The sequence below is a fragment of the Pituophis catenifer genome, unplaced genomic scaffold, assembly GCF_029215685.1.
Source record: "Pituophis catenifer annectens isolate HBS135680 unplaced genomic scaffold, rPitCat1.0.hap2 SCAF_8, whole genome shotgun sequence".
NCBI classification, from domain to species: Eukaryota; Metazoa; Chordata; class Lepidosauria; order Squamata; family Colubridae; genus Pituophis; species Pituophis catenifer.
The window spans coordinates 33,505,923-33,578,011 of NW_027256888.1; the positions used below are offsets into that span (position 1 = coordinate 33,505,923).

The following is a 72,089-nucleotide window of genomic DNA, read 5'->3' on the forward strand; positions in this document are numbered from 1 at the left end:
ATATATCCACCTGGTACCAATAATTGTTTTATCTTTAGGTGCAATTGCAGGTGTAAATACATTTAATCCTTGTAAACTTTCCATCTCTTTTTTCATAGCTAATTCCCATTTTTCTTTTTCTTCACGAGGGAGTTTTAACACTTCCTCATAAGTATTAGGTGTTATTGGCTCACCATCCATATGCATTATGTAATCTCTGTATTTATTTGGCATTTGATTTCTGTTGTTTCTAATGACTCTTTCAGGTTTGCTATTGTTATCATGCAAATATCTTGCTTCTTTTTTTGTTAGTGTGTCTGTCTTTATTTTGTGTTGGCTATTTGTCCAAGTTTTGGTTTTGCTTTTATATTTGTTGATATTCTGTTTTTCTATGGTCCCTTTCTCATGAGATTTTGTATCTTTACATTTATTTGGAAATATTTCATTAAGATGTAATTTAGACCAGTTGGCCTGTTCATGGAACACAGCTGTTCTGGAAACTATAAATTTGTTATTATTATCAATGAATCTGTACCCTTTGGTGCCAGTTTCATATCCCATAAATCTGAGTCTTCTGGATACGTTTTCTCCCTTTCTTCTCAACTGTTTAGGTATGTGTACGTCTGCAGTGACTCCAAATATGTGCATGTGTGCTAATTTCGGTTTCCTATTATACATTACTTCATATGGTGTCTTATTTACAATACTGGACCAGGTTCTATTTTGTGTGTAATTTGAATAATGTAAGGCTTCTGACCAAAATTGTTTGCTTAAGCCAGCATCCTCCAATGTGCATCTAATCATGGTTTGTAATGTGGAATTCTTTCTCTCTACAATCCCGTTCTGAAACGCAGAAAATGGACTAGACGTGTAATGTAGCATTCCTCTATCCTTTAACCATTGGGAGAATTCTTTAGACATGAATTCACATCCCCTATCTGTCATAATTTGTTTTATTTTGATATTGTGTTGTGTTTCTATGCGTTTGTAAAATTCCTTAAATTTTTGAAAGGTTTCATCTTTGTGTTTTAATGTATAAACAAACCCATAACGGCTATAATCGTCTACTATTGTCAGGAAGTAACGTTTTCTATAGGTGATTGATGGAGTTAATGGGCCAACTAAGTCCATGTGTACTAAGTCAAAAATTTTGTTAGTTGATCTAGTAGATTTTCTTGGCCTGGGACTAGTTTTTAGTTTTGTAGATTTACATACTGAGCATTCCAAATAGTTTTCACAATTTTTTATTTTGACACCTTCTGCGTGTTCAGTCATTTTTTGTACTACAGGAAAACTGGCATGTCCTAACTTCCTATGTAAGATGTGAGCACACTCATCATGAATTGGTTTACCTATTTTTGGTTTTTTTTCATTGTGTGCATCTGCGTGATCATGAGATATTTTACATTCATCATTGTCACTGTTGCTAATATTTTCATCATCTGCTTCAATATAATCTTCCATATTTGAATCAATGTTATGCAACCATTTTTCCTTTGTTATCAGATAAGGTAGGCCTCCTTTAATCATCACAGTGCCTATATTTATTTTATTCTTCTCCAAAGTCGCTTTTCCCCTTGAGAAAACTATATTAATGTCAGAATCTCTACTTAGTTTTATGGCACTTAGTATGTTATGAGGTATTTCAGGTATTAACAATACCCCCTCTATTTTTCCTAGACCAGGCAAGGTTACATTTCCTCTGCCTAATACTTGAACCTTTTCTTGGTTAGCTACCTTTATTACAAATTTATCTTCTGTAAATGAAGACAATATATTTTTGTTATTAGTGGTGTGATTAGTTGCTCCAGAATCAATAAGCCAATTATTGTTCTCATTTTGCTGTATTTTAGTGTTGTCTTGTTTATTTAATCCATTTAGTGAACCAGATTTTCTATCCTTTGAATTATCTCTGCCCCCTCTATTCTCTTTGTAATTTGGTGGGCTTCTATATCTATGTCTATCTATGGAAGACTGTCTATAATTGTATTTGTTCCTATATTCTGACCTATGTCTTTCCTTTGAAATTTTGGGACAATCTCTTCTATTGTGTTCCCTGGATCCACAATTGTGACATTTAAATGTTTCATTATATTTTTCTTGGAAAGCTACTTTCCTATAAGGTTTGTGTTCTGTGTGATTGCTAGAACGATTTCTTCTTGAATTGTCTTCTGCTATCAATTTATTGGATAGACTTTCTATGGATAAATATCCTAGATTGATAGTGTCTAAATGTGACATAAAACTGTCCCATGATGAATCAAGTGAGTTGATAATAACACTTTTCATTGTTTGGTCTGAAATCACCTCCCCCCTCAAATGCAGCTCAGCTCTTATTTTGTTTAAAGATATTAAATGCTCACTTATGGAAACCCCTGGTTTCACTCTAGATGAAAAGAAATCCTTAGACATTCTTGTGGTGGTAGCCACACTATCGCTGTGAAACAAATTAAACATGCATTGAATAATTTCTGAAACAGTCAGATTAGGTTTGATGCTATGATACATTGCAGGAGACACACTAGATATTATTAAGAAAAATGCTCTATGGTGTAAACAATCTATTTTTAAAGTCCAAGGTCTTTTTGGGGGACTAGTGATAAAAAATAGTAAATTTTCCTTCATAAAGACAACCTGTAGCTGTTGATACCATTCTTGCAAGTTAATGCCATCAACCCTTAGTTTTGGGAAGTCACTGGGTAAATTTCCGACATTATTTTGTCCATTACTTACGACCTGAGGTAGTCCGTGGTCTCGCAAGTGTAGAAAATTGCAAAACGGCATGGGGATGCTCGCAACGAGTCTGCGTGGTTCTCTCGCCAGTTCATGTCTTCCCGGACCGTCTGCGTAGTTTCGCGCATGCGCGTTGTCCATTTCTTCTTTGAAGTCGTCGTGGAAGGTTCTCTCCGTTGCGGCTCGCTCGCTCTGCTCCGCTTCAGACGAGTCGGTCTCTGGTTCGACCTTGGGAGTTCTGACGACGGCAGCCGCTCTTCTCTTTCTTCTGGGGGCGTTGGCACTTGCTTCGGTCTGTGGTGTAGGGCGGAATCGACAAGGCTCTCTGGGTTCGGGCGTCGTCGCTCTCGAAGTCAGGATGGGAGCGGGCAGGTCTTGAGGTATCGGCTTGCTCGCTCGCTTCTTCGGTGGCTCTTTGGTAATTTTTAGTTTTGGCCCAAATGCAGCAAAAAGTGTTTTCATTGCTGATTTTATTTGGGATTTTGTTGAGTCATCTTCACTTTCTGATTCTGATTCTTCTGAGGAGTTCAAATCTTCTTTTTCATTTTCGTTGTCTGATAATGTTTTTCGCGCCAGGAATTTTGAATTGAGCATTTTGATTGGCTCTGCTTCGCTCACCTTGGAGGCCTGTTGAAACCAAGATGGCTGCCATTCAAAATTTCGCGCGGGATCACTGTTTTTCTTCTTCGTAATGACTTTCTCTGCAGTCATATCACTCACTATTTTTGGGTCTCTAGACTTCTCATTAGTGATGTTTTTCTCTCTCGCTGCTCCGCTGTTCTTCAGCATTTCTTGGAGGTTCGCGATGAGGCTTTCATCATTCTTCTGGCTTTTTAATAGTTTTAATATCTCTGACCTGAGTTCGTTATTCTCTATTTCAATTTCCTCCTGGTCATCATTTTCGTCTATTATTTCTTCGTCTTCAGTGGTGTATTCTTCGGATTCTCTCGAAATTGCGTTTGTGGATTCGTTGATTATTTCTTGTTCTGTTTCCATTTCTTTGCTGTAGGCCCTGGTGTTGGGCCTATCTTTCTTAGACATTTTTAAGTTTTTATTGAGTCAATTAACCATCCTCTGCTACCAGCTTGTTGCAATATTTTCAGGATCAGACTCAATAATATTAGTGAGAGTTAAAGGTTTAAATATACTTCCTTTTATTTACAATAGGCATTCTATATTCACTGAATATTCACAGATAGAAGCGAGGAAAAGGGTGTAGGTGGCTTCTTATATATACAATGGGTGGAGCTATAAGTGGGAGTGGTGAATTATGAATACATTAAGAAGTGAAGAATAAGTTAACCCCTGATACCCCATTCATATACTATTTACACATTAGAGAATAAGGCATTTACATCTGACAATGACAAATAGAAACATTACAATATTCTTTTAAAAAGACCACAGTATGTCTACAATATGACATAGCTTACCTTGCTTTGTCATATATTTGATATTTTATTCATATAAGCTTTTGCCTAAAAAGCACAATAAAAATAAGCAAGCAATGAACAATTATTATTAACTGTATTTATATATGAACCGTCCCATCCAAAGAGCCTAAAACAACAAACAGCAAACAGCAAAACACAACAAAAAATGCTGCATTGCCACTAGCCCGCTAAAATTTTCAGTTTTAATATTAATCTGGTATTCAAGATTAATATTGAACCGATTTCAAGACAATAAAATATCAGGGCCACACTACATTCCAAAATTCTGGGAATACATGATGATGATGATGATGATGATGATGCAAATCCTTGTGAGTATTCCATAGCTGTTATATTACCACCAAAAAAGATGCATCTGGGAATATATCACTATAAGATAGTGCTGGAATGATTAATTACAATGTTTTCCATTTTACTTTCTGTATTATTTATGGCACTCCATCACGCCTAGTTTACTGATTTAGTTTGGTTTTGTTTGATCTGCAGACTATTGACATAATACCAAACTGTTTTCAAAGGAAAACCGATTGTACTTTTTTTTTTCATTTCCCTGAATCAGAACCAACTTTGCTGAACAAATCAGGAACTATACTACAGCGGCTAAAGGAAGTGTTATATAGTTGTAACCCAAAGTACACTTCTTGGGGCCTCACTCATTTACACACACATTTTTCCATATCAAGTTTAACTTGTACGTTGCAATACCTATTGACCGTATGCAGCTTCCAGTGTGCTAACTCCTTTAAGGACTTGGCAGAACTTCGAAGGAAAATTTCAATTTGACAGAATTTGATTGAAGTGCAAAGTGAAAATGCCAAACTGAACTTATGCTTGAATTTGAGTGACCACTCTTAAATCCATATGCAAGCAGAAAGGCCCCTTTCCGCCAGATAGAAGGACTAACCAAAAGACTAACTACCAGTAAATTAACTCCATTTGCTTTGACACTCAGAATTGAGTTGACATAAAGCACTGCCTTGAACTGGATTACTATGATAAACAGAGTAGAAAAACAAGATGACAGGCAGCATAGAAAAACAACTATTTATTATATATATTGCACTATTAAGCATAAAGCTTATATATATATTAATTTTCTCAAAGTGAGCATATTTTTTAAAAAAACTAACCTTTTTTTTTAATTTGATTTTTATTATAACATATAGTGATACATTCAGTACATTTTTGGTTCATTGGTGCAATTATATACATATATACATCTACATGCATTATTACTTGTCTTTTATTTGATATTGTTTCTTAAAGCTAGATTTAATTTCAAAACACTTAAAGATAATAGTGCTCAAATCTCTAAGACTAAATGTAATACTATTCATATGGATTTTGTTAATTAATTAATATTTAATCTCTATTTCCTTCTTTATTTCTTTTCCCCATCCATTCGTACCACATGTTCCACACGCTATAAAATTCCGAATCTTCTCTGTCATTAATTTCTGAAGTCAATTTGTTCATTTCGACGCACTCCAATATTTTTCCAATAACATGTTCTTGAGGTGGTATTTGTTTTTCTTTCCAATACTGGGCAAAGGAAATTCTAGCGGCTGTCAGAATATGTATAATTAAATACTTTTTCTTTTTTGCATATTCAGTTTTCAAAATTCTCAGGAGAAAGGCTTTTGGTTCGAAATCAAAATTTTCTTTTATTATTTCTCTAATCCACATCCATATCATCCTCCAGAATTTTTGTGCCTGATTACATGTCCACCAGCAATGATAGAAAGTACCCTGCTGATGGTCACATTTCCAACATTTAGGGCTCGAATTGGGGTAGATCTTCACTATCCTAGCTGGGGCCATATGCCATCTATAAAACAGCTTGTATTGGTTTTCCTTGTAAGCTGTCGCCATTGTCATTTTAAGATTATTATTCCATATTGAATCCCATTCGTTCAGATTTATATTCTGTCCTATATTTTTGGCCCATGTTAACATCGGTTCTTTAACTACTTCCTCTGCCATATTGTACTCCAATAAGTAATTATATAATTTAGCTAGAATTTTGTCATCCGTACCCATCCATATCTTGTCAAATCCATTTATGCTCGTCTCAATGCCAAATTCCTCCTTATCTTTTTTATATCTAGATTTAATTTGGTTATATGGCCACCAGTCTATAGAAATACCTTGTTCCATCAATTCTTCCCTTGTTTTAAGATTCCCTCCCCCATCTAATAATTCATTGTATCTGACCGTTTTACCCATTTCTAATACATTTGGATATATTATAGCCTCCATGGTGGAAAGCCATCTCGGAATTTTCCTATAGTGCTTCTGTCTCATCTCTCCCCATATTTGTATCAAGATCTCCCTTATTTTATGCCTATGGAAATAAGTTTTTATCTTCTTCCCAGTATCCCAGAGATATGCATGCCAACCCTTCCGGAGATCATACCCTTCTAAAGTTAACAGTCTTTTATTTCTCAGGGTTGTCCAATCTTTCAGCCATACTAGGTTTGCAGCTTTTTGATATAACTCCCATTTAGGTAATCCGAAACCCCCTCTTTCCTTCTTGTCCTGTAAATTCCTAATTGCTATTCTTGGTTTCTTTCCCTCCCAAATAAATTTTCTGATGATGCTATTGAGCTCCAAAAAAATTTTTTTTATCTAATTTAACCGGGACCGTTTGGAATAGATACAATAACTTGGGTAATATGCTCATTTTTATTGCTGCGATTCTACCTAATAATGATATCTGTAGTCTTCCCCACTTTTCCAGATCCTGTTTAATATTTCTAATCAATGGTAAATAATTATCCTCTCTGAGGGCCGAGCACCTTGATGAAATCCACACCCCCAGGTATTTTACCTTCTTGGCAGTTTGGATCTCCATTGATTCTTCCAGTACTTTTTTCCTTACCTCCGTCATATTTTTTGTTAATAATTTAGTTTTGGATTTATTTAATTTAAGGCCTGCTACCTCCCCATAATTGCCCAATTCTTCCAAAATTTTAGTGCCTGATTCTAATGGTTCTTCCATGATTAATACCACATCATCTGCAAATGCCTGTGTCTTATATATCTCTTTTCTGATTATCAAACCCTTTATTTCATTAAACTAACCTTTTCATTAATTTCTGAGGCCAACCTTAACTGAATGACAAGTGAAAGCTTAGTAAGCAATAACTTACTAATTGTGACTTTGATTTTACAGGTTTTCAACTATTAACTATTTAACAGTCATATCCTATATTGATAATCTTTTGGAAAAGTCAGGTTTTCTGCCAAATAGCAATAGTCCTAAGGCAGCAATATTTTAATTTGTGGATGTTTATTTTTTATTTTTATTTTATTTCGAATTTATATACCGCACCTTCTCCCAAGGGACTCAGGGTGGTGTACAACCAGATAAAAACATACAATACAAACATTAAATACAATTAAAAGGATATTTATTAATTTGGCCCCAGTTTAAAATGACAAACCAATTAAAAATTAAAAATTTAAAAATATGTTAAGCCAGCCCGGCTTGTTGAAAAAAGAAAGTTTTAAGGGCATGGCAGAAGGCACCGAGGTCTTGGATTCTCCTTATCTCTGGGGGCAGCTGGTTCCATAGGGTAGGTGCTCCCACAGAGAAGGCCCTCCCCCTGGGGGTCACCAGCCTACATTGTTTGGCTGATGGCACCCCGAGGAGGCCCTCTCTGTGGGAGTGCACGGGTCGATGGGAGGTTGTCGGTAGCAGCAGACCGTCTCGAAGATAACTAGGTCCTATGCCATGGAGCGCTTTAAAGGTGGTAACCAACACCTTGAAGCGCACCCGGAAGACCACTGGGAGACAGTGCAGCTCGCGCAGGAGCGGTGTTATGTGGGAGCGCCACGCAGCTCCCGGATGTTATTCTTATCAAGAACCATGCAACTCCTGGATGTTACTCTTATCAAGAATCACAGGATTATCAATTGCTAAAAAATGTTGGCTCTATTAAGAAAATTAAAAAACAAACACATTTATTTATTTCATGAATGTCAGATATGCTATTATCTATAAATGTGCCTGGCTTTTAATGATGCAGACATTTGGTATTTATTAAGATAGCTTTTTCTTAACTGTTATGGAGCCAAAAGCTTCCTTGGATGTGGACTTACACCTCGTGGTGGTGCCAACAGGAACCACATAAATAGACCCAATGAAAAAAATTGGCCCCTTACTTGTGGATACCCTATTGCCCTGGTCTGCAGCTGTTGATAGAATATACATGTTATAAGTGGGATCAGAATCAAAACCAAAAAATGATGGTATTTGATTTTTACTGGTTTCAGAGATTCGCTTTTAGATTCCATTAATAACTGGCTCTAGTTTTTATAGAGCTTGAATCTTACATGTTTTTGATCATTGATGGTTCTCTTTTTCTGGTTTTCAGTCAGAATCAACTCATTTTAATTCACATGGTACATTCTGAAAATGAAGAAATATTTTCTTAGTAGGTTGTTGTTTTACAAAGCAGTGTGTTTCCTGACAGTAAATGCCCAAAAATGCAAGAGATTTTATATGATTGTAAACTATATTTGGCTTCAATATTACTGAAATTAAAACATGTTGCTTGCCAAAAGTCTGCTTTTACTACAGTAATCCTTCAGCACAATTGATGTTAATAGATAGAGACAATTGAGGACAGAGAAGCAGCTCTTTTCTTTTATAAATCCAAATATGACTTAAATGCCAAGGAGATCAATTTTGAAGCAGAAATCTATAGGCCAAGGCCATTCAAAAATTAAGGAACTGTCATGGCTCTATCAGAGCCCGGGTCTGAGGAGGAGAAGGAGATGGAGAATGGACTGGGACTTGCTGGATTGTGGGGATGGTGGGGGATGGTAGTTGAATAAAGGTTGTCAAGCCAGTGCCTAGTATGTGTTGCTTGCACACCAACCCTTGGTTATAACAGTTTGTTCCCGCTCCAAAACTAACTTCCATCCCACCCTGGCTTGTGAGCATGCCGACGTTGTTACCAGAGGAGATGGAACAGCTCCACACAGACAATGCCCATTTGGCCCAGCAAGTTGCTCTCCTCCCAGCACAGCTTGCTCAGTTGCAAGCAGCCAGCCCTGCCTGGCTGCACCAAAAATGCCCCGTGGCGGTTTGGGATAAGTTTGACCATTCGTTGGCTCAGTTCCTTGCATTTTTCGGACAATGCAGGGAACTGAGTTATATATGAGCCTCTGGCCAGAGGACTTTCCCAATGACTAGGACAAAGTAGGGTTCCTTATAAGCCTTCTGATAGGGTCAGCGGTTCAGTGGTTGACTCCCCTGCTGACTCAACTAAATCTGTTGCTTGATGACTATGTTGGGTTCTTCCACCAGATGCATGCCATATTTGATGACCTGGTCAAGGCCCAGATGGCAAATTGGCACCTGAGAGAGTTGTGGCAGGGATAGTGGCCAGTCACGAATTATATCAGCAAATTCTGGCTGGCCTACCAGTACCTTTAGTGGAATGAGGCTGCCTTAATGGACCAGTTCCAGTCTCTCATTTGAGTTGATTGATGAGCTAGCCTGCACCGACTGCCTCCTAACACTTCAGGAATTGACGCACTTGTGTTTGCGCATTGACATGCGATTCCAGCAATGACAGGCGTGATGACAGACAGAGGCATTGCCAATACCCACCAAGATGCCGTTGGTACTGGAACCACTGGAAGAGTCATTGCAGTTGGGGGCCTTCTGATGTGCCTTACCCAAACTGAAAAGAATCAAAGGCATTGTGAAGGCCTTTGTCTGTACTGTGGTGGACGGGGCCATAAGGTGGCTAAACGTCCTGCTAAGATGAACAAATTGCTGAGCCTAGAGGGTTCAATAGGCCAGGCTCACTGGTGGCAGGCCAATCCCAGCCTCCATGGCCAACTCTCTCAAAACACCTTATGCTCGCAGTGATCATGTCCATGCCTGGTCAGGGAGATATGGAGGTTCAGGCCATGGTGGATTCTGGGGCCACTGTCAATTTCATAGACTTGGACTTTGCCAAGTAGTGCTCCATCCCTCAACAGCAGCTAAAACCGCTGGTCTTGGTGGAGAAGATTGATGGTCGGCCACTTTGATCAGGACTGGTGGTTGTGCTCCACTTCCTGTTGGTGCTTTGAGTGGTTGTAGGCCCATGATCCACAGATTTTCTGGTCATGCAGGGGGGTAAGGTTCACCATCCAGAAGTGTACCACTCATCACCTGCGTATCTGCGCATGGTGTGTGTCGGAGAGTCTGGAATTGGATTTACCTGCAGAGATGTCTGACCATGTCAATGTGTTTGGGGAAAAGGAGGTGGATAGGTTGCTGCTGCACTGACCCTATGACTGCCCAATTGATTTGGTGCTCAATGCCAAATTGCTGGTTGGCTGGATTTACTTGCTTTCAGAACCAGTGTTGGTGGTCTTGAGAGATTTCATTGACAAAAACCTCCTCCCTGAGGAGCAGGGAGCCTTCAATGAGATTAAGGTTGCCTTTACCTCTTAGTCCATCCTCAAGCATCCCAATCCTTTTAGGCTGTTTGTAGTAGAGACAGATGCATCAGATGTGGCTATCAGAGCCATGCTCCTACAGGCCTATGGTCCCATAGGATGCTGAACTAGTGACAGATGCGATGGTTGCTGTTTTTCATGAGGTTTGACTTTTGGGTGATGTATGTCCCTAGCAGGTAGAACCAGTGCGCGGATGTGCTGTCCCACAAGCCTGAGTTCACCTGAAAGGAAGACAAGTTCATGCCCAGAATGGTTATACTCTTGGAATGGTTCACGACCAGCTAGGAGCCTGTGGAACTACAGGTCAGGATTTGCGAGGTGCAGCAACAGGATCTGTTCATGGCAGCTTGTCACAAGTTGGCTGGCAATGAAAGAAATGAGATCCCTTGGATTTAGAATACCTCTTGCATTTTAGAGATTGCCTCCATGTTCCTGGGGGACTCCTCAGTGGAATCATCCTAAGACAATGTCATGACAGCCTGGCAGTGGGACACTTCAGGGTCTTTAAGATGTTGCACCTGGTCTCTTGGACGTTCTGGTGGCCGTAACTCTGGCATGATGTGTCGGGGTACATGGCATCCTGAATGCAATGTCGGCAGAACTAATATGCCACCTATGTGTCCCCTGGTCTGGTGCAGCTGCTGCCCATACTGGAGAGACTGTGGGGGTGGTCTCATTGGATTTCATCACAGAGTTTCCCCCATTGAAGGGTGCCACCATGATATTGGTGGTCATGGACATGCTCATGAAGATGGCAGGTTTCCCCACCACCAGGCGACGGCCCATCTGTTCATTGCCCATGTGTTCTGGCTGCATGGTCTATCAGAGTGGCTATTGTCCCACTGGGATGTGAAGTTCATGGCTTCTGGCAGATGCTACTCGTGGAATTGAAGTTCCAGGATGTCTCTCTTCAGCCCATCATCCAGAAACTGATGGAAGCATGGAGAGACTGAATGCCATCCTGGAACAGTACCTCTGATGTTTCAGCAACTGGCAGCAGGACAATTGGGTGTAGATGTTGGTTTTGGCATAGTTCACCTAAAATAACTCCCAGCATGCTTCCACCAGAATGTCCCCATTCTTTGTGAGCTATGGTTCCACCCATGGCTTCATCGGATTCCCCAGTACCTGCCTTTTCTCCAAGAGCTGCAAGCCATGCACCAAGTGGTGAGAAGCCAACTGGAGAGAGCCAAGGAAGACTATAAGAGATTTGTGCACTGGCATCATAGGTATGTTCCTCCATTAGCTGTAGGCAAATGGGTTTGGATCTCCAAGTGGTACTTCCTAATGTCTCAGCCATAGAAAAAGCTCTATCACTGCTAGTTGGGCTGGTTTCCAGTTGAAGAAGTGATCAATCTGGTGGCCTTTCAACTGTCTCTGCCAGGTACTATGAGGATCCACCTTTTGTTTCATTAGTCATTACTGGTACCGGTAATGGCTAATAGTCCACATATCTGGTTTCACCACCACCAGGACCTGTAACCCATCAAGAAGCAGTGGAACATAAGGTGGACAGCATTAGGGACTACCACTGGTTGAGAGGCCAGTTCCAGTATCTAGTGACATGGAAAGACTATGGGCCAGAGGACTTCACCTGGGTGGACACCACCGATGTTCATGCCCCTCATCTGATCAGGGACTTTCATGCCAGGTTCCTGCATTTCCTTAGTCTGCAAGGTCCTAGTGGAGGGGGCCCTGCAGGGGATAGTGTCATGGCCCCATCGGAGCCAGGTCCACAGAGGAGGAATGGAGCTGGAGCTGATATAGGGGGAGGGCACAGTCCCTATGGATCATGAGGAACAACCTGGGGATGAGGATGAGGCAATCCTGGGCCCTCGGGCTTCAGAAGAGTAGGCAGGGAGGAAGAAAGGGTGCAGGAAGGGGAGAGGAGATGGAAAGGGCAGGCAGTGGAGCAGAGGAGGGGCGGAGCTCTGAAGATGAACAAATGCTTCTCCCACCTGTTCCCCAAGTCCAGACAAGGAAAGGAGACAGTGTCAGTGCAGAGCAAACCAATACTCAGAAGGAGGGCGACCTGCCCCTTCTCCTGAGAGTCACCTGTAGAATAGCATTTAAGGAGACACTATGGGGAAGGACTTTTGTTGCGAACATGTCAGTGGTGGGTTGCTCCCGGTTCGGTCTGCTTCTATAGAACCGGTAGTAAAACCGGCAGGAGGGTCCGCCCACCCGCCACGACATCATCATGGGTGATCTGTGCATGCGCAGAAGTGCGCATGCGTGGTCCCATTGTGAACCAGTAGTAAAGGTAAGTAGAACCCACTCCTGAAACAAGTGTATTTTGCAGCAACATGCTCCACTGCTCCAAAAAGAACTTTGCTCCAGAATCCTTGCTGGTGTGGAATGAGGTTTGATCCTTTGCCTTGACATTTGTTGTGAACTTTGCCAAGTTTCTGTCTTGGCCCTGGAGTGGTGCTGTTCCTGTGGACTTTCACTACCAAGAAGTTGCTCGAAATGTGTGTGGGTGTGGGTGTTTGAGCCTTGCTCCTGCACTGTGGGGTAACCTTAGCAGAGACTTTTGGAGAACAGACCGGGACTTGCTGGATTGTGGGGATGGTGGTTGAATAAAGATTGTCAAGCTCCCACTTAGCATGTGTTGCTTGAGCACCAACCCTGGGTCATAACAGGAATCTTGTATCCTAATTAAAAGACGTGTTTTAAATCTATGAACAGTACTTAAAATATAGTGGCTTAAGAAAGAAAAGAAGAGAACAAGGAAGAAGGATGAAAAAAAGGAGAAAGTGAAGGAAGAAGTTATGAATATTAAAGAGGCTGAAAGTTAATATTTCCAGTTCAATATAGAACTACCAATGAAAATGATAGAAGCGCAGAGTCAGCTTCTTTTCCACAGTTATAGCCAGTTATCACTGTCTTTGCTGCCTAAAATTTCACAGGCATCACTTTTGCAATAATTGCAATAATATTTATTAGATGCCCATTGATTAGTAGGTGAAAAGTAGCCCAAATGAGCTAATCTAAACTCATCTCCTATCTCAACCACTTATTACTGATCTGATTATCTATTCAGGCTCTGGATATGCAATTTAAGATTTTTGGATATGCAACTTAATAATAATAATAATAATAATAATAATAATAATAATAATAATAATAATAATAATAATAATAATAATAATAATTTTATTTCTATACCGCCCTTCTCCCGAAGGACTCAGGGCGGTGTACAGCCTATTTAAAAACACAGACAAAACAGCAATTTAAAATTTAAAATAATTAAATAAATTGGCTCAGATTTAAAACCCCAAAAATTTAAATACCCCAATTTAAAACTATTATGTTGATAGTCCGGCCTGGCGGAACAACAGGGTCTTCAGTGCGCAGCGAAACACCCGGAGGTCGGAGATCTTACATATTTCCGGGGGCAGTTCGTTCCACAGGGCTGGGGCTCCCACAGAGAAGGCCCTCCCCCTGGGTGTCGCCAGCCGACATAACTTGCCCGATGGCACCCGGAGGAGACCCTCTCTGTGGGAGCGAACTGGTCGGTGGGAGGCTATTGGTGGCAGAAGACTGTCTCGGAGGTACCCGGATCAACAATGGGGACTAGCCTGAGCACCAGGCTGTCACTATAATCTGCACTAAAATTTCTGAAGTTGCCTTATGACATAACCAGGAGCAGCAGAAGACACAAGTAGCTTCAGCTGCATTGAGGAATTGCCATTACTGCCTTCTCATTTTTACCAAAATAGCATCAATGCATACAGCTGCTTCTACTTAAGTCCCAGGGCAGAGCCAACTATATGCCAAATCAAAAGGAGGATGTGCTCTTTTTCTTCCCCACGTTGCAAACAGAGACTAAATCTTGCAAAGCAAGTAGTTTCAGCAGAAACCTAATATCCAAATGGTAGTGGCTCCAAACAAGCAATGATCAAAATGCAATGTAGGTTTAAACTTACCTTATAAGGAATATATAACTAAAGTTTGATTAAATGTGCACCTTGGTATATTTAAGGCTTTTGGGATGAATTACTGTATGAATTATACAACTTTATACAACAATAACTTTTGCATTTCACTATGACAGATAATATAAAATATCTATACATGAAATACTATGCCCATACAATTCTGCAGAAACAATCAAGCATGTTTTCCTTTACCACAATTGCAATAAAGATTTATGAAAGTACCATATAACACTAATGAGATGTGTACTAAAATATTGTTATCAGATACCAATAAAGACCTAAAGAATGCTGCCACCTATTGTCAGATGGCAGTTGCGATACAACATAAACTGACTCAAAAAAAATTAGTTTTGTTCTAAAATTTATATTTTAAATTTTATTTTTCGGATGCAGGATAATAATATAATATTTTGATTTCTGTAACAAATCTCCAGGGAATTTTAAGGTTCCTAAAATATTGAATATGCATCCCAAGAAATGGACGCCAGCCACTCTAAAGGTCTTAAGGCAGCATGGGACAGAACACAGTTTTGAACCAAAGGGGAAAATCATAAGCACAGGGTGCATTTCAGGGGTGGGTTCTATTTTTTTTTACTTCTGGTTCTGTGGGTGTGTCTTATTTTGTGGGTGTGGCTTGGAGGTCATGTGACTAGGTGGGCGTGGCTAGCTGGTCAGAGTCATTTCTGGAAGGTCCTCGCACTTACGATCAGTCCTCGCACTTACGACCCAACTCATTTGTTTGCTTTTAACACTGATCAGCTGTAGGATGGCCCTTTGAAGCCCCACGGCAAGAGTTTAAACAGTTTTTTTCCCTCTAGTCATCAGCTGGGACTCAGGAGGCAGCAATAGATTGGGGGTGGGACCAAATAAAAGGTAAGAATAACATGGGGGATGGGGGGGTGGGAGGGCGGGGCGGAGAACCGGTTCGGTGATGTCATATCGTCACCGCTACCAGCTCGGCCGAATCGGACCGAACCAGGAGGAACCCACCACTGGTGCATTTGTAATAAATTGGGAATGTCCCATGCATATGATGCAGGGAACTGAATATCAAACTGTAGAAGTAATTGATGATTATCCTTCAAGAGAACTGGGCTAATTGGTTGGAATTCTGAACATAAACCTTCCATACTGTAAAAGTTTATTGCATGTTCTATCTATTATGACATTGCTCCTTATATATCACATATTTTGGAAGGTGAAGGGAAACTTAATGTAGAAAAATAGATGAAATAGTTACCGTAAATAACATTTTAGAGCTATTTCATGATTGCAAATGAGCAGTCACCAAGAACCTAAGTGAAAAATCTAAAATTTTATCAAAACTATCTGGCCACTTAATAACGAGATCTATTGCTAATATGAAGCAGCTGTGGGATTTGGATAAGACGCTCATATTGTTGCAAAACCATAAGGGAGCTGATATATAGAAAATATTAGGACCAATTCAACTCTGAAAAAGATTTTTTGGTTTGCTGTGATATTATTTCTTAAACTTATATTACTGGGTAGTATTACTGCCATTGTTATAGAAAGCTATTTATGCATGGGCTGGATTTTTTGAAAGGCAATGTACATTCATAATATCCAAAATTCCCTGTGAAATTTATGACAAAAGGTAAATGGCTGCTCAGTATAATGTTTATATACAAAGGATATTGATTTGTGTAATATACACACATAAGCGTGCACATCTTATCATATTTGTCCATATAAATTCTCTTTCATCTTGCTCGTATTCTGAATGATATATTACAATGCTTATGGAGTTCTTTACATAGTTGATTAGCAGTTATACTCTGTGCTTTTATTCTTTTATTCTATACTCTGTATTCATTTATTCTCAATGATCACATACAGAGAGACTGCATTTCAGTAAAGATCTCTTCATTATTTAAAACTTTTTTGATCTTCAATTATTTTTTTTAATGTAAATCATAGAATTGGGTTCTTAATTCAGATTCTTTCTCAGTTATGTCAGTGGTACTATGATCCAAGGTAAGTCTACGATATGGCTTGCTGAAATATAAAAAAAAACTGTCTGGACTGTACTACCATATTGCAAGAGCGAACTCAGATGGTTTAAAACTCTTTTATTGTTCCATACCCACATTATAAAGAGCTTTGCTTTCACATTGTCATTAATATATATGGGATTCTTTTGTATGTGTAGAAAAACATTCCGTCATGGCAGGCACAGAGATGCCTATTTACTACAAATGTATAATAAAACTATATGTTAGGTGACATTGATCTTTTATTTACGTGTGTTTTTCAGTACAATTCGTTTCTAAAAGAGAAGTGCACACTTTGTGGGGTTCTCCATTAAGCTGGTCCAAAATAAAATAAACCGAGGAAGAGGAAAAACAATTGATTTTTATTTGTCTTAATTTCCATCTAAAGATTATTCCAAATACACATTCATCAAGTATACAGGTAGTCCTTGGCTAACCACATTTTGTTTAATGACTGTTCAAAGTTACAACAGAATTGAAAAATATGACTTATGACCAGTGGTGGGTTGCTACTGGTTCACCCCAGTTCAGGTGAACTGGTAGCAGCAGTGGTGGGAGGCTCTGCCCACCTGCCCAGATGTCATCAAATACAATCTGCGCATGCGCAGAAGTGGTGCACATGTGAGAGAAGCGAATGCGCATGCACAAACAAATCAGTAGCAAAGGTAAGTGAAACCCACCCCTGCTTATGACCATTTTTCAGTTACAACTTTTGTAACATCTCCATGATCATGTGATCAAAATTCAGATGCTTGGCATCTGGTTTATATTTATGACCATTGCTGCATCCCAAGGTCATGTGATCCCCTTTTGCGATCTTCTGACAAGCAAAGTCAATGGGGAAGCCAGATTCACTTAACAACTGGGTTACTAACTTATCAACTTCAGTGATTCACTTAACAACCATGGCAAGAAAGGTCATAAAATGGGGCAAAACTCACTTAACAAATGTCTCACTTAACAACATAAATTTGGGGCTCAATTATGGTGGTAAGTTGAGGACTATCTGTACTTAGAAATCTTTAGTGGACCACACAAGATGCAAAAAAGTGTTGATATGTAAGGCCATCAGGAGAAGATGGTTTTGCACAAACTTCTTTTCTTTCCCATTTTAAGTTAGTACCAATTCAAATGCCTCAGTACAAAACACTTGGTGCATTCCATTCTATTGTTTTATATTTAAAAACAAATCTGAATTTGTTTGTTCCTGTCCTGCCTTTGATCACTGTTGATGTAGCTAAGAGTTCCAGACATATTAGAGGACATTGAGGTTCAGAAGAACTATCATGTTGGGCTCTGTCCTCATGGCCACATGTTGCACCACATGAACTGCACGTGAACAGATTGTGACTACCATTTGAAGTTATTTTTTGCAGCAGCTATCTTTTGCTTCAGGCAGGACACATGAGAAAACATTACTTTTGACATATAGCAGAAAATGCTGGGTGGAAACTGCAGTTGCAATAGGTGAGGTACAACAGAATGATATGGAGCATTCCTGCTTTTAAGAGATGCTCAATTGTCCATACTCACAAGTTGGCTATGTCAATCAGCCATAACTGACTGGAAATTGCTGCATTGTAGAAAACATTCATAATAAAAAGCCACTTACCTTTCAGGGAAGAAGGATTCTCTGGCCATCTCTTCAACAAAAAGATTTTGAAAGTTTTCTAATAAGCTGCAGGATATAAGTTTGCTATCTTATTTCTCTACAACTCTACAACTTTAGATGCAGTTGCAAAGAAAGGAAGGAAGAGAAGCAACTAAATGGTCATGACCCACAGATGCACATGGACATCTCTTCTTATGTAATGTATCAGCATATTATATTGCTAGTTAATGGTGGCTAAAGATTTTAATTATATTTTAGCTCATACATGATGCGATTTTTTGAAGATTGAAGATTTTTTTCCAGCACAATGTGATCATATTTCTCTAGTGGGTGAACTGGGGGAGGAATGAAATTTTCTTCAGTTACATTTAGAGATGCATTACTTGATACTTTAGGCATTTATGATGTAGAGGTAAAAATAATTTTAAAAAGAATATTATACTTTGTCTAAAAAAGCTCATTCACATTTATTTGCATCTGTTTCATTTTTTTCCACTGATGTTTTACGAAGTTTTAAGCTACAGATTTCAAAGTAGGCTTTAGAATGCCAAAGAGATTTTGGAAAAAAAAGAGGGGGGGGGAAGGGAAGCCAAACATGTAAAGAGGCTTTGTGAAAAAGGAATCATAAACTTCCTGGATATCTACATTTAGGATCCGCTATACCGGCTGATCCTTCATCACAGAGGGTGGTCTTGCTGGAACTCAGTTTTTTTTAAAAAAAAAGATGTACAAAAATTAAATTATGATTTGACCTTCCATCATTATGTGCCACACCACTAATTAAAGCATACATTGACAATGTAGACTTAATATGCTTGTCTGCTTCAGTGCATGAGTCACTCCCTTTAAAAAAGAATAAGTGATTTGTTTGAGCTTCTGAGGAGTGGAGGATGTTTTTCAAGATGACCAATTGCTGTCACTGCAGTGTTAAATTGCAGGCCTGAACTTGGGATAGAAAGAGACGGGCTTATCATGAGCCAGAAAAACAGCAGCACTGGAGCTGATAGCTGTGACTTAGGGCCTTGTTTCCAAACTTATGACTCAGTGCAAGCAGCCAAGCCTTCTCCGCCTTCTCCAAGCATTCTCAGCCAGCTCATTCCAAGCCTGCCATTAGGAGCTCTAATGTGCAGATTGTGTGCCGCTGTCTGATTAAATCAAGGAAATAAGATGTGCAAACACGCATGCAAACACATAGAGTAAATTTTCATTTACTGGATAGAGAAAGTTTTTTGAGACAGTGATTTAAATAGTGCTCGTGAAGCAGCACAGTTAAGCATTATAATAGCTAATATTTATGTGTGTTTGTATGGACTATCTCACCTTTTGCAGCATCAGAAAATACATCTCTTACAGGAGGAGAAAAAATGGAAACTAATAGTAAAGCATGTAGGAATGTACAGCCGAAGCTGAACCCCTGAATATTGTAGATCAAAGCAGTAATTGTAAGTGTTTTTCTCTCTCTTCAACTAACTGTGTGCTGCAATACTGTTGCAATATTTTCAGGATCAGACTCAATAAAGATAATAGAAGTTAGAGATTTAAATATATTTTTCTTTAATCATAATAGGCATTCTATATTCGCTGAATATTCAAGATAGAAGCAAGTAAAATGGGGAGGATGGCTCCTTATATATACAAGGGGTGGAGCCAGGAATGGGAGTGGTAAATTATGAATACATTAAAGTCCAAATAATAAGTTAACCCCTGATGTTCCATATATACATTATTTACACATTAGAGAATAAGGCATTTACATCTGACAAATCCCCCTCTAAATGCCGGTTCGTTATACAACACCAGTTACATTCAGATTCAGGACAATATAATACATATAATTTAGAAGTTAAATATTTGTGTTGTTTAGAAGGTAAGGGTTTTGTTAATATGTCAGCTAATTGTTCAGAAGTATCACAATGTATTGCTTTGATGAATCCGTCTTGAGATAGTTGTCTCACGTGCTTAAATTTTATATCAATATGCCTGGACCTTTGTCCAATTGCATCGGATCTAGATATTTCAATGGCCGCTTTATTGTCTTCATGCATAATAAATGGTAAAGTAGGTTTCTTCCAAATATCTGTGATCAAATCATTGAACCATACAAGGTTATTTGCAGCTTTAGACAAGCAAACATATTCCGCTTCTGTGGTAGAAGTGGCTACCAGTTCTTGTTTACCAGTATACCAGTAAACTGGACAATCGTTCAATAGAAAAACATAACCAGAGGTACTCTTTCTGCATGATGTATCACCAGCCCAATCTGCATCAGCATAACAAGTAATTTTTGGTTCTTTGTCATTATTGGGTTCCAATATTAAACAAAAATCTAATGTACTTTTCAGATATCTTAAAATTCTTTTGACAGCTTCCCAATGATACAAGGTTGGTCTGCTAACATATCTTGACAATAAATTGAGAGGTAATGCAATATCTGGCCTAGTCCAATTAGATATATAAAGGAGTGAACCTATAACTGATCTGTAAAATGTGTTGTCTTTAAACTCAGGGGAAGATTCATCAATGTTTCTGAGAAAATCAGTTTGCATAGGTGTGTCACATGTTTTGGCATTATTTAAGTTACATTTGTTTAGGAGTTCAATGATTTTATCTTTCTGAGTAAGTTTGAATCCCCTTTTTGTTTTGTTAATTTGTACACCAAGGTATTTGTTCACTCTACCTAGTGATTTTAATGAGAAGTGTTCGTTTAACTTATTTACAAAGATTTCCCTGCTCTCTTTATGCTTTCCAATATATAAAATATCATCAACATAAATTAATACAAATTCAATATGATCATTACTTTTTTTTACAAAGAAACAGTTATCAGCAGTGGTGGCGTTGAAATCCATGGTCTTAAGTACTTTTACCAAACAATCGTACCATCTTTTGCCAGATTGCTTCAATCCGTACAGACTCTTATTTAATAACCAAATTTCGTTCTTATTAGTGTATTGACTGTGTGGTGCTCTTACATATATTTCCTTATCTAATTTTGCGTGTAAGTATGCAGTCTGTATGTCATATTGAAACACGTTCAGATTGAGTGCAGATGCTACTACAAGAGCTGTTTTGACACTCTCTGTTCTCACTGTTGGTGAATATGTGTCAGTATAGTCTTCTGGATATTTTTGTGCATAACCTTGTGCAACTAGTCTGGCCTTGTATAAGGTATTACCTCCTTCTAAATTCTTAATTTTATAAATCCACCTGGTACCTATAATTGTTTTATCCTTAGGTGCGATCGCAGGTGTGAATACATTTAATCCTTGTAAACTTTCCATCTCTTTTTCCATAGCTAGTTCCCATTTTTCTCTTTCTTCACGGGGAAGTTTCAATACTTCCTCATATGTATTAGGTGTTATTTGTTCTCTATCCATATGCATTATGTAATCTTTGTATTTATTTGGTATTTGGTTTCTATTGTTTCTAATATTTCTTTCAGGTTTGCTATGTTTGTCATGCAAATATCTAGCTTCCTTTTTTGTTAATGTGTCTGTCTTTATTTTATGCTGACTATTTGTCCAAGTTTTGGTTTTGTTCTTACTTTTGTTAATACTTTGATTTTCTGTTGTTCCTTCCTCACAAGATATATTATCTTTGCTTTTATTAGGAAATATTTCATTAAGGTGCAATTTAGACCAATTGGCCTGCTCATGGAACACAGCTGTTCTGGATACTATAAATTTGTTATTATTATCAATGAATCTGTACCCTTTGGTTCCAGTTTCGTATCCCATGAATCTTAATCTCCTGGATACGTTTTCTCCCTTTCTCCTCAATTGTTTAGGTATGTGTACGTCTGCAGTAACTCCAAATATGTGCATGTGTGCTAATTTGGGTTTTCTATTGTACATCACCTCATATGGTGTCTTATTCACAATACTGGACCATGTCCTATTTTGAGTGTAATTTGAATAATGTAAGGCTTCTGACCAAAATTGTTTGCCTAAACCAGCATCCTCTAATGTGCATCTAATCATGGTTTGTAGTGTGGAATTCTTTCTCTCTGCAATCCCATTTTGAAATGCAGAAAATGGATTGGACGTGAAATGTAGCATCCCTCTATCCTTTAACCATTGGGAGAATTCTTTAGACATGAATTCACATCCCCTATCTGTCATAATTTGTTTTATTCTGATATTATGTTGTGTTTCTATGCGTTTGTAGAATTCCTTAAATTTCTGAAAGGTTTCATCCTTGTGCTTTAATGTGTAAACAAAACCATAGCGACTGTAATCATCCACTATTGTTAGGAAGTAACGTTTTCTATAGGTAATTGATGGAGTTAATGGACCAACTAAGTCCATATGTACCAAATCAAAAATATTGTTGGTTGATCTGTTAGATTTTTTTGGTCTGGGACTGGTTTTTAGTTTGGTGGATTTACATACTGAGCATTCCAAATAATTTTCACAATTTTTTATTTTGACACCTTCTGCGTGTTCAGTCATTTTTTGTACTACAGGAAAGCTTGCATGTCCTAACTTCCTATGTAAGATGTGAGCACACTCATCATGAATTGGTTTACCTATTTTTGGTTTCTTCTCATTGTGTGTATTTTTGTTATCATGAGTTATTTTACATTCATCATTGTCACTGTTACTGACATTTTCATCATCTGCTTCAATACAATCTTCCATATTTGAATCAATGTTATGTAACCATCTTTCTTTGGTTATCAGATAGGGTAGACCCCCTTTTATCATCACAGTGCCTACATTTGTTTTGTTCTTTTCTATAGTTGCTTTCCCCTTTGAGAAAACTATATTGATGTCAGATTCTCTGCTTAGTTTTATAGCACTCAGTATGTTGTGAGGTATTTCTGGGATTAATAATACCCCCTCTATTTTCCCTAAACCAGGCAAGGTCACATTTCCTCTGCCTAATACTTGAACCTTTTCTTGATTAGCTACCTTTATCACAAACTTATCTTCTGTAAATGAAGATAATATACTTTTGTTGTTAGTGGTGTGATTTGTTGCACCAGAATCAATAAGCCAATTATTGTTCTCATCTTGTTGTGTTCTGGTGCTGTCTTGTTTATTTAGCCCATTTAGTGACCCAGATTTTCTCTCTTTTGAATTTTCTCTACCCCCTCTACTTTCTCTGTAATTTGGTGGACTTCTATATTTGTGTCTATCTGTGGAAGATTGTCTGTAATTGTATTTACTCCTATATTCTGGCCTATGTCTCTCCCTTGGGACTTTGGGACAGTCTCTTCTACTGTGTTCCCTGGATCCACAATTGTGGCATCTAAAGGCCTCATTATATTTATCTTGAAAGACTACTTTCCTAAAGGATTTGTGTTCTGTTTGGTTACTGGAACGATTTTTTCTTGAATTGTCTTCTGCTATCAATTTGTTAGATAGACTTTCTATTGATAAATATCCCAAATTAATGGTATCTAAGTGTGACATAAAGCTATCCCATGATGGATCAAGTGAATTGATAATAACACTTTTCATTGTTTGATCTGAAATCACTTCCCCCCTCAATTGCAGCTCAGCTCTTATTTTGTTTAGATTTATCAAATGCTCACTTATAGAAACCCCTGGTTTCACTCTAGAAGAAAAGAAATCCTTAGACATTCTTGTGGTTGTGGCTACGCTATCGCTGTGAAATAGATTAAACATGCATTGAATTATTTCTGATACAGTTAGGTTTGGTTTGATGCTATGATACATTGCAGGAGACACGCTAGAAATTATTATGAAAAATGCTCTATGATGTAAACAATCTATTTTTAAAGTCCAAGGTCTTCTTGGAGGACTAGTTATAAAGAATAGTAAATTTTCTTTCATAAAAATAACCTGAAGCTGTTGGTACCACTCTTGTAAATTAATGCCATCAACTCTAAGTTTTGGGAAGTCACTGGGTAAATTCCCCACATTATTTTGTCCATTACTTACAACCTGAGGCAGTCCGTGGTCTCTCAAGTGCAGGAAATTACAGAACGGCATTGGGATGCTTGTAACGAGTCTGCGCGGTTCTCTGGCCAGTTCAAGTCTTTCGGGGCCGTCTACGTAGTTTTGCACATGCGCGTTGCTCATTTCTTCTTTGGCGCCGTTGTGGAAGGTTCTCTCCATTTCAGCTCTCTCGATCCGCTCCTCTTCAGATGAGTCGGTCTCTGGCTCGGTTTTTGGGGCTTTGATGATGGCGACGGTTCTTCTCTTTCTCTTGTGTGCGCTGGCACTCGATTCTGTCTGCGGTGTAGGACGGAATCGGCATGGCTCTCTGGGCTCGGGTGTCGTCGTTTTCGAAGTCAGGATGGGAGCGTGCAGGTCTTGAGTTGTCGGTTTGATTTCTTGCTTCTTTGTTGATGTCTTGGAAATTTTCAATCTTGGCCCAAAAGCAGCAAAAAGCGTTTTCATTGCTGACTTTACTTGAGACTTTGTTAAATCGTCTTCACTTTCTGATTTTGGTTCATCTGAAGAGTTTGAGACTTCTTTTTCACTTTCTTCGTCTGATAGCGTTTTTCGCGCCAGAAATTTTGAACTGAGCGTTTTGATTGGCTCTGCTTCACTCTCTTTTGAAGTTCGTTGAAACCAAGATGGCTGCCATTCAAAATTTCGCGCGATGTCACATCTTTTCTTTTTTACAACTATTTTCTCAGTAGCCATTTCACTCACAGTTTTTTGATCTTTGGGTTTTTCTTTAATGACGTTTTTCTCTCTCGCTGCTCCGCTGTTTCTCAGCATCTCCTGGAGGTCTGCGATGAGGCTCTCATCATTCTTTTGGCTTTTTAGTATTTTTAATATCTCTGACCTGAGTTTGTTATTTTCTATCTCGATTTCTTCCTGGTCGTTATTTTCACTCATCAGTTCTTCTTCTTCAGTGGTGTATTCTTCGGATTCTCTCGAAATCGCATTAGTGGATTCGTTGATCGTCTCTTGATCAGTTTCTATTTCTTTGCTGTAGGCCCTGGTGTTGGGCCTATCTTTCTTGGACATTTTTAATTACTTATTGAGTCAATTAACCATCCTCTGCTACCAGCTTGTTGCAATATTTTCAGGATCAGACTCAATAAAGATAATAGAAGTTAGAGATTTAAATATATTTTTCTTTAATCATAATAGGCATTCTATATTCACTGAATATTCAAGATAGAAGCAAGTAAAATGGGGAGGATGGCTCCTTATATATACAAGGGGTGGAGCCAGGAATGGGAGTGGTAAATTATGAATACATTAAAGTCCAAATAATAAGTTAACCCCTGATGTTCCATATATACATTATTTACACATTAGAGAATAAGGCATTTACATCTGACAAATACAATTTAGAAACAAGGCTAAGTTGTAAATTTAACAGATGGATAGCTTACCTTTTTGTTACCAGAGAAGCAGTATTTATTTGCTGTATTTATTTGGTGTTACTAATTTCAGCCTCCCAACAATTGAAAGGAGAGAAACAGCATTTTCAGTCCTTATTTTTGGTGAGGTGAGACGCTAAATAAAATTGATGCAATTTAACCCTTAAGTGCACCTGTTTTATATCTCATTTTAAAAAAATATCAAAAATTAGAGAGCAGTTTTTTGGGGGTTTTTTATGGTTGATTTCTGGTGAAACCATCTTGTTGTCTTCAGGGTCACAAAGAAGAGAACATATTCATCTGTGGGATGTATAATATAGGTTTAGTATTCCAAGAATAAATTACAGAAAGTCACAGTCTCATGCCATCTTTTTTTCTTTTTGTTTAATTAGAAAGATATTACATTTTCATTTACTTTTACATGAATGACAATGCAGTTTATTATCTGAGCCCTACACTGGAGAATAAAAAAAACCCTTTACACCTTGGCTTTAAATATATTGGTTTTCATACTGATACACAAAGATTGAGATAAATGTGAGGCAGCAGCAAAGCAACACAGAAAATTCTAACACTTTATTATCATCAAATAACTGTCAGAATATTTAGATCTTAGATTTACTAACTCTCATTTTTCAAAATAATAATAAAAATTTTGAAGAATTAAAAAATGTTTTGTAGTCTGTATTATAAATGATTTGGCATTTTCAAAAAGACGGAAAGAAAATAAAATAGATATTAATTATAAGGCAGAAAAAAGGAAAACATTTTAACAAAGTAAAAATGAAGTCATTTAACAAAATTTAAATGAAGATTTAATTTTTAAAATGGGGAAATACTTTAGGAGTACTTGATCATATAATTAAGCTGCCATCTTGATTTCTTTTTTATACTGCCACCCCAACCCCATGGATTTGGTCTGTTCTGGTGTACAGTTCAATGTACCTGTTCCATCTGCTCACATGAAATCTTGACTAATTAAAAGCTATGTGGTTTTGCAATCACAATGACTGTTCCTATTCCAGGGCCAGCACAATGCACACACACCAGCTATTATTCTTTCACAGAAGACCTATCTGAAATTTAATATTTCTATAAACATAGACTCCCCATCCCCCCCATGTCCTTTATTTTTTCATAGGGCTGATAGGTTTGCCCTTGGTATATAATAAACTTTTAATTGCTTTTTGGGAAATATTTATTCAAAATCATTTGTCACCCTTTTAGGTTTTTTTCCTCCCAGCACACATGTGTATATTACTATATACACAATAGTAATGTAAGAAACTAGTTGCAGCCCTTTCTGGATCGGGACGCCTTGCGCACGGTCACTCACGCCCTTGTCACCTCCCGGTTGGACTATTGTAATGCTCTCTACATGGGGCTCCCCTTGAAGAGCACTCGGAGGCTCCAACTGGTCCAGAATGCGGCCGCGCGGGTGGTTATGGGTGCAACTCATTGCGCCCACGTGACACCCCTCCTGCGCGAGCTGCACTGGCTCCCAGTGGTCTTCCGGGTGCGATTCAAGGTGTTGGTTACCACCTTTAAAGCGCTCCATGGCATAGGACCCGGGTACCTTCGAGACCGACTTCTGCCACCAATAGCCTCCCACCGACCAGTCCGCTCCCACAGAGAGGGTCTCCTCCGGGTGCCATCAGCCAAGTTATGTCGGCTGGCGACACCCAGGGGGAGGGCCTTCTCTGTGGGAGCCCCAGCCCTGTGGAATGAACTGCCCCCCGAAATACGAAAGATTTCCGACCTCCGGGTGTTTCGCTGCGCTCTGAAGACCCTGTTGTTCCGCCAGGCAGGGCTATTAACATAACGTTTTAAATTGGGGTATTTTAAATTTCTGGGATTTTAATTGGAGCCTAATTATTTAATGATTTTAAATTTTAAATTGTTGTTGTGTTTTTTGTGTTTTTAAATAGGCTGTACACCGCCCTGAGTCCTTCGGGAGAAGGGCGGTATAGAAATAAAATTATTATTATTATTATTATATCAATTTTTAAAAAAAATCTGGACTGACCTTTTTAAATTTGTCAAATTAAATGCAGAAACAAACAGAAACAACCAAAAAAAAAAACATGGTAAAGAGGAATAACAATCTATTGATATCGAAAACAAGTGAAAATGGTGCTAAAAGGGCACTTAACACTAAGAATATTTATCTCTATAAAATAAACACCTGGTCCTACTTAGTTTGCAGTGATGCATCTAAAAACATATTCCACATTTTAAAAATCATCAACAATTCTTCAGTATACATTGTATGAGAAAAGAAAAAAACAAATAGTATTGAAAAAAGTATGCAAAGATGAGAACACCAAGATGTCAAATCTCTAGAGAAATGTTTCAATACCAATGGACTAACAACTGGACTTTGGGAAGTTGGGAGGGAGATAAAGAAATGTCAGCCTCTCCATTTGATTCATTCAAATCCAGTTATTTGCTAGAGTTGTAGTCATGTGAGTTAGTAAGCAAAGGACATCTTGCAATATTACAGAAATTAATTATTGTATTTCAATGAAATCTTACTTCAATGAAACCTTAAGCTATCATTTACTAGTGATATGCTCAACATTTAAAAATTATTTTATTTCAATTTGATAAAGGAAAAAATATTTTCCATTTTTTTGGTTTTATTGAAATTGGGTGGAGACACTAGTTCACATACAGTATGTAGAAATGCTTTGTATGTCAGGGTATAATGGTTGCTTTAGAACTCCATCTTCTCTGACTTTCCATGCTTAAACCCCAAAGGCACTCACCATGGGACAACCTGACTTTAAAAAAAGAAAAGAAATATAAAGAAGTAGAGTAGGCTGGCAAATACCAGCTGGATCGAATGACGGCAGACTCGGTGTGGTCTGAGATAATTAACATTTAATCAACAAATGGTCTCAGGCAACCAAACAACAACGTGCGAACTCTGCCTGACAGCTCTTATATACCCGGCTGTCAGGTGGCTAACCAATCATCTTACAGAACGTTAACTCTATCCCAACAGGGGGCCGTCCTTATGGAGCAGGCTCAATACATTGCACCCCTTTCCACCTGGTTAGCGCGTGTGTAGTCCCGGAGATACGTCGGACGGCGCTGGATTCTTCCTGAACGTTGCGGGCCGGCCACTTTCATTAGCACTGGCGAGGATTGATTTTCTTCACTCCCGGCACCTTCTCCGGATGCTTCGCTTTCTCTTGAGCTTCTGGACAACCCAGGTAAGTCAGAATACCCCCCTTGCGGTTTATTTATCCCTTTGGCTGGTGTTGGACTCAACGGCAGCTGTTGGGGCAGTTCCTCCGGCCCATATATCGGGTGGCCCACTTGTGACTGTTGCGCACTCTCCCCAGGAGGCTCTCCCACCACCGGTTAGGTGTGCGAGGTCACCTGTCTGGCTTGTAGTTGGTCTTGGTGGCGTCGCCAAACTCTTCCTAACCCGAGATCAATTTTATATGAACAGGGTCTGGTAATATCAACCATGGTCCCCAGTAACCACAATGGCTGACTCCCGTAATTCCTTGCATAAAAACTGTCACCCATTAAGAAAGGCCTGGAGGAGCTAGTGGAGTCCAACAGCTTCCGTGGGGAGTAATGGGGGTGCAACCTATCCAAAACTGTGCATAGCCGGCGGCTTATTAGCAACTCTGCTAATTTGTGACCTGGCATGGGGTGGTGTGTTGCACCAACAGATAATCCGCCATGTGCTCATGCCACTCCCCAGGTCCCATTTATCCTAGCACCTCCTTAGCAGATCTTACAGCCTGTTCAGCACAACCGAAGCTGGATGATAAGGAGATATAAGACAATGGTGAATCCCTAACTGAGCCAGGAACAACTCAAAAGTGGCAGACGTCAATTGGGGCCCATTGTCAGAGACCACTTGGTCCGGCAGCCCATGCGTTGCGAACAGTGAACGGAGAGCCCAAATGATGGCCTCCAAGGAGGTCGAGGACATTAACACTAATTAGACCCACTTCGAGTGGGCGTCAGCGACTACTAAAAACGTTTGGCCATGGAAGGGTCCTGCGAAATCTATATGAATGTGGGACCACAGCCCCGAGGGGTTCTCCCATTCCTGAGGCTTACCCTTAGGGGGCAACGGCCAAGAGTCCTGGCACGGATGGCAATTCGTCACCCAGTCAGAAATACATTGGTCGAGGTTGGGCCACCATAGATAGCCCTGGGCCAGGGCCTTCATACAGACTATACCTGGATGCCCTGAATGCAAGGAAGTTAACACTGAATTCCGCAACGATTTAGGAATAACCACCCAGTGCCCCCACGGTAAACATCCCCCTAAGACAGACAGTTCAGTTTTCCGCATGGCATAGGGCTGCCACCTCGTGTCCAGAGGCCCTTGAGGCCACCTCCGTAGTACCCAGTCTAGAACAGTGGAGATCTCTTTGTCACGAGCGGAAACCCTGGCGATGTCAGATGCGGTTAACACAAATGGCGAGCTGTCAATTAGGAGGATGGACGAGACTGGAGCAGGGTTACAGAGTAACGTGGGAACTGGGCACCAGCTGAGGGCATCCGCATGGGCCAGGTTCTTGCCGGGCACATAAGTTAATGTGTAGTCATAGGCGGACAGGAAAACAGACCACCTGGTGAACCTCGGGGAGAGGAATTGCGGGGCTTGACGGTCAGCAGCCAGCAGGCCGAGGAGCAGTTGATGGTCAGTGACCAGTGTAAAGGGGCGGCCGTAAATATAGTTCTGGAAGCGCTTGACCCCCGCCACCAATGCCAACGCCTCCTTGTCAAGTTGTGGATAATGACGTTCAGCGGAAGCCAAGGTTCTGGAAAAAAAGCACTAGGGGCTTCACGGCCATTTGGGAAACGGTGACTCAAGACAGCGCCCACTCTATAAGGGGACGCATCACACGCCAGAACTAACAGCAGCGTCTCGCAGTAATGAGCAAGGACAGAGTTAGACACTAGCAATTGTTTGACAGCAGTGAAGGCAGCGGCAGCTGCAGTGTCCCATTTCCAACGTGCCCCACGGTCCAACAACCGATGTAGAGGTTCAGCTACCGACGCTTTGTGGGGCAGGAAAAGAGCGTAGAAATTCAACAGGGCTAAGAAGGCTTGGAGCTCTGCTTTAGTGGTGGGCGCCGGGGTGGTTAGAATAGCTGATGTCTTAGAGGCAGTAGGATGTATCCCTTTTCCGTCAATTAAAAAGCCCAAGAACTTGACTTGGGGAATGGCGACAAGGCATTTACTGTGGTTGACCTTAAGACCCACTTGTTTAAACTGAGAGAGGACTAAACGAAGTCATTGTAGCAGTTCAACGGTGCTGGTGGCCGACACCAGCACGTCGTCAAAATACGGAATGACCCCAGGAATCCCATGAAACAACCGCTCCATCATGCTTTGGAAAATTTCCGGGGCGACACTGACTCCGAACTGGAGGCAACGGCACCGGAACGCTCCACGGTGGGTAACAATGGTCTGTGCGTCCGCCGTCAGGTCATCCACAGGCAACTGTTGATAGGCCTGAGCCAAGTCCAATCGCGCAAACACAGATCCATTCCCCAGGGAGTGCAACAGGTGTTGCACAACAGGAACGGGATAAGCGTAGGATTGTAATGCATGGTTTATTGTTGCCCGGATACCTTGCGTAATTAATTTGTCAAGCTCTGCATCGACTTTCGGGCGCAATGCGAATGGTACTCTGTGCGGCTTGAGATGGCGTGGCTGTACTTTAGGGTCGAGGCTAAAAGAGACTGGGCTCCTTGTATATTTGCCCAGCTCATCATTGAAGACTGCGGGGAATTTGTTACATAAAGTGTCCAGTTCCGACAATGAGATGGCATTGACCCCTTGAATAGTCAGGCCCAGGGCATCGAACCAATTAAGACCCAGGAGGCTGGGTAGAGGGCCATCAACTGTCACCAGTGATAAATGGCCACTGAATTTCTTAAATTTCACTCAAAAATTTCCACTGTCCACAATTGGAATGCTTGCGCCTTGGTAATCTCTCAACAGGAGGATGCAGGGTTCTAGTTGTCATTTAGCCAGTTTAGGGACGAGCTGTTTAATCGTACTCCACGAGACAAGGGAGGCAGTGGAGTCGGAGTCTACCTCCATGACACATGGCTTTCCTTCAATATGTACTGTGAGGCGAATCTTCTGATGACTTAACATGTGTGATGGCCCGACTGAATTCACATCGGACGAGCCTCGCTGACTCCTTATCTGATCCCTAGGTTGATTAGAACGAGTAGGTCTCTTTCCTACTGGGGGGGAACGGACGCCGAATTGCGGCTGCATTGCCTGACATATTCTAGTGATGTGATCGCGGCGCCCACAGCGGCGGCACTCTGCATCTTTAAATCGACAAGTGGCCCGTGGGTGGTTAGCTCCACAGCTGAAACATGTAACCGGGGCCCCCTTCACCAATTCCGGGCCTGAGTCCTTCTTTTTAGACTCTTGCAGGCGGCATACTTCCGCATCGCCGTCAGAGTCAGACAGATTCCAGTCAGTCATCTCATTTACAGACGTAGTGCCCTTCCCCACTTCTGGAGAGCTATGGCCGCGGGGCAACTCGGCCAATGACAACGCAGCTGCGCATGCCTCATCTAAAGCCATTTGAAAGGTGAGGTCGTGATTCGCAATCAGTCACCGTTTGAGGCTTTGGTCCCTGACCCCACTAACAAGCCTGTCAGGGAGATAGTTCTCTAAGTTTACAAATCCACAATGATGTGCCGCCCTCCACAGAGCCGCAACATATTGATTAATTGTCTCCCCCGGGCGCTGGTCCTGATGGTAAAAATGCTGGCAGCGGGCAATTCGGGAGGGAGCCAGTGCATAATTTTTTCATAAATTCATCCCACGTTCCCAAATGAATAGAATGTGGGGCCATTAATGTCATGGCAGTGTCAAACATCTCAGTACCGCAGAAGCTCAAAAAATAAGCGTGTTTCCGCTGAGCTGTCAGGTTTGTATTATCATTAGCAATTAAAAAACACTCAAAGCGTGCCACATACGCTTCCCATGTTTCGGTACTGGGATTGAAGGGGGGAAAAAATCTGTGCGGATGCCATGACCGCTGCTTAATATGCGCCTCTTTGGCTATGTCTCTTTTTTAACTGACTCACGACACTGCTTAGCCGGTTGATATTGCCTTCTGTGTCCACATTCCCTAGAACCGAGGCATCGAACGAGATCCCATCCTCGTCGCCAGTGGCAAATACCGGCTGGATCGAATGACGGCAGACTCGGTGTGGTCTGAGGTAATTAATGTTTAATCAACAAACAGACCGTATGATCTCAGGCAACCAAACAACAATGTGTGAATTCTGCCTGACAGCTCTTATATACCTGGCTGTCAGGCGGCTAACCAATCATCTTACAGAACGTTAACTCTATCCCAACAGGGGGGCGTCCTTATGGAGCAGGCTCAATACATTGCATAGACAGATAGGAAAAACAAGGCAAATGGCAAGACAAAGTGGCAATAGCAACAGTACCATCGAAATAAATTCTTAAGGACTCTGACAAAAGGAGACAAAGTCTTTTGTTTGTTTATTTCTCCCTTCTTCAAGGAAAAAAAAATCCAAAAGGGGAAAGCTGCTCTGAGCATAACATTATTATTAGCTAAGGGATCATACAATCATCAAGAATGTTATTTAGAGGACTTCCGGTTTGCTGCTGGCTGCCGCCAGATGCTCCTTCGGGATCGTCAGCTTCCACTGCCTGTCAGAGCCGCCTTCACAACGGAATGGCGTCTCAAAAAAACTCCGTTTCCATGTGGAAATGGAGATAGAGCCGGCAGGGGTGGGTAGACCTCTCTGCGGAGTCCCAAAAGTTTTTTTTTTACTTTTGGGACGGAGCGGATGAGATGCCCCATATCCCCAGCCGCTGCTCCGGGCTTTGGGAGACCTCTGCTAATGCAGAGCCAGGCGTCAAAAGCAAGCCTGCAAATTTAACAGATTACTCAAAGAAAATGTGAGCTGGACCTGTAATACTGAACCGCAAGTATTTTACTTATCTTTTAAAAATTACTTAAGAGAAAGGAGGAAAAGAAAGAGGAAAAAAAAAAGCCTTTTAAAATGGCGTCTGCCGCGGCTGGAGGAGAGGCAGAAAGGGAAAGTCCTTCCGTCTTCTATTATTACAATGTAGCGGAATAAATACCACTGGCTACATTTGTAGACAAAACTTCGCTCCTGTGTCTTTTTCTCTCTTTTTCCCCTGGAGACTTGATATTGTTGTTGATTGGAAAGAAGTCTTTTTTCTTGTTTTTTTTTTTTTTTTTTAAACAAAGCTTGCCTGGGCGGAAACATGGCACTGAGACTTACAAAGTCAGATAAACAAGTAGGGGGGGGGGATTCCCCCACCAACAATTTAAAGGAACAAGTTTTAACTCTTCAGTCTCAGAAACCTGATTTTAATATAATAGAATTTCTCTTAGAGGAGATTGAAAGAAGGGAGGAGATTGTGAATCAGCAACTTGAAAAATTTAAGCAGGAAATTAAAGAATTGGTGAAATCTAAGTTTGATTTTTTGGAGCAAAAATTTTTAAAAGTGGCTAATGGTTTTTCAGAATTTATGATACAGTTGGACACAAATACTAATTTACTAGAGTCTAAAATGGAAAAAATTCAAGATAAATTGGACAATAGAACTCAAAAAATTGAAAATGATCTGATAAACACTCAGGATAATAGCTCAGAAGAAAAACCTAAAATGGATGCTGATCAAAAGTCTGGTAATGTAGAAAATTTGCAACAGAGGATTGAAAAAGAGATTCTAATGGTATAATATAATTTCACAGAATATGCGATAAGATTGAGAGGTTTGCAGGAAAATAATAGAGATGATTTAAGGAAAATATCTTCTGAAATTCTAGCTGGGATTTTAAAGGTCCAACCTGAGGAAGTGTTTTGTAGGATTGACAGAGTTTATCGAATAAACTCCTGGATTGCCAAGCAAAGGCAACTGCCTAGAGATGTGGTGATTTATTTTACAGATAAAGAAATTAGGAATAATATTGTGCAAAATTCCTTCAATTCTAATTTGCAATTGTATGGAAGAAAGATTTGGATTTACAAGGAACTCCCACCTAAGATATTAATGGAAAGGAAGAAATTTGGTTTTCTGGTGAATGAGTTAAAAAAGAGAAATATCCCATTTAGGTGGGACGCCCCAGTTGGTATTATATTGAGATATCAAGGAGAAAGATACCAGCTAAATACTGTTGAAAGAGCGGAAGAATTTTATCAAAATAGGTTGAAAATGAACTTAACATCTTCAGGTATAATACAGGATAAGCAGAAGGAGTTGGAAATAAAGGTAAAATATCGAATTATAGAGACTGTACCAGATAAATTGCCTTTGGATTTATCGGACACCCCAGCTGGATTATCTACAAATTTGAAAGAAGTGGCATCTAACCTTAATGTGATGACTTATCAAGGCAAGGACAAGCATGGAAACCAATTAGGGGATATACAAGGGATAAAAAAGAAACATGAGACACAAAAACAAAACCAACAAGACCAATCTACAAAACAGAATGAAAACCGACCAGATGATACACAATTTGTAGAAAGGAAACCAGGATGGAAATCAAACCCACAAAAAGAAAAGAAAAAAAGAAATAGGTTGCATAAAAATAGAAATTTCTAAATCAAGCAACAGTGAAGCCAGTGACTTTAAAATATGAATGATTATGTGTAAACATAGAAGAGGCGACGTATTGGTTAATATCATCCTGAGGATTGTGGCAGATCTCTGCATGGCCGTAATCTGGGGACGTGAAAAGAGCCTTAAACTGATGGATTTGAATTATCCACTTTGGAATTTCTTTTTGTGTTGATAAACATATTATAATTATCTTGAATCACAAGGCAAGAGAATTATGCTGGGGCATGCAGAAGATCGGGTTGTTACCCACTACGATGATGGGAATCAATAATCCTGATGAAACCCACAATTATTACTATATGGAATATAATTATAATGTCACTCGGGTGGTTGTTTTTACTTTTATACATATAAGAAGATATTTACTACTGATGGGGGCAGATATGATTGAAGATCCTGAATAAACTGTTGCACCAGCAAGCTATGTCACCCTATTATGGATGTTGGTTCTACCAATCCAGTGGAAAGACTTCAAAGAAGATATTATATGGACTATAAATTTAAAGTCATTGTCTTTTCTTTTTTTTATTTAGATATAATGGAATATATAGATATATATTTTTAAGTAGTGTATGCAGTGAATCAAAGATATTAAGAATTGTTGTGTATGGTAATTTTGCAGGATAGTGGGTGAATAAGCTAGTTAGTAGATTGATTAGTCTAAGAAAAGGGATTTTTAAGTGATATATTTAGGGGAGTGGAGGAAATGGATAGAGTGGAATAAATGTTAAACTAGATTTTATGGGGAAGGCCGCTTTGAAATGTTATAGTAATATATATAGAAGATTAAATGTTAAAGTAGGACTTATCGTATAGTTTTAAAGTGGAAGGTGGTCTTGAATTGTTGTAATAATATATAGACACAAACTTGGGAGAGGAGAAAAAGGGCAGATTATTGCCAAATTGGGAGTTATAATACTATTATGTTAAATTAGAAGTTATTCTATAATGTTATAGTATAATGTCTTTTTTTTTCTTTCTTTTCTCTTTTCTGAAATGTATGGATAAAGGGGGATGTCATAATATTAATATTTTTAGTAAGTAAAGGTCAATATTTAGAGGAGGGAGTAAGTAATCTGTTATGAATTAGGTTTTTTTTTGGTACGAAGAAGTCACAGGGGGGGATGGGTGGGGAGGGGGGGTTAGGGAGGGGGAGGGAGAGGGAAAAAAAAGGGGGGAAATTTGTATTTGAAAACTTTTTCAATTAAAAAAAAAAAAGAATGTTATTTAGAAAAATATATGCTGGTCCCCGACCATAATAGAAATTTTATTTTATTTAGAAGGATAGTATATTGATATATAATTAGTATGCTTACAATGGTTAAGTTCTGGATCACCAATTACTAATAGAAGAATAATGTGTTTTTTCACTTTGGTATATCGACATTTGGCTGACTATAATAATGTTTAAATCCAGCTTGAGAAGTCAGAGAGCATCAAAATCAATCAATTTATGAGAATAACAAAATTTGTATTTATTTCTTTGCTCTGCATTTGAGAGATAAATATTAAATATTTGATTAATTGATTTATCTGAGCCATCAGGTTGGTGCGACCTCTTAGCATAGATTTTCTCTTACATGAAATGAGTATTACGTTTTGCAGAAATTCAGTCAATTCAGTTTAGCCTTGGCTAGCATCTGCCAAAGGACCTTTAAACAGACACAGCATAATGATGGGTTACAAATCTAATAAATATAGCAATAATCCTAGAACAAATATTGCTCCAGGGTATATTCTGGAGGTGAAATGACTTATGATGTTCTAACAGAAGAAAATGACACAAAGAAATTAAGACTGAAGTTCTGGAGTTAAAACCTCCCACACTTCTCCTTTTAATCTGATCTTGTGTCAAGATTCTGATCTTGTATTGTAAGCAGCTCTGTCCTGGGCTCCTTGATTTAAAAGGAACATACAAACCTCTCTTATGGCAAATCATATATTCTAGAATTCTACAGGGATCAAAGAAAGTTTATTGACATATAATAAGATAGGAATATTACCAATATATCAATCTTTTCTAGAAGATTAAATATTTTTTTGCTTTTTTGAAAAAGTTTGATATTTTCTTGTCTAATAATATTTGGGAATTAATTGGGACCTCTCTGGTAGCTGAAAAAATATTTCTGTTCATGCCAGCAAATTTTTAGATAAAGCTCTTAGAAAGATACAAATCTTTGCTATGCCTAGAGCATTAAACCAACCTATAATTTTTTTCTCTTCTTTTTTTAAAAATAAAGCTATTGAAAATAAGGAGGCATTTTATGCACCTTTCATTTGCTAGTTTCTTTTTGTTTTTGACAGTAATATCTACTTCTAAGAAAAGAACATATAAAACCGTATAATCTTATGTGAATTTTCAAGTGCTCAGTATGGTTAACAACTATGTAATAAAAAAGATAAATGTTTCTGTAAAGTTATACTAATATATTTATTATTTTTTTATTTTATTTTATTTTATTTCCAATTTATATACCGTCCTTCTCCCTGAGGACTCAGGGCGGTGTACAGCCAGAATTAAGAACATGAAATACAAATATTAAAAAACAATTAAAATATATATAAATTTGGCCCAAAAATTAAAAATCACAAAGCAATTAAAACATTTAAAAATTTCTTCTTAAGCCAGCCCGGCTTGCTGGAAAAAGTGGGTTTTAAGGGCACGGCGGAAGGCACTGAGGTCTTGGATTCTCCTTATCTCCTTATCTCCTTATACTAGAATAAACAATATATTTCTTTTATTTAATCAGGTAATCTGCAAAACAGTACTGTTTGGTTATACCTTAGCCTGGTTTAGTAGAAATCTTAAAGAAAACTTTAAAGAAAACTTTAAAAAATCTTTTTATATATTGGAGAGATTAAGACCCTTTGAAAGATTTTACTGTATTCATCAGGTGAATTTTTATGGCCTTTAAAGATGATATATAAATTTGATTTTAAACGTTTTTCAACTATATGAAGGTGCTTAGTATATGAATTTTGAAAATGGATTAAGGAGCAAAAAATGACCCAGATGGATGCCAGCAGACTCCCTAAAATATGTCTAGAGGAACAGCAGATTTCAAATCCTCAAAGGTATTCCTGGCTAACCCGGCTGTCAGAAATATTGAACCGATATGGCGTAGGGTTCCCGTTGTGTGACACACTGAACCAAGTTAAACAACGGATTAAAGATATACATGGGCAAATGGACATGGCAACCCTTTCAACTAATCATTCCCTTAAACTGCTGACAGCAGTTAAAACAACTTTTACTCTGGAAAAGTATTTACATTTAGAAATGCCATCAGTGGAGAGACAGTTATTTGTTAAGTTTAGATTCGAACTTCTAGATACCAACGTTAGATTCGGCCGCTATCGGAAAATCCCGTATGACAAAAGAATATGCATATGTGGGGTAAACGTCGTGGAGGACACGGCGCATATAATATTCGAATGTAGTCTCTATCAAGAAGTAAGAAAACAATATCTGTCCCCAATTATAAATAAATTTCCCCACTGGAATATAAGCCAAAAATTAGCATTTCTGTTGAGGGCTGACTCTCCTCCCCTGGTAAGAGCGATCACTCGATACCTTAAAAGAATGACGGCAATACGAGCCAGTTATATCAAAAAACATTTCATCGATTGTAAGGAAGATGAGCTCAGTTAGAGAGGAGCTAGCCTATTTGGGTTATCTAGTCTTGGCAACGTAGCTATTGAAATTTGATATTGTAAAATTTTAATGTCATCTATCATATATTTTTAGATTGCTATTTTTGTAACTGTTTTATCTTTTTCCCTTTTTCTTTTCTGTTTTGTTTGAAAAGGCCTTCGGGCTATTCAATAAACTATACTAAGGAGCCAGAAGAATTTGGAATTCTAGTTTTGAATTATTTAATTAATTAATTTGTCACCCATTTATCTCCTAGATGGGTGAGGGGGTGTGGCAGAGGGAGTAGCAGCCACCAGGGCCACGGGGGGGGGACCAGACAGGCAAGAGTGTGTTGGTGGGACCAGGAAGAGAAGGAGGGGTGCCTCAAGGGGGCTTCACAAAGACAGCTTGACTCAGTAAGCTCCAATGAAAGATGGAAGCAGGAACAAGGCCAGCGCTGCTTCTGGTGTTGGGGGGAGGGAGGCTGTGGGGATGCAGCAGATGAACCACAAGGCCAGCATGGCTCCTGGTGTTGTGGGTGTGTGTGGCAGGCAATGACAAGGCTTGCACAGCTTCTGTAATTGCAGCAGGCATGGGGGGAGGGCACAGGCAAACAGCAAGGCCAGCACAGCTTCTACAGTTGCAGGCAGCATGAGAGGGTGCAGGCAAACAGCAACACCAGCATGGCTTCTGCGATAGCAGGGGGCTGGGGTGGATGCAGCAGGCGAACGAAGGTGGCGCACGGCTTGGGGAGCCCTGCCATTGCTACTCTGGCCGGTTAATAGGCAGTATTGCTGCCTCTAAGCCATGCACTACACCTGTTCACCTGCTGCACCCCTCAGTCATTCTGCAATGCCAAGAGCCACTCTGGCCTTGCTGTTTGCCTGAGCTCTCCCACCATGCCCTTGCAATCACAGAAGCCGCCCTGGTCTTGACATTCACTTGCTACACATCCCCCACTGAGCCCCACCATTGCCACTCCAGCCTGACACCCAACAGGCAGTTTGCCTGTCCCCGAGCCACGTGCCATTTCTGTTCACCTGCCACACTCCCCCCAAACCTGCTGCAATGCCAGGAGCCAAGCTACTGTTCACCTGAACCCTGTTCCCCATGCCCCTTGCAATCACAGAAGCTGAGCTAGCCTTGTAGTTCGCTTGCCTTACCCTCCCAACCACCCATCTGCAATGCCAGATGCCATGTTGGCCTTGATCCTCCCCTCTCTTTCATTGGAGCTGACTGAGTGGTGAGCCAAGCTGTCTTTGTGAAGCCCCATTGAGGTTCCCCTCCCTCCCTTCCTCTTGGCAACACACTCTTGCCTATCTGCCCTTCCAGTGACCCCAGCGACTGCTACTCCCACTGCCACTCTCCCTCCCTCTAGTCTTGGTGGCAGATCTGCAAGGTCCCAAAACTTGCGGATCAGCTGCAGTACTTTTTTAAGAAAACTTGCATCACACGCTGCCCCCCCAACAGCCCCTGTAATCACCCAGCACCCATCACATGCTGCTCCCGCAGCACCATTGCTTCTGCCTGCCGGATTGGCTGAAGGCCATTTGTCCTATCGTAGGGTTGCCAGGTCTGCTTCCAAAAAATAGCGGACAAGCGGGGGGGGGGGGGGGTGGCGGTTAAGTAGTAAAAAAAATAATAAAATAAAAATTACAATTAAATTATATATTTTCTTACAAACATTTTAACACGTATTAAAATAATCACTTCAAAACTTTACTTAAAATTCAAAACATCAAATATATTATAATAATATGTAAAATATTAAATTACATTTTACTTTGCTGTCGTGTGTATTTTTTATTTGACTGCGCAGCTTTGACCAATTCTTTGTGTTTAAGGAATAATTCTTTAATTTCAGTACAATGTTGAGAAATATTAAAAAATATACAAAGTTCAATTCGTACTGATGGTACAAGCAGTTGGTTACGTTCGTCAGTCCACAAATTTCCCATGACACTGAAAATTCGTTCAACGTTTGCATTTGATACCGGAATTGATGCACAATACTGGAACAGTTTCAGTAAACTCAGAGCTGGCTCTTTCTTGAAAAAGTACGTCCACTTATCAAGGGATGAATCGCCCTGCAGATGAACATAAACTTCTTCTAAGGCAGAAATTTCATCGAGAGTGTTGGGTGGAAGTTCTTCTCGCCATGGTGATAATAACCAGATGTTCGTCATTTCTTCTAAAGTTGGAGGATTATCGCGATCAATTAGATTGAAACAACTTAGCGTCTCATATACTGAATCGGTGAAATTATACCACTTTTCTAGGTACGCAATGGCTCTTTGATACACGTTGATGGCTTCTTGAACTTTTGCATGGCATTCTCAGGCAAATGTTTTTTACATAAGGCAAATAAAACTTTCATTCCAAAAAACTGCTCATCGTATTTTTTTTTGCAAAGAATCACGCAGCTTACACATGATAATGTGAAGATCACATGCAAGAATTTTCTTGCTTTCTAACTTCAGTAGGGTGTCTTGCATTATTGACATGAAGAAGTGCATGAAATATAAATACAATTCTGAAATTGTTGGTTCATCGTCCTTTGCGAGTTCATTTTCCTGATCCGAAATAAGGTTCCAGATAACCTTATGGCACTCATCAGAGAGAAATAAAATACGATTTTAGAGGTATCCAGTTTAAAAGAAGTCTTTAGACTGCTTTAAACAAACTTAACCAATGTGTTGGAACATGGCGCAAAACTTCATGGAATTCTGACTTGCAAAACTTACGTACCATTTCATCATAAAGCTTTTGAATAAAAAAAATGTTCACTATTTTGTGAAAAAAAAATAGTGAACATAATGTGAAAAAAGTGGACTGTCCATTCAAATAGTGGACACCTGGCAACCCTATGCAGCCAAAGGCCCTGGGCAAATTATGTTTAGGCAAATGGACAGGAACAAAGGGCAAGGGGCAGGGGGCCAGGTGCCCTTTGGCCATGGAGAATGGCTGGGGGAGGACCAGCAGAGGATGAAAGCTGGCTGTAAATGGGCTGAGGCAGATAGCTGGGGATGAAGGAGGCACGGCCAAGGGTCTGTGCCTAAACATCCATTCCAGCACATTTCCTCCTGATGCCTTGATAATGAACACTTTAGCTGTTTGCAATAAAACAATTAGCATATTTGTAACTTATCTTCTTTGAAGAAGAAAAATCATTCAGCTTGTTTGGGAGAAAAAAAATCACGCTAGACCTTGACATAAAAAAAGTTTGATAGGAGACATCAAGGAAAAAAACTAAGAATAAGGATGTAAAGGAATTAAGAAATCAGAAGCTGGATGATCACATGATGATGATGAGGATTTCATGAAATCAAAGGTAGGTTTCAGCAGGTTCTGACCAGTTCTGGAGAACCGGTAGTGGAAATTTTGAATAGTTCGGAGAACCGGTAATAAAAATTCAGACTGGCCCCACCCCATCTATTCTCTGCCTCCCAAGTCCCAGCTGATTGGGAGGAAATGGGGATTTTGCAGTAACCTTCCCCTGGAGTGGGGTGGGAATGGAGATTTTATAATATCCTTCCCCTGGAGTGGGGTGGGAATGGAGATTTTACAGTATCCTTCCCCCTGCCACGCCCACCAAGCCACGCCCACAGAACTGGTAGTAAAAATTTTTGAAACCCATCACTGCATGGAATGATATGAGAAGGAGATAATGTGGCCATTAAGAAGCTGGTAAATCACAGGAATGATGAAATGCATTAAAAATAGTGTTGCTTGAACATTATCGTGATAAAATCATAGCTGTGTAGAAAGGAATTTTGTTAATTGTAACTTCTATTTCTACTGCACAGAGAAAAATAGCAATGAAGACATTTGAATTGATTATCTAATACACAGCACATTACTACTATGTTCTAGAACCCTAGCACAAAAGTAAAATATCTGTTTGATTTATGAAAAATTATAGATTAACTCTTGGTGTATATTGTTAAAAAAGAATTCAAATAGTTTGTGAGACTAAATATATCAGACTGAAGCTCTAAAACTAACGAAACAAAATAAACAGTAATGGATAAATAGATTAATCATATTTTAATTAGTCACTAACAATTTGTAGTTCAAGGATATTCTGGATCCTAGTGTTATCTGAGAGTTGATTCTGAGTTTAAATCCAAGGATGTGTAGCTAAATCATTTAAACTGATAAAAGAATGCTAAGCAGATTTATATTTCTCATACTTTGCCAGCAACATGAGCTCAGAAAGCAGTGGTGTCACACTGACCCACATCTTTCTTTATTTGGACTCTAGTTTTGTTCATTGTTGTGGCATAAACCCACTCAATAATAACAATCTTACTTTATCTATTTAGTTACTTATTTCTAAGTATATGATTCCCCAAATAAACCAGCTCCAGCATATAAAGTATACTGTATTCAAAATTGGCTTCATTCTTTGCTCCAAGATATCAATTGATTGTTAAATATGCTCTCCATTTTGAGTTTACATGAAACTTCAATGCAATGGACTTATTTTATGCAAAGAATTGTAAGGCAACTGAATAAATGACCAGAAATATCACTTGTAAAAATCAATCTTAAAGCTAGTCACACATCCACACCCCCATTAACACACTCCAAAGTAAAAGAATAAAAGCCAAGGTCTGTGAGAATTGGAAATGGTAGCTACATAGCCTGCAGGCAAATTGTAAAGGTTTCCAGAGTTCTGGGCTATAATATGACAGGAAGATGCACATTCATCAATCAAATGCCATAAGTGAGTAAATTGGGAAATAGGGTATCAGGAATAAACAGAGCTCTATAAAAGGAGAAATGCAATTTCAGGCAGCTTTTGTAGAGCAATTTTGTTTCTAAACATAGAAGTGATTTCAAGGCCTCTCTGAATGCAGAGGAGACAATTATTGCCTAAACAAATAAACTAGTGTCTTTGAACCCCGGGCACTGGCCAACATGTCCACTAGAGATTGTGTAGCCTTAATAGCAAAGAGGCATTCTATGTCAATATTCTTGCTTGTTTTGCTGTCAGTAAGAGATTGATTAGATGGACCAAGCTGAATAAAAAGGAGTATTTGAAACTGAGCTCAGTTTTGTATGATGTTAGTGTAGTGTCTTAAAAATATAGAGAAAGAAAGAATGAAAAGGAAAGAGGAAGGAAAGAGAAGGAGGAGGAGGATAAAGATAAGGGGGGGGAGAGAGAGAGAAAATACTTGATAGAAATGAGGAAATTAACAAGAGTACAATTTACCTATCTACCTACTTACACACACACACAATATGTGTGTGTAGATTAAAATTAATGTACCAAACATGAATATTTCCCTATCTATACAGCGCTGAATCTTCATCAGCTTGAAGTGTTGAATGAATATGGAATGTTGAACTCTGCTAGCTGTGCCTGACCACACTTGTAAGTGGAACATAAGCTTTCTAACAGATAAACAGGTGAAGCTAGGCAAAATCACATCAGATACCTGTAAAATTAGTACAGGTAGCCCCCCCCCCGGTGCCCCCCTTCTCTCCATTACTCTTTTCTCTATATACCAACAACTGTACCTCAAAGGATCCCTTGTTAAAGTACTGAAGTTTGCAGGTGATACAACAGTGATTGGACTCATTTGAGACGGTGACGATCTGCATACAGACAGAAAGTTGAACAACTGGTCCTGTGGTGCAGTCAGAACAATCTTGAATTGAACACACTCAAAACTGTAGAGATGATAGTAGATTTTAGGAGAAGGCTTTCTATTCTATCACTTCTTTCAATACTGGACAAGACAGTATCAACTGTAGGTTCTATAATATTTCAGGACTTAAAATGGACACCTAACACCAAAAACATCATTAAAAACACATATTGTTGGCACAGGAAGAACATTCTTCCTGTGCCAAGTCAGAAAGCTCAGACTGCCCAAGGAGCTGCTGATACTGTTCTGCAAAAGAATTATTGAGTCTCTGATTCGCACCTCTACAACTGTCTGGTTTGGCACAGCAACTAAACAAGACAGACACAGACTTCTAGGGATAATTAAAACTGCAGAAAAAATATTTGCAACTAGCTTGCGTTCATACTGCATGAGTCAAATAGAGGGCTGTAAAATTGCTACAGACCCCTCACATCATGGACATAACTATTTCAACTTCTTCCCTCAAGACAACACTATAGGGCATTGCCCGCCCAAACAACCAGATACAAAGACAGTTATTTTCCCCCATGCCATCATTCTGCTAAAGAACTAATTCCCACAATATTGTCTTATGCCCTGGGATGTCAAATCACCTAGTAGAAATCACCTTCTAATCTTTCCTATAACCAATTTTCTTAGCTTCTCATGACTATAATTTTGTTGTTTGTATCTCATGATTTACATTGATTGCTTTTATTTAGTATTCTATTATGATTCATGTTGATTGACTATTTAGTATCTTATGACTATCACTGAATGTTGTATTTTATGATTTCTGATTATTGTATTTTATTATGATGATCATGATCTATCTCTTGTTGCTTGATGTATGCTGAGAGTTTATGCACTGAAGACAAATTCCTTGTGTGTCCAATCACACTTGGCCAATAAAGAATTCTGTTCTGTTTTAATATGGAATATCATATATTGAGGCCAGAAAGAATAAATGAAATCATGCAGGAATATATTTATATATATTTATCATATTTAAAAACCATCCATTTACCTCACAGAGGAAAAAAAATAAAATAAAAACAATATATAAAATTTAAGGGAGGCAAGCGTTTTAAAATGAATGAATTAATTTTATCCTGGATGAAAATTACCCAATCATATAGGAGGATACTTTATGGGATGAAGTAATTATGCTTACTATTGTGAAGCAGAATTAATATTTAAACTGAAGACCAAGGACACGTGAAAAACAGTAGGCTGCTCATTTCTGCTTTACAGCTTCAAACACTGTTTAAATTCAGTAGAAAAAATCAAGCAATGTAGGTTACCAAAATGATTTGCAACTTAAAAGTCTTTGCTCTCACAATAATAAACTCAAAACACCACCCAAATATTTTTTTTTTAAACAAATCTAAGGTATCATATTACTAAAGGAGTACACAATGATTGAACTCCATCAAAGCCAACACCAGCTGGAGCATAAAACAATTGAAGGAAGCTACATATGATTGGAAAACGAGGAGACAGCTTGTCCATATAATAATTGAGAATGGAACGGGCAGTATCATTGTGAAGATATCATATGAATGAGATGAAAATAAAGTTATTTAGCACATAAACAAATCTTTTTTGAAAGCAAAAAAATAATGTTATCATATTTTGGGTCTGAAAAACAAATCAAATTCCAAATCAGAATTAAATTAATAAGCCCCATATTGTTTATACCAGTAAAAAACATCTATTTTAAGTCTTTGTACTCTTAATAGTTAATGATATTGAATGGTATTTTTCCTGGAATTTATCTGTTTTTGGAAATGTATCAGGTTATGTAAGTTTCATGTTCTCATAGTGATCTTGATCTCCTTTAGGATCTCTTTTTCCTTTATAAAAATTATGTCTGGGTCTGACATTGCTTTGCACCTCTTAGATAGTTTTATTTTAATAGTACTTGGCCTGTTATTTCAGGATAAATCTCAGGTTCTTGTGCTGATTGTTTGCGTCTATCACATTTTTAATGTTTATGCTTTGCGCAATCCGTATTTGATTTATTTGTTGATCATTATCTTCATTTCAAAATGCCAGACTTTATAGTTCTATATATTTTTGCTGGATTTTCCAGCACACAAGAGAATTAATAGTGGCTTATAAAAATACAGTCTAAACTCCAACATGGACATTGAACAAAAACTATAATAAAACTCTCTATACATCAAAAATCAATATTGAAATGATTAATAGTTGCACAAGTTACAATTGTCTCTATTTTATAGGCTAGAATCAACAACTATTATAATCATTACCATCATCATTGGAATAATAGAAGTTGGAATTTGGGAAAGGATATTATAGTATCTGGAATAGAAGGAAAGCATAAAATTGCATTTTTGGATTGCTTTGATTCCGTAATGTTGCTCAAAAGATGAAATGGAGAGAACATTGCAATTAGATACTTCTGGTGTAATCTAATATGATGTCTTTGTAGCAGTGGTGGGTTTCAATTTTTTTTACTACCGGTTCTGTGGGTGTGGCTTGGGGGGCATGGCATGGTTTGGTGGGCGTGGCTTGGTGAGCATGGCAGGGGAAAGATACTGTAAAATCTCCATTCCCACCCCACTCCAGGGGAAGGTTACTGCAAAATCCCCATTTCTTTCCGATCAGCTGGGACTTGAGAGGCAAAGAATAGATGGGGCGGCCAGCCAGAATTTCTGCTACCGGTTCTCAAGAACTGGTCACAACTTGCTGAAACCCACCTCTGCTTTGTAGCCATCGGAGTATTTAATTTCATCCTAAAACCAAAGTAGATATGCAGCCTTAGAAGAGGAGATCTGAACTAGATTTTTTCCCCCTCATTGACCTGCTGTTCCAGATGTGGTGGTTTGGAAGTGATTCCACTAAAGAGTGGGCAGTAGTTTTAGAAGCCTGTCTACTAACACTTCTTCCCACCTTAGAATTATACAAACTTTATTCCATATTTTTCTTCCTTTTGAAAGAACTTTAAGTCATTTTTAAAATTTTATTTATACTTCAGCGCAAAATATTATTTTTTCATTCTTGTTTAGGTTCTTAGTTCATAAGTGGGAGATCAGAAGGAAATCCAAGACTGTGGCTTAGATTGGGAAGTAAATAAATATTCCAGAAGAAGGAAGTGACCAACAACTTTCTGATCGTTGCCAGAAAATGTCATGGAACTTCATGATGTACCAGATTTCTAATGTTGTATCCAATAGGGTAACTGCATTTCAAGGCAATATGGTAACTTGAAAGATACAAGGTAAAGGTGAGTTTGGAGTGTATGAAATAATACCATGTTTTCCCAAAAATAAGACCCTGTCTTATATTTTTTTGAAACCTGAAATAAGCACTTGGCCTTATTTTTGGGGAGGTCTTATTATTTTGGGGTGCATGGAGCAAGATGGGGCTCCTCTTGCTGTCTTATCTGATTTCCAGCTCTGCGTTTAAATATTTTTGGGGAGGGCTTATTTTTGGGGGGAGGTTTATTTTAGCGCATGTGCTTAAAAGCCCGATTGGGCTTATTATCAGGAGATGTCTTATTTTCAGGGAAACAGGGTAAAGAAAGAATTTGGGATTCCATCCTTTCCAAAAAATATTTAGAATTCAAGGTCATCTTTGAAGATAAATGATGGAAGGTTCAAGATAGATAAACTACCCAATCTTTTGAAATGGGGGCCATAATAATTGTAATTGCTACTAATAAATAAAATCAATCTGTTTTTCCCTTTTTTATTGTTCATCCATTTTTCATCCATTTTCCAATACATTAATTCCAGGCAAAAACCTCAAGACATGTAATCAAACAATGAGGTAGAGAATTATGAGAAGGAAGAAAAACCAGATACAAAACATATCCAGGATCACTCATAAATGACTCAAATGCCAATACATTAATGCTCAAAGTTTACGGAACAAACAGGGTGAACTTGAAGTATTAGTACTCAAGGGCAGGTATGATATAGTTGCCATTACTGAAACTTTGTGGGATGAAACTCAAACTGAAATGTACTGATGGAAGGATAGAAACTATTCAAAAGAAACAGATCTAACAAAAGAGGAGGTGGAATTGCATTATTTATAAAAGATCACTACATCCCTACAGAAATGCACAAAACCAATAATGAAAAACTCCTAGAATGCATATGGGGCAATATAAAAGGAAAAAAGAATGACATATGTACACTATACCCAATTAAGCAAAAGAAATAGATGGACTTTTTCCTAACCAATTAACGAGTGTATGCAAGAAACATACCACAGTAGTAATGGGGGACTTTATCTATCCTGATATCAATGGGGAGACAAACTCTGTATCAAGTGGGAGATCGAACATATCTCTAACAAACCTAGCTGTCAACTTTCATCCAAAGGTAGAAGAGGGAACTAGGAGAAAAGCTATATTGGACTTAATTCTTACTAATAGAGAAGCGATAGAGGTGATTCAACTTTCTGGAACTTTGGACAAGAGTGATCATATCATATTGGAATTCAATATAATGCAAACACAAACAATAGAACATAATCAAACCAGTGTCTTTAACTTTAAAAAGAGCTCTCTTTAAAGAGAGACCTTGGGAAAGATTCCATGGATGAAAATCTTAAAAAGGAAAACAACTCAAGAAGCTTGGAAAATATGATCCTAAAAGTCCAGCCCAGCACAATATCACTGAAACAGAAAAACAAGAAATCCAAAAAGAAACCATCATGGTTGCACAAAATTCTATCTGATAAACTGAAAAACAAAAAGAAAATTATAAAAAATGGAAATAGGGACACATAACTAAGGCAGAGTGCCAACAAGTAGCCCAAACTTGCAAAGATAAAATCAAGAAACCTAAGGCTCAGAATGGAGCAAGGTTTGCAACATTCAAATAAAAAACAATTTTAAAACTCCTTTCAATACACGAAAAACAAGAAAAAAGTCAAGGAAACAATTGGTCCACTAATGGGAGAAGATGGCAAGGAAGTAAAGGGCAGTAGAGAGAAAGCAGAGCTGCTTAACTCATTCTTTGCATCAGTCTTCACACAAAAAGAAAATACAGCCCAACCTACAAAAACATAATAATAAAAGACAGACTAGAAATAAAAATTAAAATAAGCAAGAAAATGGTAAGAGAACACCTATCTAATCTAGAAAAGTTCAAATCAATAGAACCTGATAGATTATATCCCAGAATTCTAAAGGAATTGGCAGATGTTGTCTCAGAACCTTTGAAGCATATCTTTCAAAGAACCTGGAGCACCAGAGAACTACCAGAAGACTGAAAAAGAGCCTTTGTGGGTCCCATCTTCAAAAGAGGGGGGAAAAACAGATCCAGGAAACTACAGACTAATACAAAAAGATCTGCGAACACCTAAAAGCAAGTAATATTATAACCAGAAGCCAACACAGGTTTATCAAAAATAGATGATGCCAAACAAATCTTATTTCATTATTTGACAAGGTGACTAAATTAATGGACTAGCAAAATGCTGTAGACACAATAAACTTGCATTTCAGTAAGGCATTTGACAAAATAAACCACAGCCTACTTATTGGTAAGCTAGAAAAATGGTACATTAACATAGTTAAACAACCATGGCTGGTTGTTTACATCTACATCTACTACATCTACATGGAGGGAAGTAAGCAGTGGAATATCCCAAGGTTCCATCTGAGGCCCAGTCCTATTCAATACCTTCATAAATGACTTAGATGAGGGAATAGAAGAGGAAGTCATCAAATTTCAATTGATGCTAAGCTGGCAGGAATAGTCAACACCGCAGATAATAGGCTGAGGAGCCAAATGGATCTTGACATGTTTAAACACTGGGCACTATTCAAAAAATGAAATTTAATGTAGAGAAAAGTATGATTTTACAGTTAAGCAGGAAAAATCAAATGTACAAGAACAGATTAGGTGAAATCTGGCTCAAAATCAGTAATTGTGAGAGCAACCTTGGAGTTCTAGTGAATGATCACTTAACTGTGAAACAGCAATGTGCGGTGGCAGCTCAAAATGCTAATAAATCCTTGGTTGTATAAACAGAGGCATAGTCTCCAAATCACATGAAGTATTAGTACCACTTTATAAAAGCTTTGTAAGACCACACCATCCAGTTTTGGTTATTACAATATAAAATGATGTTGACTGCAGAGAAAAGCAACTAAGAAGAGTAAGGGCCTGGAGACTAAAACATATGAAGAATGGTTGAAGCAATTGGGTATGGCTAGCCTAAAAAAAAGAAGGACTAGAGAGGGACAAGAATAGCAGTGTTCCAATATTTGAAGGGATGCAACAAAGAAGAGGGGGTCAACTTATTTTCCAAAGCACCAGAAGGCAGGACAAGAAACAATGAATGGAAACTAATCAAGAAGAGATGCAACCTAGAACTAAGGAAAAGTTTCCTAAGAATAATTAACCAGTGGAACAGCTTCCCTTCAGAAGTTGTGAGTTCTTCATTACTAGAGGCTTTCAAGAAAAGACTGGACAGCCACTTGTTTGAAATGGTATAGGATCTCCTGCTTGAACAAGATGTTGGACTAGACAATCTCCAAGGTCCCTTCCAATTCTATTATTCTGAATTCATTTTTTCATACAATATATATTTTAATTAAATAATTGCTAAGATAAAATGTTTTGATATTTATAATCTGTATGTCCTTTAAAGGTGAATTGGGCAAATTCATTAAAAATTAGGCTAATGATAACTAAAGCTATGTAGACGGCTATAAAATAAATTCCCCAAATATCAGAAATGGTACAGCTTGGAATAGCAATTGTGGCAGGACATAAATGGGATAATATAATTGTGCTCATTGTTTGGCTAATGTGTCGTCTGAAGGTGTCACACTGGCCATTAAATGATAGGAACAGCATGCTAGCCTAGTTAGCATTTGGATGGCTATGATACTGTAGATCATAGTTGAACTGGAAAGGCAGAATATACATCCTATACATATTGATCTTGGGAAAAAATAGCAAGATCAGGGAAACTTACTTCTAGGTAGGAATGCACTGTTAGGATGAAGTTCAATACATTCAGCTCTGCAAGCTCTAATTTACGTATGTTATGTTTCAACAAATGACTTAGCCTTTAAGAATCCAGATGACTGTTTGTTGTTGTACTTTAGAATATTTTCAACATCTACACTCACACTGCACATGTGTAAAATTTTGGCTGGACTTTGAAGGAAAATGATCTCACTTTAAAAAAGAAAGAGAGAGTAAAAACATTATCTGCAGTTTAAAGATCCATTTTCTGAGTCACCTGATGATGTTGATCTACAGGAACAGATGGAATTAATAGAGCAGTACCATTAATAAATGTTGATGAACAAAGGGAATCTTTATTGTTGCAATTCTTGTGGCCTCAAGATAGTCTTACACTCTAATTCATAAATGCTTTTACCTAGAATGAAGGCCCAGTAGGTTAAACTTTCTGCTGCTATGTAGAAGCATCTTTAGAGTACTCCAAGTACAAACAGTACATAGGGCAAAATCAGTAGTGTCCATAGCCAGCTGCAAGAATGCAAAAATGATGACCACACATAATTACCAAAATGCTGACCTTGTACATTTGTGTGTTAAAATCTGATATAGCTACATCAGTGATGGCATTGGCATGATGACATAATCATGCATGTTTCATCATATGATCCATCTAGTCCCTTGTTCACAGATTCCACAGATATTTATGGGTGTAATCATTTTGATTGAAGTGGCTCTTTCTTTGACAATGTTTGAGAAGATATGGTCCAGCATGAAGTAACAGCTACAATGTGCTGCAACTTTTACAAAGTGGTCACATTGGGCACTGTTGTGATATATGGCACAACAGAATTTATATGCATATGTTTTAAGAGAATATAATAGGTAAGATGTTTCTCAAAATAATGTTTTGACTGGGTTTACATGCACTGCATTAAGCCATGGTTGTTTAACTATGATTTATTAATAATTGTTAATTAAATGTACCATCTTGTAGTTAGTGGAACAAGTCTCTTTTAAGGATGGTCTATAAATGCTAATTCTACAAACTCTGAAAAAGTATAACTGCAAAACTACAGTACAAAAGGAATTTGAAAGAGTAGGATTGAGGGAACAAGTTCACAAAAGTTATTAATCTTATTTTATTATGATTATTTTATTATAAGTATCTGTAATAAATAAGATTTTAGAAGCACGGAGCCAGTAAAAATGTTTGTCACAAACAAATTAAGCATACAAATCATGTCTATATAACACTGTTTACCACTCTTTTAATTTCTGCAGATCCAGGCTCCTACTTGTCTACCTAAAGCTTTTACAAATAAGTAGCCAACAATGTAAAGTCTATAGGTACCATGGCATATAACATTTCTTAGATGGGGTATGCAGGGCTCCAAAATTGAACATTTATTTTAACTGCTAAAAGATTATCATATTTGAAATTTATGAAACATTATTCATTTTTCATTTTAAAAATAGTTTAATTTTTATATTGGCATCTATATAAAAAGCACAGGAGTTCAGATGTATGGGAATTGTCTGAGTTTGTAAAACACATATGATATAATTAATTGCCTAACATATTTTCAGTATTTTGTGCAATCACATATTAACTAAATGGGTTGATTTCCAAAACATGCTAAACCTCCAAAAAAGCCAACTAAACTATTGAAGAGTGCATGCAGCAGCCACTAAGGTTTTAAAAAATCTCTTTAAGGAAATTACATCACTTGGTATATATTTCTACTTGCAGCATACATGATAGGATGCTGAGAATTTTGCAAATAGAAAGTTATAATGTCTGTGTTGAATGAGTGTTGAATGAACACTAATTTTCACCTCTATAACTTTGTATTTTAAGAAATGAAACAGGAAAATAATCCTTGACATTAGCTCTTTTTCCCCTGTATTTTCTTCTCTGCATAATTAAAATCACATTATTTATTCCACCTTCTGCCAATGATGGACAAGCTTCTTATATCTTTTCAACCAGTATTGCTCTTCTTCTGAGTCCAACAGATCCCCATGAAAAAATTAAGAGACAAATTCCAGGAACAAGATAAAAGACCTTGGGATTGTGGGAAACTAATGATTATCTGACTCAGCAGCTGGGAGAGGGTGGCAGGGGCAAGGAGGAAAATGGACCATTCCAAGGTTACAAAGCTACAGTAATTTAAAAAATAGTAATAGTTTGATCTTCTTTACAATAAATTGAAATAGAATAAAAATGAGTAAATTGATTTGGTTCCTCAAAGCAGACAACTTTATGGAATCAGTCAGGTCGACTGATGATTGGTCCAGTAGTGGAAGACTGATTGTAAAGTAGTGCAGTCATGTTGAAATGCCTTAAATGAAAGAAATGTCTTCCAGACTGGGAATGACTATCACATTGTAAGCCGCTCAGAGTTACCTCACACTGCGAGATGGGCAGAAAATAAATTTAATAATAAATAAAAAATAAATAAACAAAATGACTAGTGAGTAGACAATAACAGAATTTAAAGAACAAATTCACAAGAAAAGTTATATTTTGCTATGTATGGTGCCAAGAACATAGCTTTCTTTTAGTGCAAGTTAACTGAGATATTCAAAATTTTATATTGAGATCAGTGTGAAATCTAAAAAATTTTTCCTACCGGTTCTGTGGGCATGGCTTGGTGGGAGTGGGGGTGGGGTCATGTGACTGTGTGGGTGTGGCTATGTAGTCATGTGACTGAGGGGTCAAAAGACAGTAACTCACTTTAACAATGTCCTGCAGGAGCAGGGGGTTGGACTACATGACCTTCCCTTCCTTCCCTTCCTTCCCTTTCTTTCTCCCATACCTCCCTCATTCTTTCTTTCTTTCGCAGCAACACCCCCCCCCCCCCGGTTTTGGCCTAGCAGGCCTCAGAGAAGCCTCCTGGGAGCAAAAACGGACCACCCAAAAATCCTTTAAAAAATAAAAAAATAGTTCCGAGGATCACGCTGCACAGCTGATTGTCACAGCTGATTGTTGGAACTGTTTTTTTACTTTTTTAAAGCATTTTTTTACTACCTATTGCCTGAATGGGTATAAAAAAATGCTAAAAGTAAAAAAAAACTTCAGACGATCAGCTGTGCCGCGCGATCGTCGGAACTTTTTTTTTTACTTTTTAAAGCGTTTTCAGGCGAACCAGTAGCATTTTCACTACCGGTTCAGGAGAACTACCCCAAACTGGCAGCATTTCATCCCTGATTGAGATACTAATAATGATATAATTTCTAATTCTGGAAATCCAATGGTGAGTCTGGATATATGTTGCTTACTTCTTCAATGTTAAGAGTTTGTTTTACCTGTTGCACCTTTGAGTTTAATTCTGTAAGGTTACAAGTAGTCCTCAACTTACAACAGTTCATTTAGTGACCATTCAAAGTTACAACGGCACTGAAAAAAGGTACTTATGACCGTTTTTTACACTTATGACCATTGCAGCATCTCCATAGTCACACGATCAAAATTCGGATGCTTGTTAACTGATTTATATTTATGATGGTTGCAGTGTTCCAGAGTCATGTGATCCCCTTTTGTGACTGTCTGATGAACAATGGGGAAGTCAATGGCGAATGCAGATTCACTTAACAACCATGTTGCTAGCAAATGCAATGATTCACTTAACATCTGTGAAAAGAAAAGTCATAAAAAGGGTCATTCATTTAACAAATGTTTCACTTAGCAACATAAATTTTGGGCTGAATTGTGGTTGTAACTTGAGGACTACCTGTATTTTCTCTTTGGTTATTCAAAATGTCAATGTGCTAACTGATGGACACCACAGAGCTTAGCAGACTCATGCAGAACTTTGGTACAGAAAGCACAATGGTTTCTCGCTGCTGTTAAAAATGTTATTTTTAAAAAAATTAACAGCAAAGACGACACACTGTGCTTTCTTTTATGTATTATGCTAAACAATGTAGAAATCATGCTTATGCTCCCTTCCCTTCAATGTGGTTTCATTACAAAGCCAAATCTCAGAAAAATGATTTAAGGCTACATTATCCTGTTTCTAATTCCTTTCCTTTGTTCCTGAGGAAATGTAATTGTGAGAAGCTGGGAGAAGGGATTTGAGCATGAGTTTCTATGTCAGACTTGCAGAGAGCCATAAAATATTTTTTTATGGGCTTCTCCTAAGTCTAGCCTTACTTTTTTAAATTAAAGGAGACAACATAACAATTTTAGCCAGTTCTGATCTTATATCTTCATTTCCAATTCAGCAACAAAATCAGGCTTTAACTTGACAAAATTTAACAATGACAAAATATTCTTGCATATAAACCACTTTTTTACTGAACTTCAGTAAAAAAAAAAAAAGACACTACTGTATGGGAAAAACAAAAGAATAAAAAAAAATTCTTGAGTGCAAAAGGAAAAAGGAATAGTGTAGTCAATTTGTACTCCTTAATGAATTCTAAATGTATTGATAAGATATAACTATAGATTATGTTAGATTATGACAATTCAGGAATTATAAACCAGGTAGAATATTAGAATCTTTGCAATAATAAGCTGAAATGATATAGATTTGAGTAAACACCAACACCTTCGGAATGTAAATGTCAAATTTCTGCCAGATTGTGTGATATAAACTGCCGTGGGAAAAGAAAAAAAAAAGCAGGTACAAAGAGCATCTAATCTCTTCTTTCCTGAACTAGATGCGTGAGTTTTAAGATTTGCAAAAAATAAGATGGTGACTCTGTGTGCTGGCTCTTCTAGGTATTGATCAGTCAAATCTTAAGTTAGAAACTAGACAACACTTAGATCCATCTACTTTTCCCAATGGTTGTGGAAGTGCTATGTCTCTTCATTGTGTCTCTTTTTCTCTCTCTTCAGACTGATGGCTCATTGCCATCAGACTTTTGTATAAAATGTCTGGGATCTTTATAACTCAGATTTAGTTCTTTAAAAGACCAAATGCTGAAGAAAAGGACTTGTATATTCATCATTTCATGGACAGAAAAAATGTTTTTAAAATGCTATTGAATTCACCTGGTTACCTGGCAATATGTTTTTGGTGTTCTTTGGTGTTTTGAGAATCTGTCATAATTTGAAATAGTCATTAAGCAAGGATGTCCTTTATGTGCATAATGTGTATAATCTTAACATGTTTTAGTATGACAATAGCTGGCATGTACATTCTACTATACCAGAAAATGTTTTGTAAGGTTCTGGTTTAGCACATTGTAGAATATGTCTAATCTTGTTTAGGAAACAGCAAGTTGAGTGAACCAAAGTAATTGTGGTCAATCTGTATTTGAATAATGATGGTTAGATGACCAGGAATTAGTACATTATTTGAATGAACCAAGAGATGCCCTGGTCTGAAGGGATTCAGTGAGTTTGAAATCATAGACAGAAAAACTTCAACTGAAATATTGGTCACTGCAATGCTCCTATTTATGTAAAAGATCCTCCTCATCTCCCTTCAGTGTTCCCTGGTTATAATTTACAAGAACCATGCATTACTAGATGATAATGTAATTGTTACTTTATGTTTTATGATTTCAACCTCTTTTTTAAAGACTTAGGTCAACTGCCCTTTTATGCATGATATATATTGTAACAGTTTGTTTCAAAACAATCATTGCTACTACATAATCAAATGAAAACAGCCAAATGGCTTTCAAATAAAATCCACAAAAGCCAAAATATTCTTTGCAATATCAAAAACAAAACGATGCAAAGAAATTACTGATCATAAATAATTTTGCAGAAGTCAGTACTCATTCCAACAGAAATGTTGAGGCAATTATACAAAGCAGGTTCTGTTAGGCTGCAAATAATCCATCATATATATAAAGAAAGCAGCATGCTGTTTTCAAGTTTGATCATCTAAAATACATTTGTTGGCCTGTGTTATAGAGTTGCTATCTCGTAACAGCCTTAAATCATTGCTTGAGAACACTGCCAAAAAATCTCTTCATTTCCTTTTAGTGACTTCTTATTGCCCTGTTTAATAGAAAAGGAAGGACATGATGTTGTTTTAATGACAGGAAACCAAACCGATGCCTTCCAAATGAATAAATTCCATCAGTGGCTGCCACAAAGTGTGCTAATTATTTCCTTTGATAAATTAAACATTGTAAAAGTCTCTAAAGCATCAAGCATGTTTCTTGAAATCATTGTCTGTTCTCATTTTGAAAGTTAACTCAGACCCAGCTATTTCAATTTAACAGACAATATTTGCTCTTAATGTTGTCATTTATGTCAAATTTCTCAACATATCTGTTCAGTTGATAATTTTATAAGCTAATATTTAACAATAGGCCATACTTTTGTTCTGAATACATAGATCAGAGCAAATAATTGCTCAGTCTGTCCCGTGCCCTAGCTTCTTAATTACTAGGCTCAATTCAGGGAACATAGTATAGCATTTGAAGCCAGTGATTTAGGAACAATTTATCTTAGTATAGATGTAGAGCTCATTGATCAAGTGGACATGGAAAGTAAGCAGGCATTTGACAGTGGAATTCAGAGAAGGAATTTAAAGGGAGCTCTTAACAAATTTACCTCCAAAGTGAACATGAAATTGACTCCATATTAGTAACAGAGTGCAGCAGTGCTATATATTTTTAAATAAATATTACAAGAAGTTGGATTGGAAGAAGATGAACGTGGTTTTAAAATTTGAGGGTAGAAACATCAACAATCTGCACTACAACACTACCTTAAGAGTGAAAATTCAAAGGATCTCCAAGCTGTAGTAATAAAGTTAGGGAACATATGAAAAAGGGACTAAAATTACCAATAAAGAAACTAAAATTTAAAGGATTAAAATTAACTATAAAGAAAACCAACTAATGACAACACAAATTTTAGAATTGTCCATGACAATGTTAAACTGGATAGTTACTGCCTTTTAGGATCAACCACCAACAGGAAAGTAACAAGCAGTAAAGAAATACTAGCACTTGACAGAGCAGCCATGAAAAGTTATTCAAATGCTGTGATGTGTTTACAAAGATCAGAATCATGCAAGCCATGGTGTTCCTTGTGACACTCTATGGGAATGAAAGTTGGACTTCGAAGAAGCAGGTAGGAAGAGTTATTGACATTTTTGAAGTTTTATGTTGGAAAAGACTCCTAAGAATACTGCGGACAGCCACAGAAACAAACACATGGATCATTGAACAAATCAACCCAGAGTTCCCAATCAAGGCACAAACAATTGATTTGTTTGGTTCAAACTTCTCTACTTCAAGACATTAGGTGCAAATCTTGTTCCCTAGTAGATAAGGCTCTTAAAGATGGAAAGAAAGAGAAGAGAAGGATGACCAACATCAAAGTGGCTGAACATAGTTGTGACGAATTGGACAATCTGGAAAACAAGGTTATCTAGAGAAATAGATTTATGTGGTCTCTGGAAGTCAAAAATAAGTTTATGGCACATAATAATTTGAATAATTTATACTTGGCTAACTGAGAGCATGAGAAAGGAAAAAGAACCAACAAAAAGTCTATTATTGGTGGAAATTTAGGGAACAAAAAAAGTGATAACTGTAAGCATTTTGAAGACAATGTGTTAATTATCAAAAGTAGACACTGATTTTATAAGATAATTTTGGTCAGGCATCTTTTCTACTATTTCTTGGGAATGGTACGGTTCTAATATATTTTGAATTTACCAAGCATTTAACAAAGTACCCCTGATTTTTTGATTAGCAACTTTCAATATAGGCTGTTAGAGATCTCACACACCCACTTTACAGTCTGCTTCTGTTGCTCCCCTCTGGGAGAAGGTTTTGAAGTATTTCTAGCAGGACTACCAGATTCTGTAACAGCTTTGTTCCCTATGCCATCAGTTTGGTTAGCTCAACAAGATTCGTTTTTCTTGCTATGTACATTTATACATCTGAACTAGACTCTGTTGTTTCTCTGTTTCATATAATATATGTGGGTATGTGGGTATATGCATATTTATTTATTTATTTATTTATTTATTTATTTATTTATTTATTTATATTTTTGTTGTGTTTATGTGTATATTGGAGTTGGTGATCCCTTGAGAGCTGTATGCGATGAAATTTCATTTTAAAGTATGCCGATTAGTGTACATTTAAAGTGACAATAAGGTTACTCTAAGTCTGAATGGCATGGTAATTACAGTATGTGAGATTGGTTAAAAGCTATTCTCAAAAAATGCTTATCAAGACTGCTTCATCAATTTGTAGAAAAATATGGAGTAGGATGTTATAGAGTTCAGTCCTCTATGTTTTCTGGTTTTTAATTTTTTTTATTAAGAACTAGAATGAAGAGTTGGAGAGAATGCTTATCAGATTTGCAGAGGACACAAAATTGGATAAGGCAAGCAATAAATACATATGAAATATGAAAAGCAGCATTATTAACTTAGAAGCCTGTCCTGAAAATGACAATGAAATTTAAGAAATATATGTAACATTATTTACTAAAAAATGGAAATGCATAAATATAGAATGAAGATCTAGTTTTATTATTATAGTTGTGGAAAAGATTTTAGGATAAGAATGACAATTTGCATTAGAACAGAATTACATAGCAGAAAAAGGAAATATCATTTCTCTAGGAATAAGAACTGTACCTAAGTAAATGTCTATGGAAATTCTCATCATCCAGGTCATAATTGTTCCAAAGATGCTTTTTCAAGAGGCAATTGAACTTTCTGGTTTTTCTTTGAAGATATTTCACTTCTCATCCAAGAAACCAGAAAGTCCAGTTCCATCTTGAAAAGGCACTTTTGTGCCTGAGTAGTTTTGAGCGACTTGATCTCACAAAAAAAAAAAAAAGCTGGCAAGTGGTAAAGCTTGTTTTTCAATGACTCCTACTGTCAATAGTATTGACCAAACAATGTTAAAGACAAATGAATCCCCATAGAGGGCCATTACAGAAGGCCATCCCCATCCTGAAAAGCCGCATTTAGGTTATGGCTGATGCACACCTGTGATCCTTCTAAAGCTACCTAGATTTAGTATGCTTGATTATAAACTGGCTTGACTTTAGCAATGCCATATATGTGGAGCTGCTTTTGAAAAATGTCCGGTAACTTTAACAGTCCAAAATATAGAGGCTAATCTGCTGACTGATGTGAAGTACAAGAATCATACAATGTCTACATTAATAGAATAGAATAGAATAGAATAGAATAGAATAGAATAGAATAGAATAGAATAGAATAGAATAGAATAGAATAGAATAGAATAGAAAATTTTATTGGCCAAGTGTGATTGGAGACACAAGGAATTTGTCTTGGTGCATATGCTCTCAGTGTACATAAAAGAAAAGATACGTTCATCAAGAATCATAAGGTACAACACTTAATGATAGTCATAGGGAACAAATAAGCAATCAGGAAACAATATCAATATAAATCGTAAGGATACAAGTAACAAAATTACAGTCATACAGTCATAAGTGAAAGGAGATGGGTGGTGGGAACGATGAGAAGATTAATAGTAGTGCAGTCTTAGTAAATAGTTTGACAGTGTTGAGGGAATTATTTGTTTAGCAGAGTGAGGGCATTCCGGAAAAAACTGTTCTTGTGTCTAGTGGTTCTGATGTGCAGTGCTCTATAGCATCGTTTTGAGGGTAGGAGTTGAAACAGTTTATGTCCAGGATGTGAGGGGTCTGTAAATATTTTTCAGCCCTCTTTGTGACTCGTGCAGTATACAGGCCCTGTAAGGTTGGTAGCAATTGTTTTTTCTGCAGTTCTAATTATCCTCTGAAGTCTGTGTCTTTCTTGTTGGGTTGCAGAGCCAAACCAGACTGTTATAGAGGTGCAGATGACAGACTCAATAATTCCTCAGTAGAACTGTATCAGCAGCTCCTTGGGCAGTTTGAGCTTTCTGAGTTGGCTCAGAAAGAACATTCTTTGTTGTGCTTTTTTGATGATGTTTTTGATGTTAGATCTTGCGAGATGGTAGAACCGAGAAATTTGAAGGTCTCTACTGTTGATACTGTGTTGTCTAGTATTGTGAGAGGTGGAAGTATGGAAGGGTTTCTCCTAAAGTCTACCACCATTTCTACGGTTTTGAGTGTGTTCAGTTCCAGATTGTTCCGGTCACACCATGAGGCTAGTTGTTCAACCTCCCATCTGTATGCGGATTCATCATTGTCTCGAATGAGATCGATCACTGTTGTGTCATCTGTGAGCTTCAGTAGTTTAACAGATGGATCATTAGATATGCAGTCATTGGTATACAGAGAGAAGAGTAGTGGAGAGAGCACACAGCCTGGGGGGGGGCTGTGCTAATTGTACAGGTATGATGCAATTCTGCTTAGCTTCACCTGCTGCTTCCTGTTTGATAGGAAGCTTATGATCTATTTGCAAGTGTGTTCAGGTACCTGTAGCTGGTTTAGCTTAGTTAGAAGTGTGTCTGGAATGATGGTATTGAATGCTGAACTAAAGTCTACAAAGAGGATCCTTGCATAGGTCTTTGGAGATTCAAGATGTTATAGGATGTAGTGCAGAGCCATATTATCACATCATCTGTCGATCTATTTGCTTGGTATGCAAATTGCAAGGAGTCTAACAGTGGATCCGTGATGGTTTTCAAGTGTGACAGCACTAGCCTTTCAAAGGTTTTCATGACTACAGATGTTAGAGCATCTGGACTCTAGTCGTTCAATTCTTGATGGTAGGCTTCTTTGGCACTGGGATGATAGGAGAGCGTTTGAAGCAAGAAGGAATATAGCACATCTCTACTGATTTATTGAAGATACAGGTGAAGATGGGGGCCAATTGGTCAGCACAGACTTTTAAGCAAGAAGGAGTTATCTTGTCTGGGTCTGGCGCTTTTCCTGGCTTTTGTCTGTGAAATAGGTCTTGCACTTCCTTTTCTGTGATCACTAGGGGTTGTGAACCCAATGGGATGGGGTCAGTTGTAGGAGGTTTGGCTGTTGTTGTTGTGTCTGAGATGGAGATAAATGGCTGTAGTTTCCTTTCAAACCTGCAGTAAAATACGTTCAGGTCATCTGCCAGTTGTTGATTTCCTTCAGCCTGGGAAGGAGGTTTGCCATAGCCGGTAATATTTTTAAGAGTTTTTCATGTTTGCTGATTCATTTGTTGTGAACTGATTCCTTAGCTTTTCAGATTAGCTTCTTTTTGCTGCTCCTGTTAATATATTTCTGGCCTGATTGTACAGCATTTTATCACCTTTTCTGTAGGCTTCCTCTTTGGAACGATGTTGCTGCTTAAGTTTAGCTGTGAACCAAGGTTTATCGTTATTGTATATTCGCAAGTTCCTGGTGGGCACACATAGGTCTTCACAGAAGCTGACATATGATGTTACAGTCTCTGTGAGTTCATCTAAGTCTGCAGAGGTACTTTCAAAAACTTTCCAATCAGTGCAGTCAAGGCAGGCCTGAAGCTTTAACTTTGCCTCTTCCATCCAGGTCTTCAGTGATTTAATTGTTGGTTTTGTAGTTTTAAGTCTTTGCCTGTAAGCAGGTACAAGGTGAATCATGCAATGATCAGAGTGTCCCACAGCTGCTCGTGGTAAGGACCGATAAGCATCTTTAAGTGTTGTGTAGCAATGGTCTAAAGTATTCTTACCTATAGTGGGACAATTGACATGCTGAAAGTATTTTGGTAGCTCTTTCCTTAAATTTGCCTTATTTAGATCTCCCAAAATAATGGCCAGTGAATCAGGGTATTTGGCTTCAACCTCCATACTTTGGTCAGCTAGAGTTCATAATGCCTTGTTTACACAGGCTTGTGGTGGGACATAAACAGCAATTAGAAGAAATGAGGAAAATTCATGAGGCAAATAGTATGGTTTGCAGTTGATAATTAATGTCTCTAGGTTTTCATCACAGAATTTATATATTATAGTTATATCCTGAGACCAGCTGTTGTTGATATATAAGCATAAGGCTCTTCCCTTCTTTTTACCAGATGTTTCTGCAATTCTGTCTGATCGTTGAATCTGAAACCCTGGGATATGCAGGCTGCTATCTTCAATTGATTCATTTAACCAGGTTTCAGAGAAGCATAGGGCTGCTGAATTGTAAAAGTCAGAATTGTATCTGTTTAAAAGGAGTATTTCATCCATCTTATTAGCAAATGAACATACATTGGTTAGGAAAATTGAAGGCAGAGGAGTTTTATTTCTCCTATTCCTTAATCTGTTTAAAATCCCCACCCTTTTACCTCTCTTTCTTCGCTTCTTCTATTTGGTTTGTTTGTTTGTTTCGGGTTTTTTTGGTAATCCATGGCTCCAGGCAGATTGCTTCTTCCTGTGTTAGAATCTCCTCTGTGTTTGTAAAGGGGGGGGAGGGGAGAGATCACAGAAAACTGCTCCTTAAAGAAACCGTGCTTAATTTTTAGCAGATGATCTCGTGAGTAAGAAATCCGTAGTGAGTTGCAGAGAATAATTAAAAATAAAGAAACCATTAGAGAGTTTCACCGAGGTAGCCTTTGTTGGTGCCATCTTGGATCAGTATTGGATCAGTATAAAAGATCAGTATTGGCTACTAATAGGATTCTGATCACAATTCAAGGTGTTTTTATTGATATTTAAGACCATTCCTTGCCTGGAGCCTCACTCTGAAGAATTGCCTCTCCTGTTATGAACTGGCATATCATATGATACAGTGTTTATTTCACCAAGTTCTGGTTCTACATGTGCCTTCTCACAACTCCCATTTACATCAACAGTATTAATATTATAGTGTGTGTGTGACTCTGAGTCATTGTTGACTCCTGGCAACTGCCTGGACTAGTCCTTGCAAGTTTCTTGGCAAGGTTTCAGAAGTGATTTGTCATTGCCTACTTCGTAGGACTGAGAGAATGATTGACCCAAGCTCACCCAGCTGACTTTTTGCCTAAAGCAAGACAAGAACTCACGGTCTCCTGGTTTCTAGCCCAGTGCCTTATGCACTATACCAAACTGACTGTATTAATACTATAGATAGTGGAAATTAATTATGCTTACTTTCTCACTTCATTCACTGAATGTAACAAGAGCTTAACTATTTGGGTCATAGATTAATTTTGCCTTTAGCACATCAACTAAATAACTGCATCTGCTGTCTGGAATTATATGCCCATCACAATAAATATAACTCTCAACTTGATGATGTTCTGGTAGACTTTAAAAACTTATTATGGGCCTTGGGGTAAGATAGCTGTATTATCATGTGTATGATACTGTATGTAAAGCATACAGTAGCTATTTTCTCTCTTACTTTTTCAGCATAAGCCATCCAGTGCCTTTATATTATTATCATCATCATCATCATCACCACCACCACCATTATCATCATTATTATCCATATAGAGTTCCCTGCAGGTTTGAGGTCTTTTGTTATAGAGGACAGTCGTTGAATTGGTATGGTTTAGGACCATCTCCCAAAAACTTCAGAATGTTGGCTTCTCTAGGGAACCCCTCTTAATGATTGGAGATGACTGTGCACACAGTGCAAACAACAGGAAGCCCAACAATATTAGTCTGTTCTTCCTAATAACTTTTCCTTGAGCAGTCAAACTCATCTTTTCAAAGCAGCAATATATTTATACTGTATAGCTGTCTCCAAATTCTGAAGGCCATTAACTTTAGCATGCTGCAATGTACTTCCCACAGCAGTCTTGGGTGGCTAATACAAGAAAATTACATAACAGCTGCAACTGTGCCCCTGCGGACTTTGGACCATTGAAATTACAGCTCATTTCCTACTTTACTGTGAGGACTCACTGATTTATCTCATAAACTTCACTTAATAAAATATCTGGGAAACATCTATCTTCTTTTGTACAATTGTTGTCATTGGATTTGTGGAATGTAGCCATTTTGAATGTAGCTAAATTTTGTTATATTGTCTTCAAAATTAGGCAAATTTTGACTGCCTACTAACAATCCACCACCAATTGTTAAATATTATCTTTTTATTTTATTTTATTTTATTTTATTTTATTTTATTTTATTTTATTTTATTTTTAATGCCTCTTATTTGTAACATTAGTGTGTGATATAATAAAAGTTATTACTATTACTATATCAATATAGACATTATCTTATTTATAAGGAAGAAAGGAAGTAGAAAGCAAGTGAACCTGATTCACAGATTCAGTTTTTCATCTGGCAATAAGAGATACTTCAGTATTTTATTCACTGCAGTTTCAAATATTGGATAGTGAGCAGGACAGAGGACATAAATCTGGAAAGGGAAATTGTGAGTATATTTATTTAAAGCTTTGTAAATCAATAACAGAGGAACAGAAATATTTTGGGAACAGAATGCATAGAAAATAGAATTTCAGTACTAGTACACAGAATTTAATTTCTCTACAAGTTCAAATTTCAAGTCATCAGCATGCATTATTTGTTTAGTGCAATGAATAAAATTGTGGAATGTGGTTCCAGACACATTCATCCCCAAAAAAACTGCTTAGTGTATAATGGATTTGTGGTAAATTGAAAGCCTGTGACTTGTGTTTCTTTTCTTTTTTCAGCAATATTCCAATGGTGGTTTCAACTGTAGAGCATAATACTGCATTGCCAAGAAGTGGTTTCAAATATGACTTCATAAATACTTTAATTTCCTGTTTACTATGGATATAATCATGCTTTAATTTTTGATTTATAAGCAAAACTTTAGGCGCATCTTGAAGAGACTCTAAATCATGAATAGACAATCTAATTCTCTCCAGACATTCTACAATTTTTTCGTATCTTCTGAGCTGACTGGAATAATACAAATAAAAATCCAAAACGTCAGGAAAACAGCAAGTTGCTTTACCACACTATATATGTCAATCTATTATAATGCTCCAGAGTAAACATTTAAAGGGCATGATCTTTAGGATAACAAGTCTGTAATTATAATGATTTGCTGTACAAATGAAACCAACAGCACATCTTTGGCACCTAGAAAATGCCATTCATGGTAGGAGCTCCCTTCTTTAGGATCAGCTTGCCCTGAGATCGTCCTTTTAAAAGGATTTTCATCCTTTAGAAAGGATGATTTTAAAGAACTATCTTCTGCAGTAAAACTTTTAGTTAGAAAGTGTTTAGATAATAGTTAAGGAAGTTAGTTTTAATGTGAGAGTGATTTTAAGTATATTTTATTTTATGCATACCAAATGCATAAAAATCCTCACAGTTTTTATAAGTAGATTATTTTGAAATTAGTTATTAATTCCAACATGTTTGTGCTATTAGTTTATTCTTCTCAAAGATCAAAACAAAAATATTGCAATGTACAGCATCGCCTTCAAATTCTGCAATGGTGCCTCCTCATGGCAAAGGATGTTCCTGATAGAGATGAGTGAAGAATTTTAGGAATATACACAAAGATTTAATAGTCCTAGCAAGGGCAGCCAAGATATGAAGTTCATTCAGTTGCCCAGCTAAGCAAGGATGCACTTATGTTGGGCAGATGTAATATAGGAAGATTATGGAAGCAGACCATCCCTTTACTTAACTTATCATTTTACACTTAATAAGAGAAAGTAAATCATTCCCATATTTTATTTAAAAAAGCTATGTTATAATGTTGGATGATGTTTGACAGTGAGATTAGCAGCATATAAATTAAATAAATAAACAAATAGGCCTCTCTGATCCGATGGCAGTCAATATATTCTTAAGGAAGAACTAATAGTGCTTATAATATGGATAGATTAAAACTTGCCAAATGTCTAGTTGCTGATACTGCAATGCAAATAGCGAAAATACAAATCTGCAAATCCACAATTATAGTGTGAACAGGTAACATAAGCAGCAGATACATGGAAAAGCTCAACTCAACTCAATGAATGAATTGACTACACATTGATATTTTAAGCATCAGTGAATTGAACAACTGCAATCATACTAATTACTGTTCAGCATATATATAAAATATAATTTAAAAAGTGCTTGAGTATAATGAAATCGATTACCAAAATATCAAGTAGACTTCACAGACAGTCTTTTAATGTGATACTTATTCAAGTTCATGCTGCAAAACTGATAGAGATGTTTTATGATCAATTTCAATCTGAAATCACCAAAAATACAAACAAAATGTGCTGCTTCTGTCTGGAGAGTGGAATGCACAAGTTAGAAATCTCAATGTGGACTGTATGGCATAGGAAACAGGAGAATAACCTATCAATTTTGGTCAATCCAAAGATTTCTTTTCTACTAACACAATATTCCAGCAACCAAAACAATGCCTACATATATATGTATGAGCATCAACAGATGGAATACATATAAACCAAATTTACTATTGTAGAAAGTTTGCACTCCCTCTAGAAGAACGAAATATTTTGAGAAATATTAAAAAGGCAGAATATTATATTTCCCTAAATGAGAAATGGGAAACATGTTGTTTTTAGAGGCAGGAAATAGACTCAGTCTTTCTTAATAGCTCCAAAGATACTGTGGAAGCTATCTTTTAAAAATGCAGATTTGGTAATCCATTCAAGACAGGATTAAAACCTCAAGGAAGCAAGCATCTAGGATTAATTACATTTGTTAAACAAGATTAAAAACTCATTGCCAGCCTTTGTGAGATAAACTAATTAAAATCAAATAACAAAATACACAAAACAAGCTTCTAAATTACAAAATGCTGTAGAACAAACAGTATAAAAATCCATGTACTGACCAAACCAATTGTTCAGCTGCCCAGGACCTCATCCCCACATGGTCCTGTCCATCAATAAACCATCTTTCCAATCAGCCCAGGGGTGAAATCCAGTAGGTTCTGACAGGTTCTGGAGAACTGTTAGCGGAAATTTTGAGTAGTTTGGAGAATCGGTAAATACCACCTCTAGCTGGTCCCAGAGTGGGGTGGGAATGGAGATTTTGCAATATCTTTCCCCCAGGAGTGGGGAGGTAAGGGGGTTTTGCAGTATCCTTCCCCTGCCATGCCCACCAAGCCACGCCCACAGAACCGGTAGTAAAAAAATTTGGATTTAACCATTGAATCAACCTCCATGTTTTCAGTGACTTTCTCCCCACTTAGAACTGAACCAGATGGATATTTCCAACACTATATTATTGGTACAAGGATGTTGAAGAACTCAGTTATAGCAACAAGACCATGGCAAGGGGATGACTATGGAATAGATCACAAAATATTCATGTAGAAACAAAGATTTTGGAAGGTCTCTAAACTCAGGTGATTCCAAACTTGAATTGGTATGCTAGAGGATACAAATGCGCTGATAGTACCTGATTCCAAGAAGATTAAGCAACATCCAAAATCCCTTAGAATATGCTTCTTTTTATGATGGTGACCTTGACGAGGTGAAAGGGATTATGTGAGTAAATGAATTTGTGGTCGTCAGACATGTATATGTCCAGAAGGGTGTCCCAAGGCGAACAGGCCATGATGGATATCCCAGACTAACACCAATCACATCTGCAACTCACATTCGACCAGTGTTGCAGATTATGGTGTATTCCTTCCACATGACAATGCAACCTCGAAAATGGCCCTCATTCTTTGGAGGACCTAGGGAAATTACCCACAGCAGTGGGAAGATCTTCCCAAAGGCAGAGGGTGCTAAGAATCACTAGGTTAAATCAGGCTGCCTTTGGATTTTTAACAATGAAAATGGTTGCTCGACTAAAAGAACTGTTAATTGAACTCAATAATATGCATTGGGATACCATTGGATTTTCTGAAACATGATGAAAAGGTAAAAATTTAATTGAACTTGATAGGTCTGGGCATTTATTCTACACTAGAGGTACTGAAGATGGACAATGTGACAGAGTTGGTTTTCTCAACAACCAAAAGCTGAAAGACTCTATAGTAAAATTTGAAAGTATATCAGAAAGAGTAGCTCAATTCATCATTCCTTTGAACAAACAATACAAACTTCAAATCATTCAAGCTTATGTGCCAACAATAAGCTATTGTGATGATGAGGCCAAAGAGGTCTGTGACAATGTGACCCATCTTCAAGACAGTCAGGAAATGACTGTGTTACAGTTGAAATGCTGAAAGCTGGTGGTCACAGGATACTAGCAAGATGCTTCAGAGAAGAAAAAATATCTGATTCATGGAAAAATGCTGAAGTGATTTTTATACAATATAAAGGGGCCCAAGATGATTTAAAGAAATATCGCCCAATAAGACTTCTTTTTATTATATTATAATATTTTTTATTAAACAGTTTTTTTAAAAACAAAAAAGAAATTTTTACAATTTTCTTCTTTGCAACATTTTTGCATCTGTAATCATTTCTTACATATCCATTTTTCTCCCTTACTTCAATTTACTGTTTATACATATGATTCTGATATTGATTTATATACATAAAAATAACAATGTACTCAATTTCAGTCATACATTCTGTGTCAGTTCCATTTCCACTTGTTTGTTGCTACATTTCAACTCCTATATCTTCCTCATTTAATTTTTCCTTGCCCTTTATTCCTCTCCTCTAACCATTCATACCATTTCTCCCATACCATGTAGTATTCTGTTTCCTCCTTATCTTGTATTTCTTTTGTGAGTTTGTCCATCTCTGCGCTACAATCAATATATGAAAAAACAATGGTGACAATTTGCCTTAATGTTCTTAAAGTGAAAATCAACATAGAAAAAAGTATACAACAAGATGATGCAATATCACATATCCTTTTCTCATTCTGCCTTGAAGAAGTATTTCACAAACTAGACTAGGAAAAAGATGGAATAAAAATCAGTGGTGCCTATTTAAATCACTTAAATTTTGCAGATGATGTTGTTTTTCTTCTCATAAAACCAGTGGTGGGTTGCTCCTGGTTCGCCCCGGTTCGGGTGAACCAGTAGTGGCGATGGTGGGAGGCTCCGCCCACCCACCCAGATGTCATCAAAAACACCCTGCGCATGTGCAGAAGCTTCTGAACATGCACAAAAGCACCGTGCGCGCTACTGATAGCAAACCGGTAGTGCCAGGATTTGAATCCCACTACTGCATAAGACCCAGAATAGTTACAAAGATACATACAAGAGTTGCACAAAGTAGGAATACCATTTGGCTTAAAAATAAACCTGAAAAAGAGCCAGGTTGTGTTTAATAAATTCACCAAAGAAAGAAAAAAATTGTATCTAGAGAAGAACTAGACATAATAGACCATTACATATACCTTGGCCAATGGATCACAATGATAGATGACATAATAAAGGAAACAGAATGGCATGTTAAATGTAGTTGGCAGGCATTTTTCAAGTTAAGCATAATTTTCAAGAACAACTTCCCCCTGTGCCTGAAGAGAAAAGTTTTTGATCAGTGTGTGCTACCTGCTCTAATATTTGCCGGTGAAACATGGACACTAACCTCACAATCGATACAAAAGCTGCAAGTGGCAAAAGGAATCATGGAAAGATACATGTGCGGCTTTATAAGATAAAGATAGAAAGACCTGCATATGGATTAGAGAACAAAATGAAAGTATACAATATCATCAAGAGAATAAAAAAATTGAAATGGAAATGGGCTAGTAGAAGAACCAATGGCACATGGACCAAGGCAGTCATAGAATGGATCCCACTTGATAAAAAGCACCCATGAATAAGATCTAAAACAAGATGGATCAATGACATCAGCAAGTATTATGGGCCCAATTGGCAAAAGAAAGCTTAGGACCGTATTGGTTGGAAACATGCAGAAAAGGCCTTTATCCTGCAGTGGATAGACAATAGCTAAAATGATGATAATGATGCTTCCTAAGTTACAAAACATCTAATACTATATCAGCATTTCAATCATACCAAATCAGAAGGCTACAGTAATTGAAGCAATATCTATCAGAAATAACTATGAAAATTCTTACCAAAATATGCCGGGAAACCTAGATAACAGCACAATTGCTAATAGAGTGAAAGATATGTCTGCATACCAATACCAAAGAAAAGAAATGTAGTGGTGTGTGTATACTATCTTACAATATAGAAGACCTTACAATATAAAGGAAGAAGAAAACCAACCAGTTTCAACGTGATCCTGAATATTTACCCAACTTTTTAAAGAAGAACTTCAAGAATCACTTTGAATTAATTGATTAATTTTTTTAGTTGTTTTAAATGATACAACTTTGCTTTTGCAGTTTTAATTTGTGAGCTCCAGAGTCATGCAAATGAGATGGGAAGCTATAAAAACTGAAATAAATAAACAAACAAATCCTAAATCTCATTGATAGAGTATCAGAATATTTAGAGAATGAACTTAAGACGCTGTTAAGGATGAATGTGAAAAGAAACTGCCAAAAATGAAAAAATGAAAGAAAGAAAGCTGGCTATTATAACAATCTGTGGATATTGCCAAGAAGAGAAGAGAAGGAAAAGCCAAGAAAGACAAAAAGGAATTTAACAAGTGTTTCACAGATATCCACAGAAATAAAGAAGCAGTATTACAATAAAGACATCAGAGGTGGAAACAAACTTTGAGAAGCAAGGAAAGTCTTTTGAAGAATCTCTAACTCAGGTGGTTCTAAGCAGATTTCACTATAGGATAAGTTTTAAATGGAGCATTTCATGAATCACTGATAAATAATTTGTTCACACTTGTTCACAATGCTACACTATAGTATGAAGCCACTCATTTAGAATTTCCAATTGAACTTTTGATATTTGACCTCCAAATTTGGATTCATGTTTCAATCTAATCCACTTCTGGTTAACTGAATGAATGAAATTAGTGTCTATGTTTATGAATTGTTAGTTCAAGTCATCTGCTAAATATGTCACATGTTGATAATAATATGACAAATGCTGTCATGTCTTCATTGC

The 72,089-nt window shown here is 37.8% G+C and overlaps 1 long non-coding RNA gene across 2 annotated transcripts; it reads left to right on the plus strand.

The window, feature by feature from the left end:
* Window positions 1-19,343: 19,343 nt before the first annotated feature.
* On the plus strand, window positions 19,344-47,548 carry LOC139320626 (uncharacterized). Of its 2 annotated transcripts, XR_011600712.1 has the most exons (4): window positions 19,344-19,641; window positions 28,519-28,729; window positions 32,657-32,743; window positions 47,462-47,548. It is a non-coding gene; the product is annotated as an uncharacterized lncRNA (long non-coding RNA). The 2 variants fall into 2 exon arrangements; XR_011600711.1 differs by lacking the exon at window positions 47,462-47,548 and having other exon boundaries at window positions 32,657-33,200.
* Window positions 47,549-72,089: the final 24,541 nt, after the last annotated feature.